Here is a 71,764-nt window from a genome sequence, read left to right on the forward strand (position 1 = left end):
GCTGGAGTTGAGTTTTAGACGACGGTATAGGTTCAGTTGAGAAATTTTTGAAACAAAGGCTAATCGTATAATTATTGTAAGAACAGTTAACAGTACAAGGTAGTGTCTCAAGGGTTTTTGTCTTTTTAGCAGTTAACTTCGGCAACCATTGGCATGATGAGCTCCTTGTCTCAGTATACGTTATTAGTAGGATTGCATGGACTTACCCAGGGGAAAAAATTAAAACTTTGTTACTAATCAATGTTTAGGTGTCCTAAATGTTTAGGTGCCTTTAAAACTTCTTGAATATATTCTCCAGTTTAAAATTGCTTATTAAGGAACTCATTCTCATAATTGTAATGGGAGAATAATGGTCAAGTAACACCATTTGGTAGACTATCATGCCTGTATGGCCCAGAAAATTTTGAGAAGAGACATGAGAGAAGATTGCTGTCTAAGAAAATGTTAAAATTTTAAGGAGCAGTCAAGATCAGAATTCATAGTAAGGTCTACATTTGTATAAAAAGAAATAATTTTAGTAAGTATTTAAGAAACTCGAGGGAGTGCACCAAATAGCAAGCGAACAGAAGAAAAATAAGTTAAATGCAGAGTTTGACGGAATAAGATCTGTGAATGAGAAACTTGGTTTATTGTGAGCCCCTCCCCTTGCCTACCTCCCCTCTATGGCAAGCAAAACACCAAATAAACAAAAACATAACAGATACAATTCAGAGCAAATATCACAGCTGTACCCGGAGAACATTCACCCTTGATTGCTGTTAGTTTAAGGGGTGCTTTCACTAGGAAGTTTACAGATAGTTACCTGTAGCTGTCATCTTGAGTCAGTAGGATCAGATTGGTGAGCCACAGTGGTAGGAAAAGAGCACAAAAAGGTTAATGAGGAAAGAAGACAAAATGCTACAAGATAGAAACGTCTTACATCTTATTCGTATTGAGCCTTTGGTAGAGGGCTCTGGCTCTGACCGAGAAAATCAGTACCAGCTTCTGGCCTGATGTCCAGACAGCAAGATGAAATCTTACAATGAAATCCAAGTCAAATCAATTTGACATTGAAATGACCCAAGGAAGCTACACTAAATGCACAAGATCATAAGCTCATATTTGCCTGTCCTGAGCACTAGCAACAAGGTATTTAAGCTTAAAGGTGGTTTTCTTTGAGAAATGACTTAAGGTTTTTCTAGGAAATGTAGCTAATAGTATTTTAAGGTTTTTCACTTCTTGGGGAGTTTACATTCATGGACAGATTGTGTTCTGTAGTTAAGATTTGTCTCAGTTGTGGTAATTGACATGTTTTTCTATAAAAATATAAATTGGCTTTTATCCTAGGATCACTTTTGTAATAGGTCCAATTGCACAAATAAAAATGATGAAATATTTTAATAGCTTTATAGGCAGTGGTACAGACATCTCTCACATACGAAGAACTGATCTATGAGAGTATATCTGATGTTTTTAAAAAGCCAAAACCAGAATAAACTTATTCTAAGGAAGGCATAAACATATCTTTTATAGTCCAAGTCTTAGTTACTGGTTTTAGTTAGACATAGAAATGCACATCTTAAAAACATATTTCCATTAATTACTTTCCTACACATAACTATAAAACGTTTATTTTTAAAAATGGATGGAACTTGCAGCAAAGAACAATTTCTACTCCCCAACCCTCCAGAGTATTTCCTGAGATACTCTCCTGGAAAGATGATGACAATATTCTTTCTAAAGCCATTTTTCCCTAGAACTCTTGGAAGGGTTTGAGTCTAAACTTTGTCATTCTTAATATTTCTGGGGCTCTGAGAAAAATAGGGTTTAAGTTTTAACATTTTAGTAATAGTTAATAAAAGCAAGGATATGGATGTTAGGGCCTGGAAATACGTTGTAGTATTTATGCATTGGAACACATGCATAAGTTTTAAGGGACCATTAGTACTTTCAGGAAGAACCTATCAACTACCTCACATCTCTAAACAGCAGTTTGAATTTGTCATGTAAACCACAGTCTCTTCAAATAGTTATCTGCCTAAATTTACTAAAAGTAAACTACAATACTCTTCTGATGTGGAGAGCCTTTTCCTTGGATAATTTTTAGATTTGAGTTGTTTTTGGCCCTGTCATTCCTCAACTTCTACACTAAAACATGCAGGTGGCAGGTCTAGCCAGGTTGGTGCTTGAGATTTTATTGAGGTTGCTTGAATCCCCAGTGTTTTATCCAGTGCCACAAGTACGTGTTTAAGACAAATGTTAGAATACTTTGTGCAGCTTACTGGTGTTGAAGTGACTCTCTCATTAACCCTTTTTACTAACCTTGCTATTTAAAGCAAACCCTTGAGAATTACTGGAAGTGAACGACAGTGCCAATTGGAGTAGGTATTGCTTGAGTGTGTTGAGGAGGAGGAAAAAATAAAAACCAGGATCCCTAGGTATCTTAACATTCCAAAATTTAAATTACATATATGTTTGTGAAATTAAATAGTTGAAGTAACCCGCCTTAATGGGTAGTCTTTATTATGTGTTGCTAAATATATATCCTACTTTGTTTGGTGGTCGCACTTAGTTGCACCCATGCAGACAACTGGAGCTCAGAAAATAAGTTTTAGATAGGTGGGAAATGGCTAACAGACTATGCAATTACATTAAGTAATGATGATACATTTTGGCCTATTGACTAAAAATATAGGTGATGGAATATGTTTAATTAGTTTGCCCAAAGAACTTAATTTAGTCTGTGAGGCATAGTAGATTGGAAATAGGTAGAAATGTTGTATTCATAATGTTAACCTAGTATTTCTCAAATGTAACACACACAGGTATCTTATGCGCTTAGGTTGGGAATCTGCTTTCCATGTGGAAAGCTGAATAAGTACAACTTTGGGGCATTATGTAGACTGGATAATTTCAGTTGTGATTGTAGATCCATTGTTGTTAGGGGAACAAATGTTGCATGTGCTCAGTAAGCCAGGATATCAATAATCACTTTGGTTAGGTGAGTTAGTGGGACAAGGCACTTAACCATGTGTTTAATTTGTAATTTTCTAATTTTTGCCTGGGAATATCTTTTTTTCTCCCTTTTCATGCCAGGATTCAACACGTACTTGCATCTTGACAAGGAAACAGGGGTTTTGCTTTTAAACAAAGCTGGATCTGTGGGTATGATAAACTATAGTCAAAAGTGTGATGAGGTATGGTAACACAGGGTAGGCAAGTAGAGAAATGTCTTAGAGAAAGGTTCAGTTCCTTGTTTGTTGGCACTGTTCCAATCACAGTGCTGTACTGTGACATAGCAGTTACTTTTGAGCATGTCCAGTTGGAATATCTCCTTTACTGGAGGTTATGCAGGGATTACAGGCTGGAGAGCTGACAGTGCATCTCACTGATAAAACTTGAACTATTGTTTTTGGTGTGTTCTTTCCTGCCACTGCTTTAACAGTCCCTGGCCTTACAGGAAGTAAAATCAGTTTTGTGCAGTAAGATATTGTATACTTGCCAAAGCACTTAGAAGCAGTGCCACAAATTAGTATCAGCCAAAAAACATTTAAAAATGAAGCCACCGAGAACAGAGAGATGGCCAGTACAGTCCAATTTGTGGGACATAGAAGCTTTAAAGTATTAAGACATACAGAGAGGAAATCAATACTTCAGAAGAATGGTTGAAGTTTGTTTGAATGATAACTAATAGGATAATTTTAAGGTAGCTGTTAATAAGGTATCCTTGTATCTCTGTTGTCTGTAGTTGAGGGAGATGGGAGAGTTATCAAGTACAATGAAGGTTCCAACTTACTATTTTCTTTTTTGAAAAGTAATAAAGCAAAAAAAAAATGCTGATTTAAATTTCATCTCCTTTTCCTTAGTCTGTCCATGTGAATGTGCTGTGTGGAAGAGTAAAAGGGCCCAACTAAATGTGTTCCAGAGATTCCAATAGGTATTCCAAATTAATTGCTGCTTGTACATTTAACACTTGTTATGTTGGGCTTCCAGGATCACCTTAATTAGGACTTATTTTTAAAAGATAGAGGAAAAGGAGAAATGGGTAACCAGGTGGATACATTCTGTAACAAGCAAAAAAAGTTGTCTGATCATTGCATACCTGAAGCATTGAGTGTTAGCAGTTGGTGGTCCTCTTGCATATGTTTAAGGTAGTATATGCACATGAGTCAAGTCCTTTCATCCTTATTCTAATGGTTCAGATTCCTTCTGTTTAACTTTTTGCAAGACATCTGTTTTAATGCCCTCCCAACTTGTAGAGTGTAAATACTTAGAATATGCTGAGGCAAAAAAGTGAGTGTAGGATACCTATGTCCTTGGTTTCCCCAAATCTGTCTGTGTCTGTACTAAATGCACAAATATTTTTATTAGGTTATAAAAACTTTGAAAATTGAGATTCTTTTGGATAGTAAAGTGATACAAATTCCTATCAAAGTATATAAAACCAACTAGGAAGTAAATTTAAATTGTGAAGACAGAAGGAATAAGAAAGCTCAGTGTGAGCTTTGTGCCAGTCCAGGGCATGTAATTTCGTGACCTGAAGTTAAAGATGATAAAGCCTAGAAGAAATTCGTTTTTCCCACTACATACTCCAGAATAATGTATTTGGTGAAATGAGAGGACTTGGGTGCTATGCTAATTTGAAATGTAGCTCTCAGGGTTTGCTCAATGAAATAGAGTTCTACTCTTGTCAACTAAAAACAATCCAATTGCTTCTGAAGAGCAGACAACCCGGTTTCAGAGTAAAAGGTCAAAATCATAAACATTTCTGTTCATTTGAGGAAAAAACCCATAAAACTGAAAAAATATTCATTTCAAAAGTAAGCTTTGAATTTGGATAGTAAAGCATATGTTTCATTTCACATGACACATCCTCAGAGTCTAAGGAGAAGAAACATTTCTATGGAAACTCATCTTCTAAGAAACCAGTATATGCAGGTGTTTACTTTGATCCTGAGGGCAGGCCATGTCATAGATGGTTTATAGCATATGGAACTTATGGAAGTTACTTCTAGAAAAAAGCAGATAACACCTGTTAAGTTGACCTAAACTTTTAAACTGAACAGTAGAAGCCTCTTTAAATTAGTACTTGCTCGTAATGTAACTTTCTCAAGATAGAAATACTTAGGGGAAAAAGTCATCCTTATGTAGAAAATGAAGAGCAAGGTGAATGCAGTGGTTGAAGACTCTCGTATTTGGAACACATTAATCTGTAGTACTCACGTTACAAACTTTTAAAATGTGATACTTTGAAAAATACCTCGTCATAAGTTTTTTTAAAATTTAAAGCTTCCCTTTTAAGAGAAAATTTAAAGACGGAACTTAATGCTCAAAACAAGCTATGGAAGATACCAGTATTTGGGTGGTAGAAAATATTCGTATGTTAGACTGACCTGATTTGATGACCACTGGACTGTATTTTAAGATGCTTCCAAGGAATATTTTATTCTAGAGGACCATTGAATATCAGCAATCGTTTTAAGTTTTCTACTTTATTCATTAAAGTTTTCTGCTTATCCAAAGTATAGTGTATATATTAACGTGACTTTCAAAGGGGTGTCTTGACCCCTATCCACCAGATTTTTATCTAGGAATAGAAGGATTCAAACCCTATTTGATCCCTAGCTCTTTGCTGAAAAGTGCATAAACAGGAATCCTGAATTTATTATATAGACTTCCTCGCATTATATAAGCGAAGCAAAGGGAAACCAGCGATGGAGTAGAGGTACGTAGACTAAAGAGATGCTTGCAAATCAAATGATGTTACTAGGGATAGTCAAAAATTTCTTGTTGCCAAACTCAGTCAAAAAGCTACTAGTTAATTTTTAAATTCCCCGAGGTCCTTTTACTGAGATGTAAAAGAAAGCAGTCAAGAAGAAACAGAGGGAGGGGTGAGGCAAGGGGGAAATGCATAAAACACTAGCAGATTGAACAGTCGGTTTGATAGATAAGCCTTAAAAAGTGTTTAAAACTACTAATGACTACAATTCTATTTTAATCAGCTATTTAGCTGGTACCTACTGCTATATCACCTAGTGTGAATTTTCGGAATTAATGGAACAATGAAGGAAGCAGTGCAGCTGGAGGCTCCAAGTGGGCATGGAAGGTAGGTTACTCTTCTGGTTTAAATTTGCAAAGGGTTTAAGCATTTGGATGAAAGGGAACTCTACTTGCTTGTAAACATTTAGTAATTCAGCTTAACAAGCGTGTACTGACTTTTCTGTCAAGACACTTGGTTGGGAATGTAAAGATAGAAATTGACAGGGTTCTTGAGGACGAGAAGCTTAGAAATTGACAGGGTTCTTGAGGATGAGAAGCTTAGGCTCTACTTGTAGCACAAGTCAGTGACCAGTGAAAGTGCAACCGCTGTATCAGATGAAACACACGGAACCGGAATGAGGTAATTCTTATTCCTAGAGGTTAGTGAGCATTATAAAGAGAAGGTAGGAGAAAAGCATTCTCAGTGGAGTGAAATAGTTTGAGCAGAGGCATGAATTCAGGTCACGGTGGCCAGAGGCGCACTAGAGACAGGATTGGCAAAACTTGATATAGTTTGGACTTGAAGTTGAGGGACAGAGTGAAATTAGATTGGATTGGAGAGGCTACTGCAAGTGGAGGTGTCAAGACCTACTTGGAGGCCTCACTGAAGGTGTCTAGTATCAATGGGATAAGGGCCCTGGAGTATGTTACATAGTTTAATAATTCATTAATATATTTGTTGTAACATCTTAATAGTTCCAGAAGAAAATATAAAGGATTGATCAGATAAACTTAGAAAATGAAATTTAAAAAGGTAACCCAATGAAACGAGTATGTCACAACTTTGTTTTTACCCAGGTCTCCTCCAATTTATGCAATCATTCTGCTGTGAACATGAACTAACCTTGTTACTGGTGAAGGCCTTGGAAATTTTTGCCAGCCGAAAAAGAGGTTTCTCTCTTACTCAGGGTAAGATGTGATCGTAGTGTGCTAGAGCTAGAAGAGACTTTCTTTAATCCAGTTGCCCGGTTTTCTGTTACATATGTTAGTAAACGGAAGCTGAGAACATAAGTGGCCTGCAAACAGCTTATGAAATATTAGATTTGATTCGTACTCATCACTTTTTCCCCTACTCATGCAGTGTGCTGCCTCTTAAAACGAGTGACACTCACTCCCTGAGATTTTAACATAATTATTTGGTCATGATAATTTGAACAACATAGACTGCACTCAACTTTGACTTGTGTCGGTAAGAGTGGGCAGATGTTCTTGCACATTGTGCAATTTACTGTAATTAACTTTCCCTAATCAATGTCCAAGTCCTACCCTTGGTGGCTGCCAGATAATTAGGATCAATAAAAATCTCTTAGGATATGCTTCACAATGTTATTCTCCAGTAGTTACGGCATTTGGTAAACCACATAGCCTGTGCATCCCCACCCTCATGACGACAGCCACAAGAAGGTGGATGTGGGAAGAAAATGCTACATCTCTGGTTCATTGACCTGGAGGAGCAAGCCCCACTTACCTTATGAAAAGGGATACAGAACAAAGTTTCAGGACATCTCTTCCTTGCTCTGTTTCTTTAACTCACCATATTAAGTAACAGAACCAATAATGATGCCATAATCCTGTCCACTGGTGTCTCTTTTCATATTTATCATTTCTTAACCAAGAAGACTTCCAGCTTGTGCTTTGTCATATTTAAAAGATTTTCTTGAAAAGTAATGTTAATGTTTTTTTAAAACCAAAAATAATTTAATTGCTTTGGAAAGGGAGAATTTTTTCCTGAATGAATAAATTCTGTGGACTTAGTTTGATGTTGGGTGCCTTGTTTGCTGTTTTTCTGGCAGCCGATTAAATTGTTACATTAATGTAAATAAGACCTTTATAATATGAGTGTAATCCTGCATTTCTTTTTCCTTTGCACCAAACAAGTTCTGAAAATATTTTCATGCATGCCATGTGCATATTTAAATTCTATTTATATAATTAAAACCCTGTATACTTCCAAAAAATATTTAGAGCAGTTAAAGACATTTATTTTTTGCAAGATGACTTACCTGTTGTAAGAAATGGAAGAATAGTGTCAAGCAGTGGGTACATTTTTTAACATACCAATTTGCAAAGTGATAAAATCCATTACTTTGTCTTAGAATAGTACTGGCTTTAGAAACCAGGAGGTATTCCCTAATTTTTAACGGGACAGTAATACAGTTGTTTGTTGTTTTTAAGGCAAGTTTTAGAATCCAACTGGGAGAGATTTTATTTCTTGAAATGCTGTCATTTGTATTCATTCATTCCTTATCACAAATTAAGTATGATAAGTCCACTCTATGCTGTACTGGCAGTAGATACAGGGTCAGAACAACTTTGTAAGTATTCATACGAGTGTTAAAAAAAAAAAAAAAGACTACCATTTACACGTAACTAAAAAAAGAAAAGACTACCATTTACACATAACTTTATTTACTTCATTGAAAGCTTTATGGTACATACAATGTTTATATATATAGTTGGCCTCAGCTTTGTTCTCAAGACTCTGCTCAGTTGCTGTTGTTGCCATTGGTTTGTTTTCTTTCAGGATCAAGGTGGGTACTTTCATATAAAATCTTATTTTTAATTCCTTCTCTGGCAATTCTTTCCTGGATTCTCAGCTTTGCATGATTATACCTACAATGAAACCTTGTGAAAAAGAACATGAATAAGTCATTAATAGACAGAAATTAATTTGAAATTTATAACAAAATTTAAAAAGCTTAGGTGACTATCTCAAGACTGAAAATAGCACTCCAAATTAGAATAGTTATATTTTTGGGTGGTTTGGTGTCAAAAATAACCTATGAACACATTTGTTTTATTATTATTAAGGTATATTTTCTATAAAATGAGGATTTCTATCAGCTTAGTTTCACTTGTTGTAGAACCTCATATAAATGGAACCACTTGGATGTACTCTTTGGTTTGGCTTTTTTTGATTAAGAAAACATATTTGAGATTCATCTATGTTGTACCAGTAGTTGTTAACACATTCTTCAAGTAGCATTTTCAGATGTGATGCCATAAGCAGGGAAGAAATGAGCACTAGATTGAGGCCTTCCTAAGTGAAGTATAAACCATAACTTAACATTAATAGAATGTCTAATGTCATGCATCTGTTCATGTGATAAATGGTATGAAATATATGTACATTTTAAAAGGCATTCCAGCAATATCATTTTGTAAGACAAATTTCCATTAAAAAGTACTTTTTTAAACAATAAAAATCAAGATTCTTCACTGAGGGTGGGAATCTCCCAATGGGAGACTGGTCTGAAAAGAGCTTATGCTTTGGAATTAAATAAAACTTATTACAATCGTGGGTCTTCTTGAATATTTACTGTACATACCAGCATCCTAAAGTCACCAAGATAAATCCTCCTACTCCAACATCACATGATTTTCTAATTCTACCTGTCAAAAAGAGACATAACCACCATAATTAATTATAATTATACATTACATACATTACATATATTAATCTATAAAAAAGTGGTTCACCACACAGAGAAATGTATATAAAAACAGATACTCACTAGTTAACAAAAAATGTCCAAGGCCAGCCACAACAGATCCTAATGAACCATATAGTATTGAATCCCGTGCACAGGGAATGTTTTCGACATCTAAAATTCCTAGGAGTTTAAAGGGCTAGGATAAAATAAAAAAGAACCTGGGTTGAACAAGGAAGTATTTTATTTCAGGGTGGTTTAGTAAAGATTCAACTAGAATAAATGTGCTTTGTGACAACTACGAATCCGTTTACATTGTCTTTGATCATCCTCCTTTGGTATACAATCTTAATCTTTACCTGGGAAACCTTGAGAATTTGACCAGAAAGCCCTAAGCAGTAGGATAAATTAAATTGTGGTGTTATGCCATAATTTGCTAATCGACTGGTTTCAGAATAAGAGCATACATTATTTTATGAGCTCTTTAAATATCTATGAATTTGGAAGTTTGGCTATTACTGAAATTAGAAAGCATAAATGCGAAAAGTAAAATTATTCTGTGTTTGCTTATAATATTAGTATAGTGCTTTTTGTTTTAAATTCCTTTAACAATGACTTCAGATTTTATTGGCGTTAACTCGCTGAACATCAGTTGTGTTTATAATAAATACTTCATGTAAAGATAAACGTGGGCAAATCTCTCTTTTCTGGTCTGTTTCCCCTTGCTTTCAATAATGAAGTTGCATGCACTTGATTGTATTTGGTTCTTTGATAGTATATGGTAACCACATCTAGGTGTGATGAAAAAAAGCTGGACATCCAGAGAGTGGGATTTTTGTCTCACCTCTGCCTCTAATTTCTGTAACCTGTAAGAGATATATATATTTTATTATCTCTCTGGCCCTCAATCTGTAATGAAGGGGTTGGGCCAGGTGATAATTTAAGTTCCTTCAAGTGCTAAAATGAATAGTTCTTAAATTCTTTTTCCAGTCTTCATTGCATTTATGGACTTGATCTTCATTAAAAACATACTCCTACCGTAAGCTTAGTATGTTTAAACTTGAATGTCACTCTACTAGCTGTACATTAGGAGTCTGGAGAGGGCAGGACAGACATTTTTTAAAAGTCACTTACATTTCACTAAAGTATTGTTAATAAAATCTTAGAAGATGTAGGGTACTGTTTTCTAAAACTTGATTAAATGCAAGTTTTCAGTAATGTAGCTTTTAAAAGGCAGCCACTTGTCCATTTAAAGGTTTCACTTTTTAAATGGTAGTATGGTGTGAGACTAAAGGGTGAGGTGATGCCTAGAAGGTGTAATAGAAGGGAAAAAAATAGGAGGGAATGGGGGACAGTGATAAGGCAAGTCAGATTATAGGTTGAAACACGAAAATATTGTGTTTTCTCCTGTATTTGCTTCTTTGGCCCAAGCTTCTGCCAGAAAAGACTTGGTTCATAGTAAAGCAAAAATTATATACTCATCATTCTATTCCATTTTTTCTTTTGTCTCACCATGCTACCCTCCCCCCACATACCTAACACAGCAGATGCTCAGTAATGTTGCGGACTTTAATTATAAAAGCTCTTCAATACAAATCTTCATATGCAAAGAGTTGGGAGATTCTGTTTCTGCCTTTTCATTTTCATTTAGGAAAAAACTTGTTTCTTACCCTATCAGCTCAAGAGCCTAGGGAACTGTGTGGGGGGAGAGTGTGAGCTGCTATACAGATAGGACTGCTGGACTCCACGGTCCAGTCCAGAAGTACTTGCCCCACCTCCAAAGCAGCCTACTTCCCTGGGGGAAGGATGCTGGGGGGGGGGGGGGGGCGCTGCGGTTAGTGCCAGTTTTAATCAAGTCTTAGAATCTGCAAGTGAGACCAGCAGTTTCTGCCACAGGGTGGAATGTTGGGATGGCTTTCACGTTTGGGCAAAGAAATCCTAAGCAGAGAAAATAAAAGGACCCATCAAGGCTTAGCCACAGCATGCCAAGCACTGCACACTTCTGCCAAAGACAGCACGAGTTCCTTTAAGGCTTCTGGGCTTTTTCATTTGGATTCCCTCCCATAATGGAGCCATAGTGTGACCCCAGGATACACTAGAATCTGCAGACAAACATTTTTTCACTCACTTGGACAAAATGCTATCAACCCCCATTTTTTACTAAGAGTAAAATATACTTGCCAAGTACCTGAAATAGTGCTGCTTCAGTCAGCTAGGTAAGTCTCTTTTTGAGTTTTTTTTTAGAGATTTTCAAATCCCCCCCTCAGATTCTGATTCAGATCTAGGCTAGGCCATTGGAATCTTTTTAGAAATTTTGGAGTTTTTTTCTTGATGAATCAGATTGGGAAACACTGCTTTTAGATACTGTTTGGAAAAGTATAAATTAAAAAAATGCAAATAATGGGATAATCTTACCTTTTAAAGACAAACACTCTATTTAAAATGGTACCTCCTGAAACCAACATGGATAGAGACCAGGGATGCTGCTGGTAATTGTTCTACGATACCTATACCAGCCCCACCTCCAACAAAACTGGTCTAATGTCAGTGCCAAGGTTGAGAAACCAACATTAGTCTTCTATTCAGACAATCTCATAATTTAGGGCTGGCAGGGGCTATTGGTGCCAGGCCCTTTACATCTCTTACTTTTAATTCCCACAACCTCTGAGATTCTCTATGAAATGGGCCCAGGGGGTCTTTTAAGTACTGGCAGAGTGGAGATGGAAGTCAATCTGACCCCCAAAGCCTGTCATTTCCATGGCATCATGTAACCCTTTAGGGGTTTTATACATGAAAAAACCAGGGCTCACTCAGGTAGAAGTCATTTTCCAAAGGTCTCACATCTAGAGAGTAAGAGGACATGACAGTACATCTGCGATTTGCATCAAAACTGGGAAAGCTTATACAAAGACATTTGAAGACCACAATTTTCACTTTCCTAGTAGAGAATTCTCAGCCTCCTCGTAAAGCTGGAGCTTAGACTACTGATTACTGGTGACTTAAAAGCAGATCTGGAACACTATAAATGAAGAAATCAGTCTTCAGCATATATTACTTTTAGAAAGTAAACTGAACTGAGATTCTCAGAAAAGGAAACAAAGGGTCCAAGCCTTAAGTCCCTTTGAAGTACTATTTATAATGTACGAGCATGTAAACATTTCTTTTATTCCCTAGTAGTTTGCAAACTTAACTTCTGCCATTAACAAGTATTAGGCCTGAAATATAAACTAAGGAACTTTTAGAGTGACTTTTTTTTTTTTTTTTGAGGAAGATCAGCCCTGAGCTAACTACTGCCAATCCTCCTCTCTTTGCTGAGGAAGCCTGGCCCTGAGCTAACGTCGGTGCCCATCTTCCTCTACTTTATATGTGGGACGCCTTCCACAGCATGGCGTGCCAAGTGGTGCCATGTCCGAACCGGTGAACCCCGGGCCGCCGAGAAGCAGAACGTGCCAACTTAACTGCTGTGCCACTGGGCCGGCCCCCTTTTGTAGACTATTTTTAAGCTTCGATTTAGAAAAGCAGTTTCACCAGCTCACCTTGACAGAACTAAGGGAAGCTCAGAAGAGATTTCTAAGCTAGAATGCCAACTTAGTAACTTAGAGGAAATCAGATCGAATAAGAGCCACCTCATTTCCCACTGCCAAACATATCTGCACCAGTGCCCATATTCCTCTCGTTGCAAAAGACGAACTGGCCCTGTTCGTATTTAAAACTAGTCCCAACTGCAGTTGATTGCTCTCTTGACTACTCAAGGATTTTGCTCCTATAGTTACCCCTTCTTTCATTTGCATCGTTTTTTCCTCTCTACCCATAGTCTCCAGCCAAGGAACATACAAATCTCGACACCCCTTCCCCCGCTAAGCTACCATCCCATTTTTCTGCTCCCTTTCACTGCAAAACTAAAATGACTCATGTGCGCTGCCCCACTTAAAAATCTCCTGTCCTCCCTTTAACTCACATCAATGAGGCATTTATCCGCTACACCCCACTCAAACAGCACCCTTCTAAAAGACATCCATTTTGCAAAATCCACTGTACTCTACATCAGCACGTGTGGCTGATAATCATTTGTTCTTTAAACATTTTCTTGTCTTCAAATATGACGGTGTCTCCTGGTTTTCTATCTCAGTGGCCATTCCTGGCAGCTTTGTTGCTGTCCCCTCTGATGACCCCTAAAAGTTGAAGTGTCCCCCACCCCTGAAATCTAGTCTCTTCCTAGGTGTCTGAAGGCTTTCAATTAAATGTCATTTATATGATGATGACTTCCCAAGTTTATAAATCAAACTCTGATCTCCCAAGCTTTTGGGAGAGAGCTGCTTACTGACACCTCTTCTTATATGTCAAACACCTTGTACTTAATATTTCCAAATCAGAATTATTTTCAAAGGCATCCCTAATCAACCAAGTTTCAGACCAAAAACCTCAGAGTCATCCTTGATTCCCTTTGTTCTTCAAACCCGTGTCCAAAGTATCAGCAAGTCTCGAAGGATACACCTGAACCAAATACATCCTGAACCAAACCACTTCTCACGTTCACTGCTGCTACTACCAAGCTGCCGTCACCTGCCATGGTATCACTCAGATGACATTCTCAGTTTTGAGCTTCCACGACCTTCAGTGAGGCTCAGATATCTGACACATGAAACTCCTCACTCGTGCTGTGCAGGTCCTACCTGAACTGCACCTACCCTTGTTCCGTATCCCGCTTGTTCTCTGGTCTCCTAGTCTGGGCGCACTGGCCATTCCTCTAACAAGCCTGGATGGATTGCTTAGCACACGATGCTTTTCTCCTGGACCTTTGCGTGGCTGGCTCAGTAAATGAAATTCTTACTCCCTTTTTGTTTGATTCCCCCAGCAGAATGTTCACAAGGACAAGAATTTGCCTGTTTTGATTAAAGCTATGTCTTTAGCACCTAGTTTACTGTCTAATACTTTGTAGGTACTCTATAAATATTTTTTGAATGGGTGAATTAATAAATTTAGAATTTACCTGGGGCACGTTTCCTGGTACACATGTAACACGTTTCATATTTTAAAGTTTTCTTGAAGAGCAAAGAATGAGAGCAGACAGTGTTTAAGGACTAGTTCTATCATGTATACTTGATAACTTACCCAGGTTTACTGATTCTCATAAACAATCCCTGGATTGTACTGGAAGGATCACTGAAAAATTCTTTCAGGCCTCCTTTTTTTTTATTTTTTATTTTTTTAAGATACCCTGGGCTAATTTAATCATTGCTTGTGTTGTATTAATTTTGTTATAATCTCTTTGATGAGCCCTGATAGGTACTAGTGTTTCAAGAGCAATTTATTTACAGGCCATTTTTTTAACCTTGCCCCACTAAACTGGCAGTCCTCAGTTTTAGTGACCTGTACTTCATTTCACCAAATACATTATTTTGTTTTGCTAATGACGGACCAATTTAATTGATAAGATAGTGGTTCTTTTCTGTCTTGAATTCTTTAATTCTTAATGGATTAAACCACCCTAGGCCCCTTAAATGACAAGTTATCTCCTATCAAAGATGAACAATCAGGTACAAAAGAGATAAAAAGCCCCATTCAAGATCCCAGTGTTCTCACAAAACAGTCTGGAATTTTGCGTTTGTACTTAACGGTGCTTCTCGAAATATGTAAGTTTCAAGCGAGGGTATGTTTTGTTACACTAAGCATATTCCACATACTACGAGACATTAAAAGGCACCAATGGTGCATAAATTGACAAAATTTGTTTTGATATTAAATATGCAAATAACTTATCCAACACTTGTTCATATTAACCATTTGAAGATCTGCTATCTTGGCCAAATTTAGATGGAAAAGTCCCCAGAGAAGAACTTTGAAGAAGTGAGAAAAATTTCTAAGCTCAGCAGAGTATATCCTAAAACTATAGGAGCAATGTGGCACACAGTGGGTCTTCAGTAAACACTCATGATTGATCCAATGTTAATCTAGCTTACTACTGAAAATATTTTTTTCTCTTTTCTGAACATCTGTTACGTGCTCGGCACTAAAGATAAAAACTGGGCTCCCTGCTCCTAAGGAGCCCGAGGAAGACAAGACAACGTATGAACTCCCGGCATAAGAGATGCTGTGATTCGGCTGTGCCCGAGCTGCGCGGGGACGGGGACGGACGCCGCTCGGTCTGCCGCGGGGTCGGGAGGCCGGGCCCGAAAGCTAGTGCAGCTTCGGGACGCCGCAGAGGCAAGGGCGAGCCGGCAGACAGGCCGACAGCGAGGGCTAGGTGAGGGGCTTTCACTCACACGCCAAGGGGTTGCATGTCACCGGGGGGGGGGGGGCGGGGGGGGCTGCGCCCGGACGGGAAGCAGAGCTGAGGGCCAGCTGGGGCCGGCGCGCCGACCGCTGTGGAAGGCGGCCGCGGGGGACGCGGCGCCGGTCGAGGAAAGGAAGGTTCACGGAGAACCTCTGTTCCTTCGTTTCCTCCGCCTGCTCTGGGCGCAGATTCCACGGAATAAACCACGTTGTCAGACCTGCGCAGGTCTCGGCCCCTGCTAGGCGTCGTGAGCACGCGGCCCTGTCCGCAGGGAGCCCGAGACCGCCCTCTCCCTGCGCGGGCTGTCCCTGCCCCGGGCCCGGCCCCCTCCCCAGCGGCCCTCCGCCCCGGCCGCGCGCCCCGGGGTACCTTCCCTTCCGCGGGCTCGCCCGGCTCCGGTGCGCCAGCCATGGGCGCGAGTCGGCGCCTCCACGCCGCACGGCGCGCCCGGTGGCCCCGCCCCGCCCCCTGCGCCCCGCCCGCCCGCGCGCCGGCGCCATCTTAGGGTCGGTCTCCGGCTCTCCTCCGCGCGCGGGCGGGCGCGGCCGCGGCCTCTTTTGTTCGGTGGGGCAGGTCCTCCCTTCCCGTTAGGAGCTCTCCAGCCCAGCGGGCCAGGCCCGCGGGAGGAGGAGGACTCGTGACCTCGCGCGGGCTCCTCCGTACTGCGCCCCGCCCCCGCTTTCCGCCCCAACCGCCATTTTCAACCGTCGCCCGCGCTCGCGCTCGCGTGCACGGCCGCGGGCGGGGCGGAGGGCGCGCGCCGCGCTGCTTTGTCCTGCGAGCGAGCCTGGGGCGCCTCCGTGTCCTTTGTCCTTCCGGCCTCGGAACGGGCCCCGGGCGCCACCTCGCTTTAGCTGCCGTTTGGCCCCGAGCGCCAGCCTCCACCACATGGCGGCCCCACGCTCCCCGCGCCGCCTCCCTTCGTTAAACGGCGCCGCTCGGCTGGCCTAGGGGAGACGGGGGACAAAATGGAGGCGGCTCGCCAGGAACATGCGCCAGCCGCGCGCGCCTCCGCGGCTGGAGGGCGGGCGGTGCCCGCGGGTCGGGAAGGGAAGGTCGGCGACGTGCGGCCTTCCCCGTCCGACTCCCCCGGCTGCGAGCCCTCCTGCCTTTTGTCCACCCTAAGGGAAACGTGCCCGTCGCCACCTCAGGCCGCCTTCATTCGTGTACGCGTAGGGCTCAAGTTCAGTCTAAGCACACGCGGACGCCTCGGAGGGGACCGTCGCGCAGGCCCCGCGGCCTCCCCGCCCCCGCGGCCGCCGGCGTTGTGCGTGCGTGCGGGGGCGCCGTGCGTGCCAGGGGCGGGCGCCGGCCGGAGCGCCGGGTCCCTGAGCGTCTCCGCGTCCGCGGCCTCTGGGTCGCCGCTGTTCTTCTGCGGTGCCGGGAAGAGACGGCGCTAATCACCCATTTATGTGTGACAGTTATTGTATTCTTAAATGCATAACTCTTGGAGACGTTGGACGGTTACAGAAAAAACACACACTGCGCTAATATATATTAGGAATAGAAAACAAGTCACCTTCCCAGCGATGTGTCGCCAGTTTGGGATGCTCTGACGCCCTGGCGCTGGCCGCGGAGCTCCTGCCCCGGACCGTCGTGTTGGGGCGGCGGTCCCCGCGGAGCGCGGGCGGCCCTTGAAGTAGCTCCTAGTTACGTTGTGAAGGAGGTGAACTGGAGGAGTAGCAGGTAAAACGCCATGTGCCGTCCTAGTTTGTTTTTACTGTGACTGAAAAATTGCTAGGGTAAGCTTAGTGGGGTCCTTTCATTTGTCTTTGCAAAGTATTTACATGTGTGTTATTTCTTGATGTTAAAAAATTGGAAATTTCACAAAAGTTGCATAATATTTACGTTTGATTTTTTGTTTTTGAGTTTCATAGTTTATTATAAAGTGGAAAGTAGAATTCTCTCACTTTCACTCCTTGTTTCTCCCTGTCTGAGGTAAACGCAGCCAACAGGTGATGTGTCTCGTTCCAAACTGGGCTCTTTTTCCTCAGGAAAACAGCGGGGGACCGTGGGGTGAACGCTGCGAGCGCCCGGGGGCCCCTGCCCGTCCACACGGGGGGCGCGTGGGGGTGGCCGCGCGCGTCTACACGGCTGCGCTATGTAATTTGCATTCGCTAATTTACTTTTTGCCGTTTAACACTATGTCTTAGAAATCTTTTCATGTAAGTCCCTGTAGTTTTACTCATTCATTTTAAAGACTGCTCAGCAATCCTTTAATCGTTTTCCTTCTGATTGATAATATAGAAGGTTTCAATTTTTTCACTAATCCAAAAAAATGCTTGAGTGAGCATCTTTCTGCATATATCCTTGCGCACATGTGCGAGGATTTCCGTGGTGTAGATTTCTGGAAGTGGCCCGATTCAAAGGGGTGTGCACTTTGAAACATTTAATACCCTGCTAAATTGTCCTCCTCAAATACTGCCAGTTTGCGTTCCCCGTTAACAGCGTTAGAGTGCCTGTTTCCTCACAACCTTTTAACGCTGCCTGGTGGCACGTTTTAAAATTTTTGCTTATCTGATAGGTGAAAAATCGTGTGTTACTGCTTTGCACTTTCCTGATTATTAGTATGGTTGAGCATTCTTTCAAATGTTTACTGGTCATTTTCTACGAATTCACTTTGTATAACTTTCGTGCATTAAAAAAGGTGGTTGGGTATGTGATTTTCTGATCAGTTTACAGCAGCTCTTTACAATTGTGGCTTTTAATTCTTATATTTGTAACATTTTCTTGTAGTTCCCTTATTTATTTTGTTTATGGAATCTTTCATTTCTCAGACTTAACTGTTTTTTTCATGGAACCCAATCTGTCAGTGTTTTCTTTCGTGGCTTTTGTTCTTGTGTCTTGCGTTAAGTAGGCCTTCTTGACTCCCATAATAAAAAGTATTCTCATAATTTTGAAAATAATCTTCATATGCTCCCTTTCTCAATAATTTTGATTATTTATCTCTTTTCCTATTTCTAAAAAAACCAACTTTTGATCTTATTGACCAAGTCTATTTTTTCTATTTCATTTTATATTTTACATTTTTTCTGTTTACCTGGTTTCTATTTTGTTGTCTTTTTTCTAGCGTTTTGAATTGACTACTTAGTTCGCTTATCCTCCATCTTTCTTGGTTTCTAATGAGTATATTGAAGGCTATGAAATTTCCTCTGGGAATCATTTTATGGTATATTACAGATTTTGACAGATTCTTACCATTCTTTTCTAAATTTTCTATAATTTCAGCCTTTATTTACAAGTAAATAAGTCTGGATATGCTTTTGGTATTAATTTTTAGTTTTTTTGTTTTTATTTTGCACTGTGGCTATATATTTCTACTTTTTGGAATTATTGATTTTTGTGCGTGTGTGGTACCTGAGATTTTGTACATGTTCCATAGGCATTCGAGCATTCTCTATATTAGCATAAAGTTAAGCTTATTAATTATAGTAGTATATTGTGTATATTATAAGTATATAAACGACATAATAGCATTAAATTAAGCTTGTTGATTGTTATTCATCCATCGTTTTGTATAGTAAGGGTTTTTTTCATTGCAAGCAACAGACTCGGAGTCTGATTAGCTTAAACCAGAAAGAAATTTATTGGGAACATGTGGAGAAACTCCTCGAATTGATAGAAAGTTGAAGAGCCAGGTCTTGAAAAGGACAGCATCAAGGACAGTTCCGGGGTCTCCATAAAGGAGTGGCTTTTCAGGATGACAGTGAAAGCAAGGAATCACGATTAGGGACCTATTCAGTCTTATTCCTGCTATGGTGCTTTGCTTTTCAACCATGCTGTCTGTTCTAAGACTCCCTGTTTGTCTCACGGTTGATGCAGGTGCCCTGAGTGAGGTGGTGGTTTAGCATAGTGGGTGGTGTGGGGCCAGGAAAACTTTTCTCCAGGGCTTCCTTCCCTCTTGGTGGCTGTAGACATCCTGGCACGCTGCCTGGAGCGTCTGCCCTCACTCTCCCCTGTGGGAGGGGCGCCCAGTCTCAGCAGTCCCCTCCTAGAGAGCTGTCATTATCTGCTGGTGGCAACTTCGGGGGAGGGAACTGGAGATACCATTTTAGGGGTTTGGTGGGGCTGTGCTGGCAAAACTCATTTTTTGAGGTTCTCTCTTAGGCTTGTGTGGGGTGTTTTTTAATTGGGTATATTGTATGGGTTTAATAATCAGTCTGATCCCAACTCCTGTGTATCATCCAGACATTCCTGACTGTCCTCGTCTGCTGTGGTGCATTCTCCTGTCTTCCTAGCAGAGGTATGGATTTATTTTTATTTTTATTTTTATATTCCTTCTGTCATTTCAATAGGTTTTGGAGGAAGAAGTGATAAAAAGTTGTGTTGTCAGCCCTCTATAACCGGAGCCTGAATTTTCCTCCTCTTTCCTGTTTGTGTCTGCACATCCACGCATGTGCAGGTGTCTACGCCTAAGGGTACTACAGAGCTTATGAAGAAGCCCAGCTGTTTCCTGACACACTTCTCTCCACTCTGGAGTTCCGCACTCCACAGGCAATGACTTTTATCTCTTTTGGCCCTTTCTTCTGGTAGTTTATCTTCATATTTCTAAAATGCTCATTTTTTTTCTTTCTTTCCTTCTTTCTTTTTTTTTTTTTGTGCTGAGGAAGATTGAGCTAACGTCTGTGCCAGTCTTCCCCTATTTTGTATGTGGGTCACTGCCACAGCATGGCCGCTGATGAGTGGTGTAGGTTCATGCCCAGGAACCGAACCCAGGCTGCCAAAGCAGAGTGCACCGAACTTAACCACTAGGCCATGGGCCCAGGCCTAAAATGCTCATTTTTCTATTTCTTGATTTTTCAGTTTTAGGCATTATTTATTGATAATGAAAATTTAACTGTATTTTCCATCCCTTCCCCTCCCCTCATCCTCTCAATATGGTTGTATCACATTTTAAGAAGTTAAACCAGCATTCAGTGTATGCTTTGTTATGACAGTGTAAATGTTCATAGCTGAGCCATGCAGAGTACTATGAGCCATTTCTTGTAAAACTTTTTATTTTTCCTGGAGTTAATAATTGCTTTATTTGTTTATTTGCTTGGTTTTGTTGGAGCTAGCTCTTATTGGTGTTTTTTTTCTTTAGCATGAGAGATTATCTGAATTTTAGCATATCATACTCATTTGCCTCATAGGACAAACGAGTATTATATGCTCTTTTCTTTTCCTTACTGGCTCTTGAGAGCCAATTGTGGGTATCTCTTGTCCGCCCTGTGTTCAGTGACTTCACCCTGGTAGCTTGAAATCGGCTATAGTGGAAGCATTTATGCCATGGAAATCAGCAAAGGCTACATACAAATCAGGGCTTCTTTCTTTTTTTTCTTCTCTTCAGAGATGTGGTTCACCAGTATACCACTGAATCATTAATTTTTCTCTCAAAATTCTCCCAGCAAGCTCTGAAACTCTCTGGAGTGTGGTCAGACACTACCATCCACCTGGCTGTTGCTTCTTTGAGGATGTCTGCCCTGGAGCTTTTCTCTTCTTGTCCAGTCTGTAATGGTTGCTTTCCAAGACTGATTCCCAACCATCAGCCTGGGCGTCTCATCGCCTCATGCCTGTGCTGGATCACCTGCTTCCTCAGTTTCTCGTCCTCCTCTTTCTTGGTTTATTCCCTCATCTTGGAGGAGTGTATCTTCCAGTGACTTCCTGGAAAAAAGTTGCATAGAAGGTAAATATTTTGAGATCATAATGCTCCAAAATATTTTCTCTCCTGTTAACTTTTATTGATATTTGGTTAAAATTGCATTTCTAGAATTATTCTCCGACCAGAATTATTATCCCTCCTGGAAATAGCAATCTCCTACATACTCATAATACTATTATCACACCTAAGAAAATAAGCAATAATTCTATAATTCATCTAGAATGTAGTGTATATTCAAATTTCCCCAGCTCAAAGAAGTTTTCCCAGTTTCCTTGCTTTTGTTTTTGCTTTCAAACAAGGATCCAACACTGCCTTTGGTTGTTAGTCTCTTTAGTCTCTCAGTCTAGGACAATCTCCTCACGTTATCTTTTCTTATGACATTGACTTTTTGGGAACTCTAAGACAGTTGTTTTGTAGAATGTCCCACATTCTGGATTGTCTCTTGGCGTCATTTACCTTATCTATCTACCATCCCCTTTATTTCCTATAAGCTGGAAGTTAGGTAAGTCTAAGGTTGGACTGTCTGATATGGTAGCCACTAGCTTCATGTGGCTATTGAGCACTTGAAATGTGGCTAATGCAAATGAGGGACTGAATTTTTAATTTAATTTAATTTGAGTTTAGATTTAAAAGTTCATACTCAGTTCTGTCATTGGAAAAATTATAAGTATATTTGGAACAACTTGGGTATGCAAATATACTTTTTCACCTGTAAATTTTATGAAATCTAAACAGAGATCAAGTATTTTCAAGGAAAATTTAGCATCCTAATTGAAATGTGCTTTAAAAAAATGTGCTTTAAGTGTAAAAACACACACTGAATTTTGAAGACTCAGTATAAAAAAAGTAAAATTAATTTTTTTATATTGATTACATGTTGAAATACTAATATTTTGGATATAGTGGTTTAAAGTATTATTAAATTAATATCACCTGTGGGTTTTTTGGTTTCGTTTTTACTTTTTTTTATGTGCCTACAAGAAAATTTAATATTACATATATGGCTCACATTATATTTCTATTGATATGTACTGGTGTAGCAGCCTGATTAAATTCAAGTTAAGCATTTTTGGCGAGAATACTTCTCGATGATGCTGTGTATTTGAAATTGCATTACATCAGAAGGCACGTATGTCAGACTGTCCCACTATTAGTGAGGCTAACTTTTGTCCCTCGGTTAAGATGGAGACTGCCAGAATTCCCCGTTGTAAAAATACACTTCCCTCTTTGCAATTAAAAATCCATGCAGATATCTGTTTACTGAAGAATATTCACCTAATATTTTTTGATGATCTTTGCCTTGAATCAATGATTACATTGGAGGTTGCCAAATGGTGAATTTGTTATTTTGTCAGTCTATCTATGTTTATTAGCTGGCATTGTTCTGTAAAGAAGAGCTCCTCACTCCTCCCCTTTTCATACATCTATGCCTGTGTCTATATATCAATATAATATTATTGATTGATTATGTGTTACAATTACAGTCATTCTTTTTGATGCTCAGAGCACTTCCTTTGTATATTCCCTGTCCCAGACCTGTAATCAACCGTTTCTTCAAAGACCTCTTGTTCCTTTTACTGGGGATTAAATTTGATTCTTAAAGCCATTTGAGATGAATCTTTTTTTATTTTTATTTTTATTTTATTTTATTTTATTTTTTTTAAGATTTTATTTTTTTCCTTTTTCTCCCCAAAGTCCCCCCGTACGTAGTTGTATGTTCTTCGTTGTGGGTCCTTCTCGTTGTGGCATGTGGGACGCTGCCTCAGTGTGGTTTGATGAGCAGTGCCATGTCAGCGCCCTGAATTCGAACCAACAAAACACTGGGCCCCCTGCCGCGGAGCGTGCGAACTTAACCACTCAGCCATGGGGCCAGCCCCGAGATGAATCTTTTTTTTAAATACAAGAAAAACATTGACACAGTTTTTTTCAAGATAGTTGCTAACGCTTTCTATGCACATGTTAATTGCCTCTATATTGCTGATCATAGAATTAAAGCATTACACCTCAAACTGTTATCTTCTTCAATGCATGTTAAAAGCCTTGGATAGCCTTAGGTTTCACATTTGCAAAATTGAGGTTAAAATACCTCTCTGAAAATGAGGACAAGAAATGGAAGGTGCAGAGTTCTGGGTTCATTCTTGTTACTGTGTGCTAGGAGCTCTACCTGTCCCTGGGGCCTTCTGCTCCCCCTCCATCATCATCGTCTCCCCTGGTTCCCATCTCTTTTTTTAAAAAAAATCTCAGTGATATTTTTATAACTCCTTGGCTTATTTTGGAAATAATCTTTCCTGATATATATCCTTATGAGTTTGAGATCAATTATGTCAGAGTGCACAGAAATTACCCATGTTCTCTTGTAAGTTTATTAAACACTGATGAAAGAATAGTTATTAACTTCTTATGGTATCAATATTTAACTGCTTTGATATAATTCCTTTTTCAACTTTTTAAATTATTTTTTCCTACCTAAGCCAGTATACATTTACATGTGGTTTTTGTGCGCATATGGTCACAAGATAAGCCAGCATACAATGTCCTGCTTTCTGGATATATTAAATTTTCAGAGGTAAAGTGGTTCAAATGGGAGCAAATAAGGTGATTTCCTTAGGAAATAAACTAGACAAATGAAATTTAATAAGTATTAAAGGTACTAAGGATTAATCCCATAAACCTTTCTCTCGTATCATTGTGACAGACAGGGTGCACTGCGGGTGTGTGAGTTAATACACTTCTAGTCTCGAATGTGAGCCCCTGTGGATGGGGCTGTCCTTCTTCGATAAAAGGCCTTGAGGTGAGGTGGTGAGAAGTGGTCAAGGTGTATAGAAGGCCTTTGTTCTTCATCAGGTTATCTAAGTAAATTACTGAAGAGCTGGAGGAGATTATTTGTCTCAGTGGGCTCAGATGTTGCCTGGGCCTTGGCATCTGTTTTACTTCATCGTGTTCTATTTTGTTGTCTGTTTTGTTTTGTGGAGGATCAGAATTTGCCACTCCAAAAATGTGTCTCTCTGGCATGATTATTATGAATAAAAGACTCAGAAAGAAACTTTGACTTTACCCCTAACTGCCTAAAAGAATTTCAGATAGGTCTGTCCCAGGACGGGCCATCACCATAGATAACTCTAGGTGTGATAGACTGGGAGGAACTTTGCTAGCCCCATTTTTTATCAAAGTTCTCTTATTGTCTACAGATGGCCCAGCAAACATTTGTTTGCCAAACATTTGCTTTTCTCTCTCCATGTGAATTGCCTTCCTCCCCTTTCATGTCCCAAACCACTCCCCCAACATCCTCCTCTGTCTGTAGCTGAAGATGGTATTCAAGGTGGTGGCTTTGGCCATTTTGGCCAGTTACTCAGTTTTCCTGGGTTTCTCCCATGTTTAAATGTTATTAAACTTTGATTTTCTCTTGTTAATCTCTTTCATGTCAATTTAATCCTTAGACCAGCCAGAAGGACCTAGAGGGCAGAAGAATAGTCCTTCCTCCCCTACAATCTGTCCCACTGTTTTTGTAATTGAGGCAACGTAGGAGGTTCAGCTGGTCTCAGAACACTTAATGTACTCCGTAAACTGTCTGAATCAAAGATTTTCATTTATTCTTCTGCCAGACATGACAACTGATTTCCATATATAATTATTATTATTTTTTTTTTTAAAGATTGGCACCTGAGCTAACATCTGTTGCTAATCTTTTTTTTTTCTTCTCCCCAAATCCCCCCAGTACATAGTTGTATATTCCAGTTGTGAGTGCCTCTGGTTGTGGCATGTGGGACACTGCCTCAGCATGGCCTGATGAGCAGGGCCACATCTGCGCTCAGGATCCAAACTGTCAAAACCCTGGACTGCCAAAGCGAAGTGCACAAACTTAACTGCTTGGCCACGAGGCTGGCCCCATATCTTTGCCTTTTTTCTTCAACATACATCTAATACAGTGCTGTTCTGTTTAGGTGATTGAGTACATCTAGAAATTCAAACAGTGGTACACTATCAGTACAACATGTATTGAGTGCCAGCTTTGAGCCTGGCAGTGTCTTAGGCATGAGGATGCAGCACTGAGCAATACAAACAAGGTCCTCACTTTCATGGGGCTTATCTGCTGATTTGGGTTGATGGACAATAAGCAAATTACTGTTTGTTTTTTTTTAAAGACTGACACCTGAGCTAACAACTGTTGCCAATCTTTTTTTTTTTTTCCTGCTTTTTCTCCCCAAATCCCCCCAGTACGTAGTTGTACATTTTTGCTGTGGATCCTACTAGTTGTGGCATGTGGGACACCACCTCAGCATGGCCTGATGAGTGGTGCCATGTCCCGGCAGAGGATCCAAACCAGCAAAACCCCAGCGAATCGGAGCGTGCAAACTTAACCACTCGGCCACGGGGCGGTCCCAGCAAATTACTCTAACTAAGATATGAGGGCTTGCATAGAATTAAAATGTGGTGGTAAATTACAGTGCCTCATGGCAACTTCTGATTGTGTGGTAGGAGAAGGCCACTCTGAGGAGGTGGCTTTGAAGGGACAGATAACAAGAAGGAGCCAGCCTTGGAAAATTGGTTGAAGGAAAAAAAAGGCAGAGAGAGGAAAAGCTGGTGCGGACGCCCCGTGTGGAAGTAAACTGGCTGTGTGGAAGAATAGAGGGGGGCCAGCGTCGTGAGAGCGAAGTGGATAAGGGGAGTGTGGAAAATGTAGGTGGAGAGGTGGGAAGGCCAGGACCTCAGGGCTGGACTGCAGGCAGGGAGTCTGGGTGCTGTTCTAAGTGTGATGAAAGCCATGGAAAGGCATTAGGAGCTAAGAGACGTGGTGAGATTTATATCTTGAAACGACTGTTCTGGCTGCTTTGTGGAGAGTGGATTACGGGTGGGGACCAGGGAATAAGGGGGTGCCGCGGAGCAGAGCGGAGGTTTTCCAGCTGTCTAGATTTCAGCAAGGAAAGCAGTCGAGCTTCTTAAGAAGTGCCTCCTCTGACAGAACCTCACTGGAATGGCTTTCTGGGAGAGGATGCCGTGGACCTACCCGCTTTCAAGCGGGTCTTCCTAAAATACCGCATGGGTGAGTTCTAGGATGTGGCAGGAGTTTCCTAGTTTGGGAGCCCTTTCTCACTCCCTTATCAAAAAATTAAAGCACAACCCCTTTTTAACTGTTCAATTCACCTTATACCATAGTCTCTTCTATAGTAAGTAATATAAGGAGAGTCCAGCTCATTACTTTAATAATGTATTTGCTTAGTGCTCTGTATTATTATTTTTCAATCATATTGTAAAATAACACTAAAATCTCATTTTTTAAAAAGAAGCTTACACTTTATTTAGAGCATAACTCTTATCCCCTCCTTCCCAACCTTAAAGACTGAACATTGTGCATATTTGAAAATGTAGGTGAGTTAAGCATATTTGAAAAACCAATAAAACAGAATGGGATAGTTGTTATAAGCAACAGAAGGGACATATTTTAGCAAATATTCATATTCCAGTGGTTGAACCTTATTGTTGAGGATAGTCCTAACAATAATATAATTATAAATTGGAAATAATTATAAATTGGAATAATGAAGATAAACCTTTGGGAAGATTATGCATTGGAAAAACATATTATTGGAAACTGCCAGTATAGTCTTCTAAAATCAGAGTAACAGGGAAATGTAAATTAAAAGATCAGTGGGATACTGTTTCACACCCCTCATTCTTATGTGCTGTTGGGGGGAACATACATCGATCCAATCACTTTGGAAAACAATTTGGCATGACCCAACAGAGGAGCAGTGTCCAGATGCTCAGTGAGTCCGCTCCTAAGCACACACCCTGTGTTATGTGCTGGCTCTTCCAGTCCACAAGATCGCTGTGGCTTGTCCACGTGGAGGTGAGCACAAAATGGAGAGCAAGTTTTGGGAAGGCTTCGTAGCAGTTTAACCTTGCTGAGACATCCAAGCATATGATTTTTCTATTTTACAAAATGTCAGGCTGTAACAGGTTGAAAATTTAAAAACCAAAACAGAACTGATTCATCATAGATAGTTTAAGAAGTACCGCTTCTTCTAGATCAATACTTCTGAAACTTGCTTTGTGCACACACATTTCCTGGGAGCCCTGTTAAAATGCAGATTCTCATTCAGTAAGTCTGGTGTGGGGCCCAGGATCCTGCATTTCTAGCAAGCTCCCAGGCGATGTTGACACTGCGTAAAGACACACCTCAAAATGATACATACCAAATTCAGGCAAGGATTTCCTCTCGTGGCAAAGGAGGGGTATGTGACTGGGGAGAGGTAACTAAGAGAATTCTGTTCTACTTTATACTTTATTACTGGCCAGGCCAGTGGTGTAGTAGTTAAGTTCACACACTCCACTTTGGTGGCCCGGGGTTTGCGGGTTCGGATCTTGGGCGCAAGACCTACACACTGGTCATCAGGCTATGCTGTGGCAGCATCCCACATATAAAATAGAGGAAGATTGGCACAGATGTTAGCTTGGCAACAGATGTTAGCTCAGGGCCAACCTTCCTCACCAATAAACAAACGAAACAAATACAAATATAGTTTATTACTTAAGCTAGGTGATAAACAGACAATTATTATAGGTTATGTTTTTCAAAGGTTTTAAGTATTTCACAGTCACAAAGTAAAGCAATTTATGCAGCATTATCCACAGATAACCAAGACTTGGAAACAACCTAACTGCCCATCAGTAGATGCATGGATAAAGAATATGCGGTATATATACACAATGGAATATTATTCAGCCATGAAAAAGATGAAATCTTGCCATTTGTAACAACATAGATGGACCTTGAGGGCATTATGGTAAGCGAAATAAGTCAGATGGAGAAAGACAAATACCTACTGTATGATTTCACTCATGTGGAAGATAAATAAACATCAACAAGCACAGATATAAAGAATAGATTGTTGGTTACCAGAGGTGAAGGGGGATGAGGGATGGTGAAACGGGTAGAAGGCACATATGTGTGGTGATGGATGGTAATTAGACTTTGGGTATGAACAGGTGTAGTCAACACAGAAATCAAAATATGATGTCCACCTGAAATAATGGTTTATAAATAATTATAAACCACTGTTACCTCAATAAAAGAAGGAAAAAAGCAATTTAAAGTCCTCCAATATAAGTTCACCCAATTTATTTATTTATTTATTTTTGTGAGAAAGACTGGCCCTGAGCTAACATCTGTGGCAATCTTCCTCTATTTTATGTGGAATGCCGCCACAGCATGGCTTGATGAGCAGTGCTAGGTCTGCGCCCAGGATCTGAACCTGTGAACCCTAGGCTGCTGAAATGGAGCATGCAAACTTAACAACTATACCACCAGGTTGGCCGAAAGTTTACCCAATTTAAAAGAATTCATTGGGCTGGCCCGGTGGCACAGCACTTAAGTTCGCACATTCCACTTCAGTGGCCCAGGGTTCGCTGGTTCAGATCCCAGATGTGGACATGGCACCACTTGGCAAGCCATGCTGTGGTAGGCGTCCCACATATAAAGAAGAGGAAGATGGGCACGGATGTTAGCTCAGGGCCAGTCTTCCTCAGGAAAAAGAGGATTGGCAGCAGATGTTAGCTCAGGGCTAATCTTCCTCAAAAGAAAAAAAGAATTCATGAAGTAAGTCTCACATATATTCTGTACTTTTTCAAGGTCTTGCAGAGTGAGGGCGTAGTGGAGAAGGAGAAGAGCTCCTTTAAATTGGGAAAAGAGATCTGCAAGAGGAAAAAAAGGTGGTTTTGAGAACTTTTGCTTTTTTTCGCCCTCAAATTTGATAGGGCCAGTTACAGTTAAACTCAGGTCCAGAGGTCCCAATCACCAAACCACCTGTTAGGAAATAATTCACATGCGGGGCCTTTAGTGAGCATGGTTGATCCAGCACCAGTTCTGTGCACGTGAGCTCACTGCCCTCGTACAGCCTCGCTGTCTCCAGCCAACATTGCTAGGCAGCCTCGTGGTGGTTCTTTTCTGCTTCCACTCTTACCTTCATGTGGTCTTTTTCCTGTGCAACAGCCAGAGTTATTCTTTCAAAACAAATAGAAAAGTCATTCACCTACTCCCAACCGCCAGTGGCTGGCTCATTACGGCATTTAGAGTGAAGTCCACAGTGCTTAGTGCGGCCTGCTTGGCCTCCATGAGCTGGCCTCTCACTGCTCAGATCCCACCTGCTGCTCTCCTCTCCTGGCCTACGCTCGGGCCCCACCAACCTCCATATTGGTAATGCAACACACAAGCTCATTCTTAGTTCAAGCCCTGGAATGCCCTTCCCCTGCCTGGATCTTCTCATGGCTCTCTCCTTCCCACCATTCAGATCCCTGCTCCAATGTACCTCCTTAAAGAGGCCTTCTCTGACCACCCTGTCTAAGGAAGCACTCCCCATTCCATTACTCCCTATCCCTTTAGCCCACTTTATTTTTCTTCTTAACCCAGATTGTCACTGGACATTGCAGTAGATATTGGTTTATTCTCTGCCCCACATATGCTTGACCATAAGCTCTTGGAGAGCAGGGACTCAACTATTTTAGCTTTTATTCTCTGCTTTATCTCCAGGGCCTAGAACAGTGCCTGGCACATAGTAGGTCGTCCATAACTATTTGTGGAATGAGTGAATCAGTGAATGAGCAAGCCAGGGAACTTTGACTGCCTGCTATGGCTGGGCTGACCACATTTAATCTACTAATTGGCAGTAACTCGGAAATAACCTTGACACATTTTATTACCGGTTTGGAAACCTATAAAGTACTTGATAAAACATGTTGGTCATTGATCATTCTTGGACATTATTAAGTTATTAAATATCCCTTTTTTCCAGCATACAGTTGAACAAGTTTGTGTTAATAAGCATAGTTTATACATTTTTAGGAAAGAAGAATTTTATTTTATTTATTTATTTTTTTAAAGATTTTTTTTCCTTTTTTTTTTTTTCTCTCCAAAGCCCCCAAGCCCCCCGGTACATACTTGTATGTTCTTTGTTGTGGGTCCTTCTAGTTGTGGCATGTGGGACGCTGCCTCAGCGTGGTTTGATGAGCAGTGCCACGTCCGCGTCCAGGATTCGAACCAAAAAACACTGGGCTGCCTGCAGCGGAGCCCGAGAACTTAACCACTCGGCCACGGGGCCAGCCCCAGGAAAGAAGAATTTTAATGCTCACTGTGTTCTAGGTACTTTGCATATATTATGATTTCCTTTCTTTCTTTATTTATTGAAAGATTGCCCCTAAGCTAACATCTGTTGCCAACCTTTTCTTTTTTCCTCTTCTGCCAAAAGCCCCACAGTATGTAGCTGTATATTCCAGTTGTAGGTCCTTCTGGTTGTGCCATGTGGGATGCTGCCTCAGCATGGCCTGATGAGTGGTTCCGTGTCCACGCCCAGGATCCAAACCAGCGAAACTCTGGGCCACTGAAGTGGAGCACACGAACTTAACCACTTGGCCACCGGGCTGGCCCCTGATTTCTTTTATTATTTCATTTCATTTTTTTCCCCAGCAACTCTATGAGATAGATGTTTTCATTTTGTAAAGAAAAACATCTGAGATTCAGCGAGGTTAAGTATTTGCTTAGAGTCACAAAGTTGGTTTTATAATCTATATAGTCCTTATAATCCATAATCTACGTAAAGTTGTCTGTTTGTGCTTATATGAGGTCATTAAATGGATCATTGAATGTTAGTGCTGGGAGGAAATTTAGGCTTCTTTTAATCCAGGCTTCTCACTTCACAGGCAAGAGAACTAGGGTTGACTAGGGTACTTGTCCACTCAGCTCCTTAACAGGAGAGCCAGTCCCAAAGCTCGTGGCACTCTGCCTCTTTCTGTTCCAAGTATATTTAGTCTTTCCTGCAGTTATTTGCAGATTCCATATTTGACAAGTCACCTCCTTGCTAAAATTTATTTGTAACCCCCAAATCAATAACCACTGCACTTTTATAATCATTTACAGCTATTCGCAGACTGGCAAAAATTTTGAGTTGTGCAGCGCACATGTTGCCAACAGGTTGATCAAGAAGGCGTGCTGCCATCTGTGTCAGCTCTAAAACTGTAAATAAGTATCCCTTTTGTGGTCTAATGCCTTTTTTTTGCATTTTTGTGCTTGTTATTGATGATTTCGCTGTGTAGAATGGCTCCCAAGCGTGATGCTGAAGCGCTGTCCACTGTCCCTGAGCGTGGAAGGGCATGCAGTGCTTTGTGGAGAACATAGATGTTAGATAAGCTTCATTCAGGCACGAGTTAACAGTACTGTGGCTGTGAGTTCAGTGTTAGTGTATCAACAATAGATATTAAATAAGGGGACTTTAAACAGAACGCATAAAATAAAGTTATGTCTTATTTGGTTGACAGAAATGTCACCAGAGGCTCACAGGAACATCGCCCTGTGTTTCCCCTGGGAAATGGCTAACTCAGTGTTGGCAGCAACTGTATAGAACTCAGCCATGGTGAGTAATGGGAACTGACTGTGTTTCTGTAACACGCTGTAGAGTTGCAGCTGGTGTCAGAGGCCAGTAGGAGGGAGGGACGTTAAAAAGAAAAAGGGAAGAAACACAGCGCAATCCCAAGAGTGCTGCTTAGCTGTAATTTAAGTGTTACAGTATTTTGTTGCTGGGAAAACCTTAGTTGAATCTCTGAAGCTTTAGTGTTCGCTCTCTTGGAATGAGGACACTGTGGAAATGTAAAACAGCTATTCTTACTGTCAGTTTCTGATTGCATGCTATAATTTTAGTATTCTTATTTTTGACCTTTTCTAAGCACAGCTGTACACTCTCGTTGTTAAAGTGGGAGATAATTGTAGCAAAGGTGGAAAGAGCACTCAATTTGGAGTCACAAATTCTGGGGATGAGTCAAAACTCTGATGCCTACTGGTTGTGTAACCTTAAGCAAATCTCTGAACATTTCTGCTCTCAGTTTTCTACTCTGTAAAAGTAGAGACAGTAGCCAATATTAGCTAACTCACACATCTCAGGTGTTCTAAGGACTTTTCAGTTAATCCTCACAACCCTGTGACGGAGACATCAATACCTCATTTTACAAAGGAGGAAACTGAGGCCCAGAGAGGTCAAGTGACTGGCTCAGGATCACGCAGCTAGAGAAAGCAGAGCTGGGGCTGTGAGCCCAAGATACTAGTCTTAACCACAGCCCCCAGCCACTTGGCGGCCCTCACTATCTGCAGTCCTAAATAACACTGAGGGGTGGCAGGAGTTAATAAACCCCAGTGCTAATAACATGTAAGATGTTACTTCTTTTTTTTCACTAGGGTTAACATTTTGAATGTTAGTATTTCAAAAAGGAGTTTTCCCTTAAGATCTGTGATTTTCAAAAAGTTTGTTGGAATCATTAAGTATGCTTTTATTCATCCAGGGGCCAAAATTTTTTTTTTTTTGTCAAGACTCGTTTCTGATTTTAAATTGAAAGTGCATGGAAAGGAGGATGTTAAGTGGCCACTTTCTTCACAGCAGCCCTTTGTGGAACTTACCTTTTGCGTTTAGAAGGGGATGTTTGTGTTTGGATTTGAGGGTGATTTCTCAAAGGCACAAGATGTTAAGTCATAACTTTGAGAACTGTTTCACTGGCAGCAGAATAAACTAATTACATTTGAAAAAAGGAAGACAGAAGGAGGAGGGTAAAAACATAGCAGCACGCTCTTAGGGAGCCCTTAAACTCTGTGCAAACTGTGAGTCCAGCCCTTGGAAACTCCATTCCTCCCTCAGGAAAAAAAAAGTTTGTCACTAAATTGAAACTGAAAATTTCTCTGGTTTCACTCACTCTCTCACTCATTGACTTACAGCTATTTTTTGATCATCTGCTATGTGCCTGGCACTCCTCTAGGCCCAGAAGATAACAGCAATGAGTAAGATGGACCAGGTTCCTCTCTCAGAAAGCTAACTTTTGAAGCCAGGTACCTGAGGGTTACTGTAAATATTCAATAAGAACATGGTTACCCTTTGACCTTGCTCATAACACAGACACAGATGAAAAGAAGTTAATCTTGTTAATTTGCTGTTTTCTTCTTTAACCTGAGGGGTGGTTCAAGGTTCACAAGGATTTATGAGCTTGTTTTGCAGAAGAAAAAGAGTGCCTTCAAGGAAGTTACAATCACCAGACAACCAGCCCCCAGCTGCGCTATTGCCCAGATGTCTGATTGCCCAAGGGCTTACCTGGAATGAAAGAAACATAGATTTCCCCTTTGTTTCTCTGAAATTCCTCCTGCCACGCCCCTTAGCTCTATAAAACTCCCTGCTTTCTTCTTTTGTGAAGGGGCATTTGAGAGACCCTATCCTCCCACCTTGTTTTGGCCAATTTGAATTAAACCTTTCTCTACCTCCCAGCACCATGTCTCAGTGATTGCCTTGCTGCACATGGGCACACGAACCTGAGATTAAGAGGGGAGACAACAAATGCAAGTAAAATAATTTGAGATGGTGGTGAGTGCTGTGGAAAGCCGCTGTCTCCAGGTGGCGTGCCCCAAGCTTTCGCTCTGGGGGAAGCAAGGTGCCACATTATACGCAGCCCTTTGGAGAGGCTCAAGTGGTAAGAGATTGTAACCAAGTCTTCAGTAAATGGAAGTCTGTCAACAACCACGTGAGCGAGCTTGGAGGCAGGCTCTCCAGCCTGTCGGCCTGAAGATGGCCACCGCAGTCATGAGACTTGAGGCCAGAGCCGCCTGGCTTAGCTGCTCCTGGATTCCCCTCACAAACGGTGACATAATAAATGCTTGTGGTTTTAAGCTGCTAAGTTTTAGGGTAATTTGTTCTGCAACAATATATAACTACTACAGTCCTAAACTCTCGTGTTCAGTTGTTTTTCTATTAGCAACGTTGGCCAACCTCCAACAACTAGATGAACCTGAACATTCTTCTTTTGTGAGCTCAGAACCAGGCTGCTAAATGTTACTGAAAGACCCCACAAAACAGGGCATACAGTTTTCATGCTCATCAATGTCATTTGGACCCTCAGCACTGCCCTGCAGTGTTTTCCTACTGAATTCTCTCCTTTTCAGTCGTTCTCCACTGTTTTTAAACCTTAGACCCATTCACCTCCACTCCCACTCTCAGTAGGTACCCTTGCCGTCTAGTTGAGAGGGAAAATAGAAGCCAGATGCCTCCTGCACCTTCACCCACATCTCCTTTTCTTCTCTACCAGAGGAAAAGCTATTCCCTCTTAAATCTAAGGTCAATTTCTTCATCTGGAACCTTAATTCCATCTCCTCCTACTCTCTCAGGCTCCTTCCTTATTCAACAGCTTCTCCTTGTCTGCTGGCCCAGCCCTATCAGAATATAAGTAGGCTCCCATCTCTCCAGTGTGAGAGAGAGACAGTCCTCCTCCACACCGTTGTCTCCTCTCCTTCTCCCGTCCACTGCTCAGTTTCTTCGTCAGGCTGGCTGTCCTCTGCACTGCACTCTTTATGGCTGAGCCTTCAGTTACTGCTGTTCCCATTCAGCCTGCCTTCTGCCTTCATGAAAACTCTATGCAGAGGTTACTCATGATCTCCTTGATGATAAGTCCAAAGGCTACATTTTATTATGGGAAAATGATAAAAAACTTTTTGTTATGGGTAATTCAAACGTGCATAAGTAGAAAGCACGGCACAGGGAGCCTGCCTGCTCAGTACCCGGCTTCCAGATTGATAGTTCTGGCCAGTCTTGCTCAGGTGCCCCACCCGCCCACTCTCTTGGCCTTCCCTTAGGGCTTTTCCCGTGGCCTTGATGCCACTGCACACGCTGTCCCACAAGCCCAGCCTCCCAACGCTGCACTCAGCGTCCACTTCCAGTGACTTCCAGGGTAGGCCTGGGGCCCCTCCTTTTTTCTGAACTCCAGGCTGTGCTACCAGCTCCCTACCTGACAGCTCTCCCTGGGTCTCGCAGAGGTAGCCAATTTGACAGACTTAAAACTGAGCTCATCATCTTTCCCACCAAATGTGCTGTTGTGTTCTTCCCTATTAAAAGGCACCACCCCACCCGCGTGCTCATCCAGAAACCAGGCATCATCCCTTTTCCCCGTCTATTTCCCCCACCCCTACCCTATAGCTAACCATCCACAAGCCCTATAGATTTGATCATCTAAATAAATCTAATGTCTACTCACTTTCCATCTTCCCTATCCATCAGAGTCACCATCCTCCTTTAGATGGTTTCCATAGTTACTATAGTTCCTAACTGGTTTTCTTGCTTCCAGCCCCCTCCCATCTGTCCCACCCTAAACCATTTCCCCCAAAGCAGCCAAAATCATAGAAATCATATCTTGTAATCCAACCACCTAAAGCCTTTCAGTGGTTCTTCATTGTTTTTAGGATAAAGACTGAAAGCCTTACAAGGCCCTGGGTGCCTCAGCACCTGACCCTTGCTTCTCCAGTCACATCCAGTACCACTTCCCTCCTCGTGCTCTGTTATTGCCAAGATTTTAGAAGTATTTTCATTGGTTTATTGAAAAAGCTGGACTTAGTAGGTAAGCGTAAGAGAAATTTTAATTGTTAAACTTACTCTGTGGACTCATTTTGTCTGTCTCTTGGATAAAATTATGGATATGTCCCATAATTATTTTTGGTTTCTATATCTGTCATATGAATAGGCTCATTTCAGAAACTTTTTTTTCCTTCTTCTCCTCAAAGCCCCCAAGTACATAGTTGTATATTCCAGTTGCAGGTCCTTCTGGTTTAGGCATGTGGGACACCGCCTCAGCATGGCCTGACGAGCAAGCGGTGCCATGTCTGTACCCAGGATCCCAACCAGTGAAACCCTGGGCCACGGTAGCGGAGCACATGAACTTAACCACTTGGCCACAGGGCTGGCCCTACATTTCAGAAATGTTTAAAGTCCCATTAAGAATTATATTGAAATTCCAAACTTACTTAAATTCTAAATTTTCTCCCTTCCCGAGCTTGGGCCTACTTAAGGCTGGGAAACCAGTAGCAGTTTCTGACCCCTCTGGGGTGGGGTCAAGGGGAGAGTGGAATGGGGGAAAGAGCAGTGTGTTCCACGGCTGGAGGGTATAACCTGGCAACAGATGTCTGTGGAGGTGCTGGGCACGGGGGGGGGCCCTTCTGACCCCACCTCTAGGCCGTCTCACCTCCAGGTGGTGCTCTTAGGTGAGTCCTCAGATGACTCCAGGGAGCACTGCATCCTGGGCTCACGGATGGTCCATGGAAACATTTCCCATTGCCCTGCCATCAGGGGAAGAACGCTCCTTCCCAGCTGCTCCTCCTCACTCTGCCCACGGGCAGGGCGCTTCTGCATGGCCTCTCACCTTCCATTGCCCACGTTCATCTCCCCCCAACTCTAAGTTCTCTCAGGGGCCTTTGGGGCCCCTCTCACAGGCTTGAATGAGAAGGAAGGACCCTCCCCCCGCCCCCTCTGGTGGAATGGGGAGGGGGGACAGTACAGCTCCAAAGAAGGTCTCTTGATCTTTCACAAGGTTAGAAGAGGGTGCTCATCTAATGCTGGTGGAACTGGCTTGGATTTACCCCTTTACAAGTCTGGTGTGGGCAGTCTTGTCTCGCCAGATAGTTCTCAGTTAAATTGGGGAGCTTGGTATCTGTTCACTATTTGGCCTTTGGGGGCCTTGCTGAAACTCTTGACAAAAGAAAGGGTTACATTTAACATCTGGATACAAGAATTGATATTTTGTTTACAAATTCTTTGAAACTTTTCCAGTCCAAGTTACTGCATCAGTTTATAAGTAATAAAGATAGTCTGCTAAAATGAAATATAATTATTCAAAACTTACTGGAAATAAAAAAAAATTTAGTCTGGCCTTGATTTCAATGTAATTTACACCAGTGGCATAAATGTAAATTCTAGATAAAATTTAAAATTTTTTTTATTTTGGGGGCCAGCCCGGTGGCGCAGCAGTTAAGTGCACACATTCTGCTTCAGCAGCCCGGTGTTCGCCGGTTCAGATCCCGGCTGCAGACATGGCACTGCTTGGCAAGCCATGCTGTGGTAGATGTCCCACATATAAAGTAGAGGAAGATGGGCACGGATGTGAGCTCAGGGCCAGGCTTCCTCAGCAAAAAGAGGAGGATTGGCAGCAGATGTTAGCTCAGAGCTAATCTTCCTCAAAGAAAAAAAAATTTTTTTTATTTTGGAAGATTTCAAATATACCCCAAAATGGAATGACATAATGAGCTCTCAAGTATCCTTCATCTAATTTCAATACAGCATTGTGACTATAGCTAATAATACTGTATTGTATATTCAAAAATTGCAAAGAGAGATCTTAAAATTTCTCATCACAAGAAAACAAAATTTTGTAACTATGTATGATAGTATGTGTTAACTAGATTTACTGTGGTGATCATTTTGCAATACACAAATATCAAATCATTATGGTGTAAACTTGAAACTAATATAATGTTATGTCAATTATATCTCAATAAAAAAATCAACCTTTGACCCATCTTATTTCATTTATATCACTCCCCCCCTTTTTTTTTTTGCTGGAATATTTTAAAGCAAATCACAGACGTATTATTTTTACCATGAATACTTCAGTGGCTGTCTCTGAAAGATAAGGGCATTAAATAGATATATATATAACTTCAGTGGTATTATTATATGTCATAAAATTACCAGTAATATCAACTAGAGCCCTGTCCATATTCGCATTTCCCTGAGTGTCTCAAAAATGTCTTTTTACAGTTGATTTGTTCAAGTCAGGACCCAAATAAGGTTCAGAGACTGCGTTTGGTTGCTATCATCTCTTTTAAGTCTATTTCAATCACCCTCTTACCTGCTTTTTTTTTTCCCATGATATTTATTTGTTGAAGAACACAGGTCATTTGCCTGTAGAATTCCCCCTATGTTGGGTTTGGCTGATTGGTTTCTGTTGTGTCATTTAACTTGTTCCTGTACCCTCCTATTTCCTGTCAACGGGTAGGTAGTGCTGTAGGCTTGATTAGGTTCAGGTTTGCTGCCAAGAATACTTCATAGTGGTGCCGTGTACTTCCTCTTTCCCTTTCAAAGACTGGTCACGTGGTTGAAGTGGTGTCAGATTGATCCTCCGTTTTAGTTTCCCATCAACCTTCCAGCTGATGATTTTAGTAGCTGTTGATAATTGTGGCCTACATATATTATTCATTCCTTCTGTATTTATTAACTGGACTTCTTTTTTAAAGAAGAGCTTTCCTTTATCAACTATTGATTACTTTGAAATACAGGCCGAATAGGAGGACAGGATAAATGTTTGACTCTTCGTTCATTTACCAATTTTCAGAAACATGTTGGTACCGTAGTCACCTACAAAGACAAGCAGTGACTTTTCTCAGGAGGGTGGAGAGACCTCTGATTGATAGATCTCAGAAGTCTGTGATGGTTTCCTTACCTTCTGACACAAAAGATGTCCCTGGAACAACATCTTGTACATTTTCTGCCAGGGACCTGTACTCAACCATTTCTCCAAAGAGCCCTGTTTGTTTGGTTGGGTTTTTTTCCAGTGAGTATAGTATTTTAAAACCAAGAACTGGTCGTTAGGTGACCTCACTGTTCAAGGGGTACCATTGCTTCTAGGCTTTTTCAGTGGGCAGAGATGGAAAGAAAAATTTTGTTAAATCATGAATTCACATTGATATTCAATTTAGGACACTGACAGTCTGGGCACTAGGGATGCTTGTTGCTATCAGGTGTCATCGCTTCTTGGCCTTCTCAGTAGACTGTCACTGTTTACTAAATAATAGTACATATTAATGGGTTACAGGATTTTTACTTAACTTTTCTTGATTTTATACTCCTGTCTCTTTCCACTAGGTGTGCAGTCAACACTGTTTTAGTCTTTCTCTGTGAGGATGTGCCACCAACTTGATATGCAGTTAGATTCATTTCAGTTGCTCAAGCATTCTGATATTTTAAGAATTTCTCTCCCCTTTGTTAATTTTATAATAAAAATATTTCCAGGAGATCTGTTTGAATGAATACCTCGAGTGCATGCATCCAGGAGAGAAGAGGCTCCTCCTTCCGCCCTGTTCTCGCCTCTGGCCAGTGACCTGCTGTGAGCTCCACGTCACCCTCTGCGTGCTGGGCGCCACGCCAGGGCCTTTGCAGACACCTTCTTGTGTAACCATCTCTACTGCCAAACGACAGAGATATTTTTATTACTGTTTTGCAGATGAAGCAGTTGATTCTCGAAGAGGTCAAGTAACTGCCCAAGTCACACAGTTAGTAAGTAGAAAGTCCAGAATTCAATCACAAGTCGTCTTGTCTAAAACCTATATTCTTTTCCATTCTGCCATGTTACCTGTCAGTAACAACTCTGTATCATGTGTGGTATTTAAGTCTAGAACTTTGTTCCACCCTGGTTCAGAACAGGCTTAGCATTCTTACTTTCTGCTGCGTAAGGCGACCTCTGGCAGGCTGCTTGCAGCTCTCTTGGTGACAGCCCATTGGCGGGAGAATGAGAAGGAAAGAATTACTGCTCATGCGCCCACTTGAGTGAATCTCAGGAATAGAAGGTTGAGTGGAAAAAGCCAGACATAAAAGTGCTGTAGGTTACCATTTATATAAAGTTCAAAAACAAAGTAAATCTCTGGAGTAGAAGCTGGGGGCGGGGCCGGTGGAGGGGGCCGCCGGCAGTGCTGGGAGCCGGCTGGTCTAGGTTTTGATTTGGGCTCTGGTTACAGGGGAGTGTTTGCTTTGTAAGCAATCAATATTAGGTTAATATTATTATCCTTATCGTCCTTATTTGATGGAAAAGGAAACCAAGGCTTAGAGAGGTTAAATGATTTGCCCAAGGTCACATAAAAGTGGCTGAACTGGGATTCTAACTTGTTCTCTCCAAGGCTCATCTGCTTCACCAGTGCGCCTGCATCGCAGGAGGGCCCTGGAGAGGGGCCTGGTGCCTGAGGGGCCTCGGGGCTTGAGGTTGGCAGGGCAGGAGGAAGCCTAGATGTTGGGGGCATTGTGGGGCACTTAACCCAGGGGCAAGCCCAGAGCAAAGTGTGTTCCTGAGGCTCCTGGGAATGTAGAATGTAGAATGAGAGATCCTGGATTTGGCTCTAGGGGTGGGTCCCTAGGGTCCCTAGAGAGCACTAGGGTTTAGGGACAAGCCAGGGTGTCCACTGGAGTGGGAATTCTTTAGCCCGGTCATCCTCTCCACTTCCTCACTATCAATCAGCATCCCACCTCTCCTCCACGAGACACATCATCACAACAGGAAGGACATGGGACCCCAGGGTGTCCCTGATGTACCAATGTGTGAAATCTCAAAAAGTAAACAGAAGGAGTAATTCTAATCTACTGTAACAAACGGATACACATATATACCCGTGGACATTGTATCACCCTTTGGGATGGCCAGAGAGGTATGGCAGAAGGACACAACAGTTAGTGTTCAAGGTTAAGATTTGCTGTTGTACTATTTCTAACTTGTAGAAAAATTCTAAACCTGAAAGCATCTTTTTTTTCAGCCTGTGAACAATTGATAAGCTTTCTTTTTTTAAAGATTGGCACCTGAGCTAACATGTGTTGCCAATCTTCTTCTCCTCCCCCTCCCCCTCCTTCTTCCCAAAGCCCCCCAGTACACAGTTGTATATTCTAGTTGTGAGTGCCTCTGGTTGAACTATGTGGGCTGCAGCCTCAGCATGGCCTGATGAGCGGTGCCATGTCCGCGCCCAGGAGCCAGACTCACAAAACCCTGAAGCTGAGTGCGCACAGGCCAGCCCCTGATAAGCGTTTTATTTCCTTAGCAATCCAGAGCATCTGGGGCCCATGATTTGTTACCAGAAAGTGGTCGTATCACCTTCTCCCCTTTGAGCAAGACCAAGCAGTGGTAATTACCCGAGTAATTATCGTTACATTATTAACTAAAGATAAGGGTAAAAACAGTGACTCCGGGAGAGCCCCCTTGGGAGAGCCCCCTTGCTCGCCTGAGATGAAGGCCTGTCAAGCTGAGCCTGAGCTCAGATCAATAACAGGCTGTGAATAGCAGGCCTTTCCACACTGCATGTAAGGGAAGACGCTTCCTGGGTCAGCGGCCACGTGGCCCGGCCCTCGCTCTAAAGCTTTGGCCCCGCAGAGACCCTCTCCCTTTCCTCCCTCCACGGCCGGCCACCTGCTGTGTCGCTCTCTCCTTCCAGGGCTGGGCGACACATTTGAGGGGGGCTCTGAATGGCCCTCCGGTGTTCCTCCCCCGGCACCAGCAGGTGCTCTGTCAACTCTTATTAGAAGACCACTTCGAAAATTTGTCACCTTTCATTCTCCATATTCTAGGTCCTACTGTTTTGTTATGATGGCTTATAAGGTTTTATTAGAATAACTTTAAATAAATTAAAACTTATTTTAAAGGAGGAGGAAGCTCCAGTATCTTAAGTATGTGCACTGTATTTACATGTTGGATCTAACTTTCCAAGTGAAATCTGTCAGCACTGATACTCATTTATGCAGATCATGATCAAAGGACAATGAATAACGGCTCGCTTTTTCCTGACAACGGCATTACACGCACATTTAAAATCCCCTTTTATCAGCGCAGGCTGAGATGTTGTAGGCAACAAATAGCGCACCCTAGTGGCCAACCCGAGTAATTATCGTTACATTATTAACTAAAGATAAGGGTAAAAACAGTTAAAAACCCCACTGTATGGGGCCGGCCCGGTGGTGCAGCGGTTAAAGTGCTCACGTTCCGCTTCTGCGGTCTGGGGTTCGCTGGCCCAGATCCTGGGTGTGGACATGGCACCGCGTGGCAAACCATGCTGTGGTAGGTGTCCTACATATAACGTAGAGGAAGATGGGCAGGGATGTTAGCTCAGGGCCAGGCTTCCTCAGCAAAAAGAGGAGGATTGGCAGCAGATGTTAGCTCAGGGCTAATGTTCCTCAAAAAAAAAAAAGAAAAGAAAAAACCCCACTTTGTATTTGCGTTACTGTGCGAAGATTCCACAAATTTCTGCCATCTAATTTCTTAAAACTTCTTGTCGGAAAACAAAACAGATACATAAAATCACAGAAAACGAATGTACAGCTTAATGAATCATTATAAGGCATATATTAACATAATTTAATATTGCTACAATATTAATATTTAATGTGTTAATATTTAGTTATAAGACATATATTAATTAATCATTATAACACCCTTACAACTACCACCAAGGTCAAGAAATAGAATTTTGGCAGCCACTAAGAAGATGGTCCGCATACCCTATCTTTGGCAAGTGGATGCCTCTTCCAGTTGGCTCCTGAATCTTTTTTACAAGACCTAGTGGTCTTTCATAGCTTCACTGACATCTGATATGAGAAAATGATACAACAAGGGTCAATGTGTACATTTCCTGCCCCAAACCAGGAATCAGCTATTTCATCAAGAATCCTTGGTTTCCTTTAGTGGGAAATGGCATTTCAAAATAATAATTGGTACTAAAGATGCTCATTGCTACTATGTTGGTCATTGTTTGGTTTCTGGGCCTTTTCAGTGGAGATTATATATAATAATATATAACATGTAATAATATAATATAATGTAATATAATATATAAATACCCCATGTGTTCATACTGATGCATCTAATTCAGGACTACAAAGTTTTATTTAACCTCTTCTATGTTACACCTGTATACTTTCTTCCAAATTGAGAATATCATTATCAAAAACAAAATAGATAATAGAATTAGAATATTCCATACTTAGTCATTTGCTTTATTCTATATTACTCACACAACAGTCTCAAAGCAACAGTTAATACTACCACTGCCAATATGATTACTAAAAACAGTTTAAAAAAAATTTTTTTGTATGCTCCCTCACCCTGCTCCTGCCCCATTAAAAACAACTGTACTGTATCTACATTGTCAGAGCATATGCCCGTTACAAATTATACTCACTCTGTTTTAACTCTCATTTAGTCTTAATTCCTCAGGCAACTGTGCATTAAATGGTTACCACAAGTCTATCTCAATGTCTTTCCAGGTCAAGCTCTATTCACATCGGATTCACTTTCCCTGTAAAAAGAGGAGGAAATAATATGACAAATTGCATCCATGCTGAGACAGTTTACAAAGAGAAGCTAACATTTCATAATGCCTACCTAATAAAATTCACCTTGCAAGCTCTGTGAACTCACTTGCATGTATGTGTTGCAGAATTTCTCATTTATGACCCACTATCCACCTAATGATGAAAACAGCAGCAGGGAAAGAGAAAGCTGGACTCTCTCCTTTTCATTACCCCTACCGGGGTTTCTCAACCTCAGCACTGTTGACATTTAGGCCAGATAATTCTTTGCTACATAATGGGCGGAGGAAGACCTGCCCCAGGGATGACTGACTGGTCCCAAGGGCTCAAACGAGGCCCTCTAGCTCTGTCCTCTGCATTTCCCTTTGGGCTTGGTCTCATTTTCTCCTATTCTATATAATCTTCCTATATGAGTCAAGGATGTGCCCTGAGGTAGCTCCAGGTTGAGTAAGCCCAAATCATAAATCCGAGAGGGAAGAAAATACTTGATTTCTATCCCAGTATTTAAAAATCCCTGGAAAGGGCTCTCCTTCTCTGGCTTGGTTGGGATATATGTGGACACCCAATTTGGACCAACCTCTGTGTTCAGGGGATGGGCGCTGTAAATTGGCAGGTTTCACCAGAACCGTGTGGTTGAAGAGGAGGTGGAGAAATTCAACACGGGAAGGAAGTGCTGTTCCCCCAAGATGGATGCAGGACAGAGGCAACATTTGTCCACTACTGTTAGAATAGACTCCTTCAAGTGGGATTTCTAGGTCAAAAGGTTAGAGACGCATGCAAGTTGGGCTTTGGTTTCAATATCTGGCCCAAATCTGCTAACTGGCTTTGGTTTGGTCTTGACCGTTGGAAGGCCAAATAGCCTGCTTCCATGTCATTTGTGTTCATGGCATCCATGATCCTATGATCGTTCATCTGTCTTAGCAGCATAGAATGTCAGTAATACTCCAGACACGTCATTTCGTCTAGTGTTAACATTTCCATATTCGCTTTCAAAGATAGGCAATTGTGCTGAAAATCTCCTTCTAACCTTTATGTTGGCCTCCTGTCAGTAAGTGAACATGCCGGGAACTAAAACCCACCCTCCGCTAAGGTCATGAGTGTGGGAGGGAGGAGAGTCCAAAGGGCCTGAGAATGGCAGCTGACCGTGGATGCTGGGCTCTGGCCATCTCTGTCCAAGAGGCCAGGGGTCAACTGGGTTTGAGGGGTGGGAAAGCTTTTGCTGAGTTGGGAGAATATTTTAAGTTCTACCCAATCTTTTAAGATGATTGTTTAAAATGTTTGCTCTGGTCACATTTCTGTGCCTGAGGCAAATCTGCAATGTCCTTTCCCAGTTTTCACTCTGTGGAGAGGGCACAGTGCAAAAACAACTGCAGGGAACCAGGCCCTGGATCATGGCGCTATCCTGCTTTCTGTAAGATTCTTACTGCGTCTTATGGCTCAAGGGAAACAATACGGGACAGAGACAGGAAACCTTGCTTCTAGTCTCGGCTTTACCTCTAACTAGTTGTATGGTGGAAGATGAGCCATATGACTTCCGTGGGTCACTACTGTAGTGGGTTCTTCTTCCTTTAAAAAAATAATGTCAGGGCTGGCATGTGGTGTAGTGGTTAAGTTCGTGAACTCTGCTTTGGTGGCCCAGGTTTCACGGGTTTGGAACCCAGGTGCAGACCTACACATTGCTGATCAAGCCATGCTGTGGCAGCATCCCACATACAAAATAAAAGAAGATTGGCACAGATGTTAGCTCAGGACCAATCTTCCTCACCAAAAAAAAAAGTCCTTCGAGTGCACAGAATTGGCTTAATCCTAATCCTTGTTCATGACATATTTTAGTCATTGGTCCATGCAAGGCTCTTTTCCATTCATTCATAAGTCCATTTCTATTTCATCATCTATGAAAACACCACCCAACACAAAAGCCGGGTCATTGACATTTGCCTGCAACTACCTTGTCATCCGCCCCCATCTTCTTCTCCCTTCTGTCTGCTTCCCACCAGCTTAGGAAATTACCATTCTAAATCTCACATATCTTATTCTCATACTTTCCTTTTTATATAGTTTTATCACATTTACATTTATTCCTAAAAAGTATATATTTTTTGTTCTAGTTGTTTTTAATTTTATGAAAAGGACATCCTGTGTGGGAAGTCTTTTAGTACTTATTTTTCACTCAAAATTAATTTCAAGATTTATCTATATTTGCAGGAGATAAAAGATGGTCACTAATTCTTTCATGCTTCTCCCATTGAGAAGGGAGTTCTATGGCCCCTCCCCTTGAATCTGGGCAGGCTCTGTGCCTGCTTTGACCAATAAAATATGGTGGAAGTGATGCCATGCAAGTTTTGGGTCCAGGCCTTAAGAAACTGGCAACTTTCACTTCCTGTCTCTTTGAACACTCTGGGAGCCCTGGACCACCACATGAGACATCCCACTACTCTGAGGCGACTGTGCTGAAGAGGCCACATGCAGGCTCTTTGGTGGACATTCCAAGCTGAGCCCTATCTTCCAACCATCCCTGCCACCATGGCAGGCATGTGAATGGAGCCACTTTGGACCCTCCAGATCAGCCCACCAACTGGCTGAATGCCACTGAGGGACCTTAGTCAGTACCATGTGGAGCTGAGCCCTGTCTGAATTCTTGACCCACAAAATCATGAAATATAATAAAATGGCTGTTTTAAGCCATTACATTTTAAGCCAATTAAGTTTTGGGGTGGTTTGTTACACAGCAATAAATAACTGAAAAACACTGACGCGGAAGTTGCTGTACTACTATTACATGGTGTGAATACAGCACAGATTACTTATTCATTCTCCTGTCAGTGGGCTTTTGGGTTGTTTCCATGGTTTTGCTATTAGGAACATTTTTGTACACGTCTCTTAGTGTACAAGTATAAGAGTTTCCTTGAGTATATTTCTAATGGTGGAGTTTTTGGGTTGCAGGACACATAAATCTTTAGCTTTACAAGATTATCTTAAACTGTTTACCAAAATGGCTCTACCAATACATGCTCCCTCTACCAATGAATAACACAACCTGTTGATCCCCATCCTCTTTCACACTTAGTGTTGTCAGTTATAATTTTTGTCCTTTGAATACAGTTACAATGTATCATATTGCGGTCTTGATTTGCATTTCCCTGACTGTTTATGAGAGTGAACATTTTTCCGTATGTTTGTTATCCATGTGCGCATCCTCTTCTCTGAAATGCCTGCGCATGTCTTTTGCCCATTTTCTTCCTACTGGGTCATTTGTCCTTTTCATTGTTGTTGTAGTTTGTTGATTTGTTGGAGTTCTTCATATATTCTTAATACTAATCTTTAACACTAATTTGTTGCAAATATCTTCTTCCAATTTGTAACTTATTTTTCCACTTTCTTTACGATATCTTTGATAAATAGACATTATTAATTTTAACATAGTCACATTTATCAGCCTTCTTTTTTTTTGTATTTTGTACTTTACATCTTAAGAAATCCTTCTCTATCCCCAGGTCCAAAATATATTCACTCACATTTTCCTTTAAGTATTGTTGACGTTTAAGCCCTTAATGACCCTGGAGTTTATTTTTGCATATGGAGAGAGGTAGGGCTCTAATTTCTTGTGTGTGTGTGTGCGTCTCAGTCTGTGTGTGTGACTATTTTTCCCCAGCTCCATTTACTGAATAGAGACCACTTTCCTCGCTGATCTGCCGTATCACCCCCGTCCCATATCAAAGCTCTGTGGTTGTAGTGGCCTTTCTGGGGTCTCTAGTCTGTTCCACTGGTTAACTGGTCTACCGTTGCACCATACCACACTGTCTTACTAACTAGAAACTTATAAAAATAAGTCTCAGTGTGTGCTGAGGGTAGCCTCCCACCCTAAGATGTCTTGACTATTCTTGGCTTTTTACTAATCTTTCTATATAAATTTCAAAGTCAGTTTATTAATTTCCATGAAAAACTCTGTTGGTATTTTGGTTGTAATTACATTAAGACCATAGATAAATTGGGGAGAATTGAGATCTTTACAGTATTAAATCTTCTAATCCAGAGCATGGTATCACTCTCCATCTACTTAGGTATTTTTTAAGCCTTTCAAAATTTTATAATCTTTCCCATATGGGCCTCTGACTTTTCATCTGTAAACAAAATATTTGAGAGTCTTTTCCAATGATCAGTATTGCCTGATTTTACGTATTTCACTATCTGAACCGAATGTTAAGCTATGCTATTGCTATCATTCATATTTGATTCCATCATCCTCCTTGTGGGACCCATTTCAGAGTCACATTGGGCATATTCTACTGTTAGCATTGGTGCTCATGTTCATTTCAGGGAAATTATGATACCATCAACATAACTTTAGTGTTGTTAAACTCTTGGGCCCTGGAGATAGATAAGATGAGCTTAAAGGGATCATGAGCTGTCAGTGGCCTTTAGAAAAGTTTTAGTGGTTGCTGTGTGTGATATGGTGGCCTTAAGCTGGCAGTACATTTTTTCAAGTGAGTTTATTTTATTATTTTTATTTTGGATTGTGGTAAAATACACATAACATAAGATTTACCATCTTAACCATTTTTAAGTGTATAGTTTAGCAGTCATAAGTATATTCATATTGTTGTACAACTGATCTCCAGAACTTTTTCATCTGGTAAAACTGAAACTCTGTACCCATTAAACAATTCCTCACTTCCCCCTCCCCTCAGCTCCTGGCAACTACCATCCTACTTTGTATATTTATGCACTTGACTACTTTAGATACCACATATAAGTGGAATCATATAGTGTTTGTCCTTTTGTGACTGGATTATTTCATTTAGCATAATGACTTCAAGGTTCATTCATGTTATAGCATGTGTCAGGATTTTTTTCCTTTTTTTTTGGTGAGGAAGATTGTTGCTGAGCTAACGTCTGTGCCAATCTTCCTCTATTTTGTATGTGGGATGCCTCCACAGCATGGCTTGATGAGTGGTGTGTAGGTCCACACCCAGGATCTGAACCTGCAAACTCTGGGCCCCTGAAGCAGAGCACACGAACTTAACCACTACGCCACTGGGCTGGCCTCAGAATTTTCTTCCTTTTTAAGGCTAAATAATATTCCATTGTATGTATATACTACATTTTGTTTATCCATTCATCAGTCCGTGGACACTTGGGTTGCTTCCACATTTCAGGTACTGTGAGTAATGTTGCTGTGAACATGGGTGTAAGGGGGTTTTCTTTGTAACTAATACCACAGAATTGATTTAGAAAACTCTAAAGCCGTCCTGTGAAGGCTGATTTCCCCTCAGTACGTGCCTGCTGTAAACGGTGATATCTTTTAACAACAAGAGTGAAGTACCCCTCAGAGGCTTTCCTGAGGCAGACAAATTTGAGAAAAACAAGAAAATGTAAGAGCCAGCTAATGATTTCTCTTAAAGTAGATACAGCTGCGAGGAAGCTGTCTTCTCCAAGGCAACCAGGATAGTAGTTGGTGAGTTGATAAAGTCAAAGTGGAAATTAAAAAGAAAAAGATCTATATCAAATGTTTTTTGTGTTTTTTTTAAATAATTTTTTTTTAAAGATTTTTTTATTTTTTTCCTTTTTTCTCCCCAAAGTCCCCCGGTACATAGTTGTATGTTCTTCGTTGTGGGTCCTTCTAGTTGTGGCATGTGGGATGCTGCCTCAGTGTGGCTTGATGAGCGGTGCCATGTCCACGCCCAGGATTCGAACCAACGAAACACTGGGCCGCCTGCAGCGGAGCGCGTGAACTTAACCACTCGGCCACGGGGACAGCCCCTTATATCAAACGTTTCAACTTCAAATACGAAATGGTCATTGCTTTGCTGATGTCCTGCTGCAGGGCAGGCCTTCTTGCTGAGCATGGATCCGTTGATTGGAGTTGTGTCTGAGTGTGCTTGTGTAACCGCACTCACGATTCATCATGAACAGTATCCAGTTTTGGTCACATAAGTGGAGCAAGAATTTAGACAGATGCTAAACAATCTGAGCGCCAAATCCTTCCAGATTATCACAATTTCTTCCTCTAATTTTTGACAGGAATCTTTCCCATAGATGGCATTTTTTTTTTTAAGTAACTCATCTATATATCTAGTCTTTCCAAAGCTTTCCACTTAGTTTATGTAGAATTTTTTTGCCTTTGTTTTATTGGTTTACATACATTTTTTTAGGTTACGTAGTAATAATAAGTGAGATTAGTGTAAATAATTTGTAAGCAACAAAATTGGATGTTTGCAAGCAAATAATTTACATCAGCCAAGGATGCTTCTCCTAGCTGATGAGGGCAGACACACCCTGGTGCCGGAAGAGCAAATCTTCAACAGGGAGGCGCAGGGTGCTCAGAACCAGGCAGTGCACATGGAGCAGGCATGGAGAGCAAGGGAGGGGAGCTGGTTTGAGCACGTCAGTTATGAGCACGTCTATTATGTTTGAATAACAGTGTAAGCATTTAACTATCTCAAAGCACTGGCCTTGATTCACAAAGTAAGTAAAAAAGATGAAAGTAATAAAGAAATAGAAAAGCTAAGTACAAGTTAAGTACATCCTCTCAATCTTTATCAATTACTGACTCACTCTAGATGTTGTTTCCTTAGAGTTTGAAGCCTTTTCATGTCTCTCAAACTTCAGTGCACATACGAATCCCCAGGGGGGTCTGAATATGCAGACTCAGATTTAGTAGGTCTGGCATGAGGCGTGAGATGCTGCAGGTCCACCTTCCATCCTCTGAAGAGAAGAGTCTAGGTCCTCGTTGGCACAGTCATTCAGCACTCACAGGTGTGGCCTCACCAACCAAATTTTTTGGGTTTTTTAAACAGCTTTATTGAGATATAAGTCACAGACCACGTGACTCACCGATTTTAAGTGTACAACTCGATGGCGTTAGTGTATTCACAGTGCTGTGCAACCATCACCATAGTCATTTTCACAACCCCAAAGACCTGCTCATATAAATTAGCAGTCACCTGCCTCCTCCACTTCTTACACCCTAAGCAACCACCAGTTCACTTCCCATCTCTATAGCTTTGCCTGTTTGGGACATGTCAAACAAACAGAATCATACAATAAGAGATCTTTTGTGTCTGGCTTCTTTCACTTAGCATAACGTTTTCAAGGTTCACCCACGTTGTAGCATGTATTATTGTATGTATATACTCACGTTTTGTGTATCCATTCATCAGTTGATGGACATTGGGAGTTGTGTCCAGTTTTTGGCCATTATGATGAATAATGCTGTCACGAACATTCATGTACAGGTGTTTGTGTGGATATGTTTGCAGTTCTCTAGGGTGGGTATCTACAAGTGGAACTGCTGGGTCATACGGCAATTCTAGGTTTAACATTTTGAGGAACTGCCAAACTGTTCTCCAAAAATGGCTGCACCGTTTTTACTTTCTCACCAGCAGTGGATGAGGGTTCTAACTTCTCCACCTCCTTAACAACATTTGCTGTCTATCTTTTTGATTAAACTTTTTGAGTGGATGTGAAGTGATATCTTGCTGTGGTTTTAATTTGCATTTCCCTAATGACTAATGAGACATTTTTGAGCTTCTTTTCATGTGCTTATTGGCCATTTGTAGATCTTCTTTGGAAAAATGTTTATTCAGATCTTTTGTCCATTTAAAAATTCTATTTGTCTTCTTATTATTGAGTTGTAAGGGTTCTTTATATGTTCTGGAGTAAAATAAACAGCCATATGTGGCTATTGGCTACAGTATCAGACAGAGCAGCTCTATAAAGAAAACATAAAAACAGACGCCAAAGGGACTGGGACATCTCTGCTCCTAGGACAGAGTTGCAGTAAAAAGAAGGTATCATCTTGAAAAGTTTGAGAAATCTATATAAAGTAAGTCTTTCTTCCTAATGAGGATAAAGAGGTCAATTATCTTTAAATTTTTAACCACCAGGCAAAGGTCTGATTGCAAAGAAAAAAGTTGGTGTGTTTAAAAGAGAAACAGGGTTTTTTCCTAAAAATAGGATCTTATTAAAATTTTAACACCAAAATAAAAGGGCTTTGGAGATTATGGAAATAATATATTAGGAGGAATTATAGTCGTAAATGGCATGTGTTTGGATTAATCTTCTTAATCTTTCTGCTGATGGAGCTTCCATTCAAACTCTGCTCCATCTCCAGGATCTGGGTTGGTTTGGCTGTACCCGGGGTTCTCACCGGCAGCCATAGAGTCACCAGGGTGTCTTTTAGACCACACTGGTGCTGCCCCCATCTCCAGAAACCCTGATTTCACTTTAACTGGCCCAGCCTGGGGCCACCAAACTTCCTGCGGTGATTCCACTCCCTCATCACTGGTCTGGCTGCTCAAGACGAGGCGGTCTAGGACGCAGCCGGAGCCGAGGGCCGCCGACTTCCAAAGGGAAGCCGAGACGCTGGTCATGCTGATCCGCTAATGCTGCGACTACAAGTGAGACACAGACTCTCAAACTCGTATAAGTAAAACTTCAAGAGAATCTTGAGTTTTATTTTCCCTCCTGGCATGTGGAAGAGGAGGGACAATAATCCTCTTCGTGGTTGACACAAGGAAACTCACACGCGTTTAGAAAGCAGAAACGTCAATGTTAGTGGAATTACTGCCAAGAAGCTAATTATTGAGTAAGCTAATCAGTATTGTAGACATTTTAAGGGTTAAAGGTTATTTTCAAAACAGTCTCTGAAGTCCCAGGCTCCTACCAGCTCTTTCGCTGGTAGCAGCATTTGCCAGGATGGTTTAGGTGCCAAGAGCTTCTGCGCGCCACCTGCTCCAGGCACGGCGCGCTCTGGTCTCCGTGTGGTCCGACGAGACGCCTTTCGCAGCCCTCAGCCCGCGCGGGGCCCGCAACCGCCCGCCTGGTGGGGCTCGCTTCAGATCCCGGACTTCCCAGCCAGAAAGGCCCAAGGAGTCTGCGACTAGATGGACCAGGACATTAGTCCTTTAGAATCCGTCTCAATGAGCCGTCAGGGCTCCTCTCCGTGAATAAGCGGGTCCGTGGCTGCTCGCCCCCACAGCTGGCTCGTCCTCCCCAGGCTGGACCCGACCCTTCCCTGTTGTGGCTGAAGCGCATCTCCTCCATCTGCGTCCTCCTGGCGACAGACAAGCCTGTGTGGAATCACCAGTGAAATTCTCCCCAGGCCAAGCGCCTGCAGCTCCTGTAACTTTGCTTGACTACTAATAAAAATAATTTCCAGGGGCCTGGCGCGTGGCCAAGTGGTTAAGTTGGGCTTAACCGCTTCGGTGGCCCAGGGTTTCGCCGGTTTGGATCCTGGGCCCGGACATGGCACCGCTCATCAAGGCGGCGTCCCACATGCCACAGCTAGAAGGGCCTACAGCTAGATGTCCTGGGGTTTTGAGGACAGGAAGAAGAAAAAAAAGATTGGCAACAGTTATTAGCTCAGGGCCAATCTTTAAAAAGAAATAATAATTTCCATTCTTCAAGTGCCTACTGTGTATCAGGCGCTATAGTAAATACACAACCCGCTTCATTGAATCCTCAGTAAAGTAGGTAGCATCATTCCCTTTGTACTGATTAAGAAACTGAAGCTGAGAGAGAGCGTTTTCCCCAGGGTCAAACTACTAGGTGCTGGAGACTGAACTCGGCCCAGGCCCGCCCGGCCCCACACACCCCGCTCTTCACCGCCTCGCGGGCCGCCTGTGGTTCTCGGAAGGGAGGGCAGAGCGGCATGCCCGCTTCTCTGCGGCACGCGAGGTGTGAGGGTGTGGGCTCCAAAACCACGCCTCACAGTGACTGTTGAGGGTTAGGGAGGGATTCATCCCATCGGCTTAGGGATGGGCCTTCCCAACTATGAAACAACTCGCGTTTGTGGGCATCCGCCGTGTGGCTGCTGTGAACTCTCCCAGTTACTGGGATATGGCAGTGACCCAAACAGACAAAACTCCCTGCCCCCAACGGCATTTAGAGGGGAGACAGACAATTGACCAGACGAGGAAGTGAAACGTATAGTATGTTAGGTGGTGGTACAAGCTGAGGAGAAAAAAGAAAGCAGGCTAGGTGGATAAGGAATGTGGGGAGGGATGAAATTTTCAACAGCCAGAGTTGCCTGGGGGAAGAGCATCCCAGGCAGAGGAGGGCAGTGTGGCTGGAGCAGAGTGAGTGGGGAGCAGTAGGGGATGAGGGCCCAGCGGTGAGGGGCGAGGTCAGGGGGAGACGGTAGGTTCACGCTAAGGTCTATGGCTTTTCTCTACACAAAATGGAAACACATTGGAGGGTTTTGAGCAGTGGGGTGATGGAATTTAACGAGCTCATTCTGGAAGCTGTGTTGAAATAGACAGTAGGGGGCAAAGATACAAGCAGAGACCTGTGAGGAGGTTGTTTCAACAGTCCAGGTGAGGGATGATAGTGGTTTGAACCAGGGCGGCAGTGTGGGGGAGATGGAAAAGTGTTGGATTTTGGATATGCTTTGAAGGTATAGTCAGTGAGATTTGCAAACACACCAGATGTGTGTGAGGAGAGAAAGAAACAGTGAAGTATTGTAGCAATGCCTTTGCTCTGAGCAACTAGAAGAAAAAAGTTGCCTTGAACTGAAATGGGAAGACTGCCAGAAAGGCTAGTGACTGGAGAATCAGGAGCTCAGTTTGGGGCCTATTAAGATGCCCCTTAACCGTCCAAGTGAGTGTCAAGTAGCAGTTGGAGATGTGGGTATGACGTTCAGGGGAAAGGTTCTTGCTGAGGATAAAAACTTGAGGATCATCCTCATGTACATCATATTGAAAGCCGTAAGATGAGATGAGATTCCCTCAGAACTGACTGTAGATTCAAGACAGAAAAGGTCCCAAGGTGGAGCCCTGGCGCACCCTGACTTTTAAAGAAGTGGCTAAAAGGCAAGAGGAGGACCGGGAGAGTGTGGTATCCGGGAAGCTAAGAAAAGAGAGAGAGTCAAGGAGAGAACACCAGCTGGGTTAAATGTCGTCAGCGGGTCCAGAGAGAAGGGGGCAGACAGCTGACCTTGAGGACTGATCGTGGAGCTGTGGGGTGGAAGCCGGGCTGCCGCGGAGTCAAGAGAGAGAAGACAGGACGTGCATGTGGCACAAGGTCCAGACAGGCAATTCTTTCAAGGAATTTTGTTGTAAAGGAAGGAGGAAACATAAGGTGGTAGCTGGAGGGGGAAGTGAGAGGAAGAGACTTTTTCTTTCTTTTTAAGATGGGAGAAATAGCATATATTTATACGCGGATGGAAATAATTCAGCAGAGAGAGAGAGAAGGTGATGGTGCGGGAGAGAGAAGACAGAAGTGCCCGAGCCACGTCCTGGAGTAGCTACCAGGAGGGTCCCATTGTGTGACGGGCGGGGTTTGGCCAGGGCAGGGCAGGGCGGGGCACCCACAGTAATGAGGGAAGGTCAGGTACGTAGACGCAGAAGCAGGGGCAGGTGGATGTGGTGGTGGGAGTGTAGAGGAGCTCTGCTCCAATTGCTTCCATTTTCTTGGTGAGGGGAGAAGCAAGGCTGCTGAGAGGGAAGATGGGGAGGTGTTGAAGAGGAGAGGAGGTGTTGGCGAGAGAAGAGAAGATATGAAATCATCTGGGAGTGGGAGAGAGAATAGACTAGATGAGTATAACATGTGTGGGGCATCATTCAGGCCCCACTGAACTATCATGGATTTAAAGGTGACTAGAGTGTGATTGTGTTTTTCTCCAGCCATCGGGAGGAACAGGCCCAGAGCAGGTGGAGAGTTAAATTTCATCAGGGTTATGAAGGTCTCAGGTGGAGACAGGGGCACAGGATGGATAAGCAAGTGAGTGATGGTAGTGATTTGTTACGGAAGAGGTGGATGAGGAGAGAGGGGAGGACGTGAGGATGCTGGGGGACAGTGAGAAGGTGGTGAGATCTCCAGACCGTAGGACTCCAGGTCTCAGTGGGGTCATAGCATCCTTGGAATTGGGGTACTGAGGGAGTTAGCTGGCGGATGGAGGAGGTGGTCCAAGAGCGAGCTGCGGAGGGGCTACAGGTTTGGGTAACGACAAGGTTAAGGCATGACTGTGGATGTGGGTGGCTGAGACAGGAGGAGAGGAGCTGCAGGGCCTGGGAAGCCAGCCAAGCTGCCCAGTGTTCCTGGAGGCCAGTCTGAACTCCTGTCCTCACAGAGAGTCTCTAGTAAGCATTGCCCTCTCCGTGAAGGTGCCAGCGGCTTTGCTTGGGGAAGGGGCATCAAAGGTGACCATGCCGGAAGGAAGGAGAGGAGGGGAGAGGGGAGCAGAGCAAAGAGTCTGCTTTTACATTGAGCACCGTATTTATGGTCTTGCCTGCATAATCATATCTCCCACTACGTACCCATAGGCAACAGATGACTGCTTCTTCAGTGAATGGCTGATCAACTCAGTGCGATGCTTTGTTTGGGGGTGCAGCACAGGATAGATAGGTGGAAGCTCTCCCCGACCTGCCCAGTGAGAAGAGATAGGGTGAGCTTCTCTTGTCCTCGAATCCTCATTTTGCATGGGGACCTGCGGCCCTGGGCAGCTCCTTGCCCTGCCTGGGAGTGTGCTGCCTTGTCTTCTGCACCAGGCAGCCATCTCTCTAAGTTTCTGTGCTCTTTGCCATGAAAGAAAGTCTCTGCGCGCTCTCCGTGCCTGTGAACCTTTCGCCATCCCCATCCCCCGCTCCCTCTTCCTGCCATGATGACGCAGGCTGGTGTCCGAGTGATGAGGGATTTGATTTACTGGACGTGGTAGAAAGAGGCGCTGGAACTTGAGAAATCACTTCACCTCTCTCATGCCTAAGTTTCCCGATCTGCAGAAATGGGTAATAATTTATATTCTTCTATAAAGTTGCTAAGATGTTCAAATAATTATGAAAGTGCTTGGTAAACTGTAAAGCTTCTAAAACAAATTACTTGTTAATGTTTTATTATCTTTGTAGAGATAACAGCAAACGAAGGCAAGAAATTCAAGACCGAGAGAGGGCAAGTGAACAGGAATTACATCCTGGATGGAAGAAAGCCCTAAATAATATAAATCTTGGAGGAGCCAGCCATCCTAGACCAGATTCCCATAAAAATCAAACCAGGAAGAAATAAAGAAAAGAAGTTAAAGTTCATTGCTGAAAAACCATGTTTTTCTTTTAGCCCCTGGGGGAGGGGGTTATTATGTTAGTGTAGGAATGGGAATGGTCAATTTTTCCCAGTAAGAACCTTTTGATGTGTTACCACGACTCACGGGCTATGACTCATGTATTACAACTCTCACTAGTATCTTATAATAGTTTATATTCCTTAACAAGGAGATAGATGAAGCAGAGGGATTACATAATTATTTTCTTTTCAGTTTACACCTTGGATTGGATTGGATATGACATGATAATTTCAGGAAGAGAAATTTTTTCTCCCCCCTTTAAAGAAAAAAAATCTCATCACTTTCTTCAGTAATTACATTTTCAAAATGCTTGTTAAAATCAACCTCAGACCTGTTATTGTCACACTTTGTAAATTACTATGTCAAAAATTAATTTTTCTAAGGCTAGGAAGAAGGTTAAATTGATACGAACGCCCCACCAAGATATCTTCACTGTCGTTAGTTATTCTAACATACATTTATTATCTATTTTTGAATTATATTTGTTATTTTGAATTATGTTTATCAAGATTTAAAAATCTATCAGTTCATCAAAATGCAATTAACTACACTACTTTCCTACCAACCACTTGTGTCATCAACAGGATCAATCAAATGTAATAAAAACATCAAGGCAGCAATGCTAATGCTATTTTAAATAAATATCATTTATTCCATTTTATTGAAGACTAAGCATACCTAATCACAAATACTCTAATCTGGGTCCATTCAAGACCTACTGAACTTGGAAGACAGTTTCAACTTTGTCTAGATTCTTTTTAAATGTGTCCTGTTGAGTGTATTCCTGAAGAATAAAGGAGTTCATGCACTATTTTAGTTCAACTACCTTGATGCCATTAGGCCAGGCCTACCCTGACTTTGCAGGATATTGAAATGATGATGAAGATGATGATGAACATATATTATTGATCTGAGTAATGACAGTGCTTAGGCACTTTGCATATCTGCATTTTAATCCATCCCACAACACTGCAAGTTTGAGGAAACAGCCCTAAAGAGGCGAAATAATGTGCCAAAGGTCACTCTGCTAGGGTTGATGAGCTGGAGTCCCAAACCAGGTCAACCCCTTTCCAGCATTGACATGATGCCTAGATAAATATTCTGCCAAATGAAAGGATAAACTTAATTTGAAGAATTTTAACAAGGCACTTGATTCAGGCCAAAATTATAATTTGGAGGCCAAGTCATTTAGATTGGTACTCTGCGTTGGTTAACCTAACCAGTCAATTTCTGTTTCACTGAGTGCCTGTGGATTTGAGTCTCAAAGAATATGCACTTGGAAGAGTTAAGAGGAAAAAAGTTTGAGGCATCTGTCTTCAAGAAATTATCCAAGGCTCACTTGGTGCTGTGGCTCTCCCCTGGAGCCAGCTATGAATCAGGACTTAAATTAATTTCTTTCTGCCCAGAAGTCTCAAGGCAGCAATGTTCAGAAGGAGACTCCCGGGCACTAGGACAGCAACAAAAATGGAAGAAACCTCGCCAGCAAGGTTCTCAAGTGATGTCACCAAGTTTGTCAGCTTCGCCCAGATTTCCCAGCTGTGGCCCCCACTGTGATTGGACTGGGGTCCTGTGCTTCTGGCAGTCATGTGAGTGTCCTGTGGCCAGAGCCTGACGTTGTCCTTCCAGGCAGGGACTCCATGTAAGGCAAAAGAGACGCCTCTCAACCCAGCTGGGCTTTCATTGAAGGGAATCAAAACAAGAGGCTTAAGATTCTGTTCCCAGGCCAGGAATTATGAGAGGCTGAAAGATACTATCCAAGAAAACGTAAGTTTCTTGTAAGGGATATATAAAATTTATGTTTTAGGACACTTCAACAGATGTTTCCAATAGACCAAGTACCCACTCCCACCCTCCTCTTGCAAACATGTTGGGGGCTGCCCTGTGCCGAGTGGTTAAGTTCACGCGCTCCACCTCAGCAGCATAGGGTTTCGCTGGTTTGGATCCTCGGTGCTGACATGGCACCACTCATGAAGCCATGCTGAGGCGGCGGCCCACATGCAGAACTAGAAGTACCTACAGCTAGAATATACAACCATGTACTGGGGGACTTTGGGAAGAAGAAAAAAAAAGATTGGCAACAGATATTATCTCAATTTAAAAAAAAGAAAAGAAAACAAAACACATTGAATCAAAGCACAGCATACATTCAGAAAGGGTATAAATCCCAAGTATACAGCTCAATAAATTTTCACAATGTGAGCCACTGGTGTAACAGGACCAAATCAGGAAATAAGACTGACCACTAACAGAAGGCCCTCCAGGACAACCACTCTCCTGACTTTAATTGTTACAGAATAGACTCGTTCTGCCTGTTTTTGTACTTTATATAATTAGCATAAATTGTTGTGCCCTGTGATGGTTAATTTTATATGTCAACACGACTGGGCTGTGGGGTGACCAGACACTGGGTCTAACGTTATTCCGGATGCATCTGTGAGGGTGCTTCCGGATGAGATTAACGTTTGCATCAGTCGACTGAGGAAAGCAGATTGCTCTCCTCAGCGTGAGTGGGCCTCACCCAATCCAGTGAAGGCCTGAATGGGACAAAAGGGCTGAGGAAGAGGGAACTCCTTCTGCCTGACTGCCTTTGAGCCAGGACTCAAAGTTTTTCCTGCTTTTGGACTTGAACTGAAACATCAGCTCTCCTGGGCTCCAGCTTGCTGACTGCAGATCTTGGAACTTGTCAGCCTCCATGATCACATGAGCCAATTCCATATATACATATAATATATAAGCATATTATATATTTTAAGGCATTTTTAAAAAAACATTGTTGAATTGAATTTATTGAAATAACAGGCATTTAGTTATCACACATAGTGAGACGTCTGGATGCAGGTGGTTCCAGAGCTGCTCCATCCAGGGCACTGGGTCAACTGCTCTGTGAGCTTCTGGTCTTTTCCTGTGGCTGGCAGGAACAACCCCCCGCAGCAAATGTCAAAGGAAGGAAGCAGCGATAACTTGGCTAATGAGAGACATCATTCATGTATATATATACATAGACATTCGCACAGAGTCACACGTCACTCAATGACGGGGACACGTTCTGGGAAATGCATCATTGGGTGATTTCATCATTGTGCAAACATCATAGGGTGCACTTACACAAGGCTGGATGGCCTAGCCTACTACACACCTAGGCTGTATGGTACTAATCTTATGGGACCACCATCGTACATGTGGTCTGTCATGACCAAAATGTCTTTGTGTGTCATGTCACTGATTAATTATTAGTCAGTGACTAATTATTAGTCACTGACTAATACATACCCTACTTGCTTTTGCAATATATTTGCTTAATGTAATGAACAAAGTCTGTGTTAATTAACAAACTTGAATTGAGTATGTGGAGTCTTTATCTGGCATCTGTCATGTCTTATAAATGAAATGTTTATTTTTCCTATTGTATTTCTTCTTGAATTATAATATTGATGAAATGGAAGCCTCCGGAGGACTGCGTATCCTGTTTTCAATGTAGCTGAGATGGCAGAATTCACATCTCCCCAAATGAGGACAGTTACAAACGATGGAATGAGTAAGTGCAAAATTCCACCTACACCCTGAATACACAGAGCTGTACCTGGCGCGGCCCCCCGCGATCCGAGCTAACAGTCAGCGGTGAGCTCCCTGAATGGTTTGCCCAGCCTTGAGGTGAACTAAGAAGCAGATCCAACGCACAGAAGCAAATTCCAAGTGAGTTTTCTTAATAAAGACTTGTGACTGTCACGCTACAGACAGAGGCCCACCTGGCCTTCGCTTTAATACTTCCTCAAATGGACAGTAGTGGGGTGGAGGAGGCAGGAAGATACATTTGGGGCCCGTGTGCCACCACAAGCGTTTCCATGAAAAATGTCCACACTGGTCAGTCAGTCCATCATTCGTTGGAATCTGATCGACATGCCAGCCGAGGCCTCCGTGTCCAGCTGGCTCCTGCATCTATAGAATGTCTCGAAACCTCACATTACCCTGGCTAAAAAACTTGGCCCCTTCCTTGGTTTCCATCAGAAATCCATCTGTACCCACTATTTTGTGAATTTTAGTATAATTTTACTGAAGGTTTTGGAGGACGGGTGGCTGATTGTGACACAGTGTGCAGTGGCCCTGTCTCAGTCCCCATCCCTTTTTGCTTTTCCTCCTTCTCAGGAGCTCCATAAATTATGGATAGTAATTTAGCGAACATCTGTTGCCTGAGAAAGCCCTGGGAGGCCTTGCTCTGATCCTCAAGAGGCTGGTCAGAGTACTTCTTCCAAGCACGTACAGTGCTTCCCCAAAGAGATCTAATGAAATAAAAGTTTCCCCATCTCATTATAACTTGACCAATGACATGAATTTTCCATATCTCAGCATTAGTCTAGGCACAGGGAGAAATATAGGGGGACGTAAGATATGATTCCCTGTTCGCAATGCATTAGAGTCAGTAGGAGAGAGAACGTACAGGAAATAGCGGGGAAACACTTCAGGACCAAACTGTGTGGTAATGTCCACGCAGTCAGGGTTGAGAGCGGGGCTAGGTCAGTGTGACTCAGCCAGGGAAAAGGAGGCCAAGGGAGTCTTGTAGGATGGGCAGGATTCGGTTTGGCTGAGTGTAGGAAGGAGAGCTGTTCAGAGTATGGACATAGCATCAACAAAGTAATGAGTATGGCAAGAAGGAGTGTGTGTGTGTTTGTGTGTGTGTGTGCGTACCGGGAGGACCTGGGCACTTGCTGAGAACAGATGAGAAATAAACTTGGCTGACAGGATGGAGTGAAATTATGATGGGCCCCAAAAGCCAGAAAGAGATGTGCACCTTGGGACTAGCGATACTGGAGAGGCCCAGCAGATTCCTCTGGACAGAAAGGGATCCATGGGTAAACCACATGAAGAAGCAAGCCTAGGCTGACAGCAGTGAACAGGCTATGCTGGGTGGGAGATGGGCTGTCACTCAGGCCGAGTTAAATGTTTGGATTGGGAGGGGTGAGGGGAAGGGAGATGAAAAGGCAATCTGAGCATATAGGAAGCATTGCTCCTGGCTGTAGGAGTAAAGGAAAGGGGCCTGACCTGAGGGTGGCAGCCCTCTCTGAGTGCCCTGCTGAGAATCAGAGAGAGGCAGCCCTGGCTGCGAGAGGGGGGTGCTTTTGCGTCCAGACGTCTGTCTTTCCCTCCGCAGCCCTCCCCTCCTCTCCCGTTATCATTCTTTCATCTTCTGTGCTCATTTTTGCCATGACACCTCTACACTCCACCACCAGTATGTCTTCCTGAGGCTCTGCTTAGACAGGGCTCTTAATGACCAGCAAATAAATAATAAATGAGTCGATCCTGTGTCCTGCTGGGAGGGAGATCCTCCGAAGTTACTGAGAACCTCCAACTGTTTGCTGTCAGGAAGAGGTCAACCTGGGGCGATGGGTAGATTCCAGGAGGTCCACGAACTTAGAAGTTTACTCACCTCCCACTGAAACCCAGCACTTCCTCCCATTGTAAATGCAGGCCACAAACCACAGCAGCATTAGTAGTCCTGTGACGTCGTCACCCATGGAACTCACAGACATTTTTATATCATGTTACAGCTGTTCTGGAGCTCATGAAATATCACTTGCACAACTTTGATAGTTATATTAGACCTGCTGTTCGATCTTGCTGTTAAATGTGTTAATAATGAGGTAAATAGATTCTTTATTTTAAAAATATTTGATTTAATTTTTTTCTTTTATAATCCTATATATTTTACTTTTAATGCATATGGAAACATTGTTCTTATAAGAGGTCCATAACCTTCACTGGACTGCCAAACAGTTCCATGGCACAAGGAAAGGTTAAGAAAGTCGGCCACGTTCTCATCAGTCGGGGTCTAAGCTGTATTCCTCTTCTGGACTCACTGCAGTCACCGTAAGTATGACTCACCCATCAACGAGCTGCCAAAACCGGGGACTCAACAGAACGTGGTTGCCTGGAAACTAAAGCCCCGTTAGATTGTTACCTTGTTTTTAAGGAAAGAAAGCTTCAGATGCCTATGGAAGGCGCCTACGGAAGCTTCCTCGCTCCCACATATCTCAAAGACCACCCCCGAGGATGTCCAGCCCCTACCAGAGATCAGAGGGCACTCTGCCCTCCTCTGCACTCATGACTTGCATCCCGTTCACTTCATGGTCTGCTGCAGGAGCGGGTAGGGGACCAACAGACTTTGAAATAATCATAATAATCCTCCTTGACCTCAAATATTTATTAAGTACTTCCTGCATAAAGGACCACGTGCTGGATGCTATTATATTACAAGGAACCTCAGTTTCCTCGTGCAACCATAATGATATCTCACATTTTATTGCTCTTAACAAAGTACTGTCTTACTTCACATTTAATTCTCACACTTTTGAGGATGATATTAAAATATTCCCCATCTTATACATGAAGAAACTGAGGCTCAGAGAAGCAAGGAAGTCTGCCCGGCCCGTGGCAGAGCCAGGCCTTGACAGCGAACCCTTGGCTCCCGACAGCCTGCAGTGTGGTCTGGGGGCTTGTGCTGTGCATGGTGCGGGGACGGCCCCTCTGAACCACAGCTGGGGACCACTTTCTCTGATGTCCCTTGTGACCAGTGACTGGGGATGGGTGTGGTTTCTGGTTTCTGGCCTCATCAGGGCCCTGGCTTCCCTAATCAGAACCATGAGAGTGGCCCAGGGGTTAGAAATGATGGTGACAATCGCCATCTGGTGTTGTGGAAAAATTCACGGGGTGTTCTCCCCTGTGTTCCCGGGCATGGCTCTCTTCATAACCTCTGGGGGAGTAAATCCTCAGTATGAGAGCCCACGCTGTGGCGAATATCCCGTATGACGCCCCACTTCCTTTTGCTCCTCAGTTCACCTCCTAACTGCAGTTTTCATTCCCTGAATCTTGATTCCTAAATGATTAGATTCTGTACATGGATTATCTCCATCAATTCTGTGTTGATGTTGCTGAAGTGGAAGACAGTGAATTCAGCCCGGGTCACGTTGAGTTTAAGGAGGCTCCCCGATGATCCATCCACCAGGAGACGGGTCCTGGCACGCTGCACGGAGATGTGAACACAGTGCATTCGTCGTAGAAATCTAAGCTACCAACCCGATACTTCGTTGTGAACATCGTTCTGGCTGCAGTTTTTAAATTTGGATGTCAAGGAAAACGAAATCCTATTTTTGCAGACTTCTCAACAACTTCATACCTGAAGAAGAGTACGTGTTAATGATTTCATTTAGAGATCCTGAGGAATGTTCCCATTACAAAGTGTTAAGTATTCTACCATGAAGTGAAAATTTAAAAATCTATTTGTATTACCTTCCAAAAATAAAACAGTGCAACCTGCGAAATTGTAGTGTTTCTGCCTCAGAGATACCAGGTAAGCAGTTCACACTTAATAGATTCTGTCACAGAGATCTTCTCTGTTCTTACAAATGCTTTTGTAGGGTTGCAGAGCTAAAAATAGAGCTGAAGATAACATTCATCTCCTCCAATATACATAATTTGGAAGTTCTGCTAGGTGCAGTGATTTTAGGGGCTGGCAACTTCCTGCTGAATGCTAGCTGTTTTGATGATCCCCCTCAGTTTTTCAGGTTACAATGCTGCCTGGTGTTTAGCACTGTTCCACATTTTAATTCTCATTATCTGGGTGATGAGAGCTACATATATGTGACATTCCAAGGGAGGTAGCAGTTCTCCTTCACAGAGCACAAGCTGACTTTGGATTCGAGAAATCCAAATTCCACTTTGATTTTCTAGCGAGTTATTGTATGACCTTGAGAAATTGCTTCACGTCTGTTGAAAAATCTTAGTCTGTCCTATCCAACAAAATGAATATTTCTTGCTTGAAAGGGTTTTAAGTAGTCCATTGAAGAGATAGCTGCCTGCACGTTTATATACATGTAAAGCTTGGGTATGAAGGTGCCCTCACCCCTGAACCGGCATGACTGTCCAGGTCCCGCACCCACACATACCTAACCAGAACCTCTGTCCCAATTCCAGTTCCCGGGAGAGAAAATTCCTCTGACGCAGTTTGGGTTCTAGCCTCTGTGCCCTGGGAAGAGCAAGGTCATTTAATATGAGGGCTGGGGGCTGGGGCAATTCTTAGCCAAGGGAGAGTGGGTGGGCAAGCACCCAGTTCCGTCTGCCTGGACCTTCCCCTGGGTGTGCTGTCTGGTTTGAAAGAGCCACGTAGGCAAAAGATCAACGTGCTGAGCTGCTACCCACAAGCTGGGAGAACATGGCTCCCACGTGCATAGGAAGTCATAATGTCACCAACTGATGACGCGGAGGAACTTGAGGGGGGTTTCAGAAGCATGTAACTGTTTCTCCAAATTGTTCTTTTGGTTATCTTAAGAGATGCAATCACCAGCCGTCTTTAACCAGACCGGAGCCCCAGAACAAGAGCAGCACCCACACAGATGAGCTGAGAGAGGCCAAGTGAGCAGCGCAAGCCAACACCCACCTCGCCCTTTGAATGTTCGTTCCCCACCTGAAGTCAAAGGACCCTACTTCCCCATGTGCTGGGACAGCCACAACTTTGGAAATCACTCCACCTGGGCTCCTGTTTGCTGCGAATAAGCTGGACATTGTGTGACAACTACTTGTGGTGGAGAACCTGATTTTAACTCGCCAGGGGGGACCCCACTTTGGTTTGGTAACAATAACGGGACAACCTCTTCCAAAATCCCATCAATTCTCCACACCTCCACAGGCGGGAAAGCCTTGAAAATATATCTGGCCCTAACATTTTAGTGGCCATTATCTAAACCATTCTAATGTCTGCTTCTTTTCAGAAATAACATTAACAACCCACCCAAATGTTTTCTTTTGAGGCTGTGTTGGCTATCAAGTGTTAAATAGGGAATTTGTTGACTGAAACAAATGTTTTGGGTCTCCTTAAAACCGTTGCCAAAACAAATGCAGCCCTTGGCCAACTCTCCTCCAACGAAGCTGTGATTGGAACGGAGCCGCGACTGGAACGGAGCCGAGACTGGAACGGAGCTGCTTATCCGCGATCCAGGGCGCAGGCCCAGTTTAGCTGAATCACCTGGGTTTTCTGCCGGGTGGCTTCAGGGGTTTCTGACCCTCCACTGGACACTGGCAGTGAGACTTTGGTGCCAAGGGCCAGGAGAAGGCACCTAGGGAGCTGTGTGGCTTGTCATTACTGTCCAGTTTGCTGCTTCATAACCACGGTTCTCTCTGAGAGCCTCACAGCTGTCCTTTGAAGAGGGCAAACTTGGTTGTCCCCATCTTAATGGTTCTTTCACATTTTTTTTCCAGATGTGGAAACTGAGACACTAAGAGGACACTAAGAGAAAGTAACATGACTTTGCGTCATCATTTGATTTTGTGATTTAGAAACTCCAAGTAGAGTGAGAGGTCATTCCCTGGGTCTCTAGAGGCTGGCTTGGCCTCCACGGCCTGTGGCCCTTCTGCGGTAAAATGTAGGGGCACAGCCCCCTTCTCTGAGATCTTACCTCTTTGGATTTCCTGTGTGCTGGAGACTATGCCAAATTGGGGGAAATCTACGTCTATTACTAGGGCAAATCTCACTTGTTCCTGAGATGGCTCAGAGAGTTGAGGTAGGTGGTTTTAACCTTCTGGAAAAGTGTGTCTATTTTCCCCATCACACTGCACTAGAAGCCACAGTCACAAACTCTCTTTATGCTAGCCTCTCCACATTTTTTCCTTGAAACTTTCCAAACATGCATAACAATAGGGAATACAGCATAACAATGTGGACTATGACAGTCCCATGTACCCATCCCCCACTCTTTTTTTCCTGGATATTTTATAGTAAATTTGAGGCATCATGATGTTTAACACTTAAATTCTTCATAAGCACCTCAAAAATTTCTTATTGGAAAGTTATAATGCCACTATCACACCTAATAAAATTAACAAGAATTCCTTAGTGTCATCTAAGTCCATATTCAGATTTCCCCTTGTATAGTTAATTTATTTAAATCAATGACCTTATAAGTTCCACTCATTGTATTTGGTTGTTTGACCTCAAAGTTTTGAGTGGAGAACTCAGGGCAGAGGGTTAAGCAGCGTGGCTGTGTCAGTGTCCCAGACCCCTCCCCTCTGAACTTCACTTTTCCTTTGGAAATTCTCTTGGGATTCCCTTTGCCATTACCTTATGGGGACATCAGTTATACAGAGTTCCCATTTAAAACTCTGTCGTAGTGACTATACAAAAAAATCCCCCCTTTCTATATCTTCCTTATCACAAATAAAGTAGGATGGCATCATCAAAAAGAACATTACAAAGACAGCAAAAGAAAAATTGAAATTAATCAGCCACAGAAAGAACTCAGAGACTATACAAAGTTAGGTTTACAAACTGTAGATCACCGATCCCGCAATAGCGAACGTGATTAACAAGCAAACAGAGCTGGTTTCTTTGCACACCCTGGGTTAAGATACTATATTCTCTTCCCGGCCCCATGTGGCTTGTCAAGATAGCCCCCTCTCCATGGGGCCGGGCCTTCCTATTTCCAGCACAAGACAACATCTAATTGTGTATCTTGTCCTTCCCCAAGAACAATATAAAAGATTCTTCTGTCATAAAAATCCCCTATCTTTGCCTGGTTCACGCCGTCCAGCCCCCCGCCTGCTAGCTCTCCATGATAGTTCCTGGTTTTCCATCTGGGAGAGAAAATCAAATTCCCAATCAATTCACAAGGTAGGGATTATAACCACGAGCCTTTCCCACCTTAGCCTGTTGGCTCTCAGCTGTAGAGCCTTCAATGGCAATTTACCCTTCAGTGTCCTCACCTGTGGAATGGGACACTGTTTCTATCTACCTCATAGGCTTGTTGTGGGACTGAGATGAGATCATGCATATAATGCCCTTATATTACTGTGTGGCATAAAATGGCAAGAGTCAATGAATGACAGTGATGATGATGGTGATGATACTGATTCCAGAGTATTCCTCCTCCTTCCTCACTCCCCACGTCTGATCTCATAGGGAAGTCATCCTGCAAAGGTCTACAAGATAACAATATACTTAACATAAGGAGGTGAAAAAGTTTCCTCTTGGGTGGAAATATGTATGTGTAGGAAAATACCAAGCTGAAAGGTAGGTAAGATCCTAAAGTCAGTTGTGTATAGGTGGCAAGCTATCAGTGGAAGGGGGAGAACTCCTTTGCCACAGAGAAGGGGGAGGAATGTCTGGTTTTTTCCCTTCTTAAGAGGTGGGGGAAGAAGAAGACAGAGGGGAAAGAAAAGAGTGGCAGGATTGAAAAGGGCCAGGAAGACTGAGAGTGGTCAGGGAAGGACACAGAGGTGGGCACGCTGAGAACCGTGACTCTCATTGTCCTCGGGGAAGTCATTTGTGTTCTGTGTGCCCCTTATCCAGTTCCCTCTCCAAAATTTCCAAGAAAGTCTATGAATTTCAGAACATTTCCTGTTTCACGTGGGAGGCGGCTTTGTGAAAGTCAGAGGAGCATATATAGAGAGAGGGATTAGGAGACAAAGGATTTGCAGAAATCTTGGGGAGAATGCTCTGGATTTCCACACGCCATGGTTTTGGGGGTTTCGGGAAGCCCTGTCTGACATCAAGGTCACGCTAACAGTTCAGGAGCCTTCACATAGCGATGATAAAATCTACTATGTGGGTAGATCCCACAGTAAAGGGGACAGTCTGGTCCCCTCATGGTCACTGTAATAGCATTTACACATTTGAGTGTGTAATTATCCAATGTCCTGGGATACAGAATTTACTTTCCTTATAAGGGAACCAGGCCTTTCCTAAGATGCATTTATTTCATCAAAATTTTAGCTCAAACTAGCTGGAGAAAACATTTGGTTCTTATAATAAAGAGCGATTTTGAAACGATCACCCTGTAAAGTCTATATACTAGAATGAGGGCACTATCCATTAGGAGAAGAGGCAAAATCTATTCTATTTCATTCAAATTCCACACCCCACTTCTGGCCCGGTGCTCTGGGTAACGGCAGGTGTCATCCTGAGTGATCTCACTCTCCCATATCATGTCTCTGCTTACAAACGTGTCACCTTTCACATAGAGGGATAATGTCACTGACTCAGCCTTGCTGGGACTGACCACTGGCTTCATCTTCTAATCCTAGGGCTTGACTGGCGCTGCTCCACCTGCACCTGGCTGCACGGTCAGCAGGCACCTGTGTTGCCCGCAGCCACAAAGGGCAAGGAAAGACAGGTACAGCCAAGGCTACTTGGTTGTTTAAGCAATCAGAGTTTATTGATAAAGGGAAACAGAACAAGGAGTGGGGATAAAGGGGAACAACAAATCGGTACTTACAACATCCACACCACAATGAGCCAGGGAAGTCCCAATAGTTTGTACAGCGGGTGAGAGTGCTGATCGTCCAGGTCTGAGGCAAAGCGTCCTTTCCTCAGGGAGACCTCCAATTATCCTATGCCTGGGACTCCCTTTCATCCCAAGGTTTCTCTGGGTTCTGACTCAGGGTTTTAGACATTTGGATATTTTGAGTTATTTCTTCTTGTTCCCACGGATGGGGTGCTTTTACCATTTTTGTTCCTACGGATGGGATGTTTCTAAAGTCCTGTCAGGTGCCCTTCCGGGTGGCCAGGCTAGACAAGGAACATGACGCAGGACATATTTTTTTGTAAGTGGTGCCTTAGAGTCAAGGCCGAAGTGGCCATCTTTGGCCCCGAGGCCAGACGCATTCCTTTGTTTGGGGCCCAGGCCCAGTGTCCATGGAAGGTAGGGGAGGGGGTCAATGAACTCTGTACAACCTGGGACTGGGGAGGGTTAGGTGATAGAGGTGAGGAAGACTATCTCATGGGCCAGATCCCTGCGGCACTGAGCTCTCTCCTACAGAGCTAACTGACCTTTCACTACCCATACCACAAAACGCCAAAGCCATCTGTCTTCTATCCCACATCTCTGCATCCCAAATTTTCCTGGGAAAGTTTCCAGGAGCTGGAGCTCACAGAGCTTGTCGTTAGCTCTAGGCCTTCAGAGCACTGCTGGGGCTCAGTTAGGAGAACTCGTGTGTGCTAGAGTGTTGGGGCAGGAGATGTAAACAGAAGTGGAGAGGCTCCCGCAGCAGTGCGCTAGCATTTATCCAGCACTTGCTTTCTGTCAGGCACTGTGTTAAGGTTGTCCGTGTGGTGTCTTGTTTGCTCTCCACGGTGACACTGTAAGATAGGTAGGAACATTTACGTTCCTGAGCTATGATGAGACAAGGGCGATTTAGAGAGGGCTATAACTCACTCGAGGCCATATTGCTAGTTCTCACACAGGTCTATATGACCCCAAAGCTCATGCTCTTAATTATGGTATCCTACCTCTTTTTTGGATTTGTGGGTGCCATGGGCTGTGTCCAAATCTGCTATCACTTCTTTAAAATCCAGGTGGAGGGGAGAGAGGAGGTTCCCACACCCATTATTTTATAATGCAAACTCTTCCTAACCTTGGAGATTGCAGTCTCTGGTGCTATCGTGGGTACCAGGGTTAGGACAAGGTGGGCCTGGGAAGCCTGCTTCTGCTCAGGGCTGAGGGATGTGGGGTGCTCCTGCCTCTGGCCAGCTTTTGGTCCAGATTTCCTGAAGGATGTGGAGGAAAATTCTCTCAAAGTGTCTTTATGCGGAGTGCCCTGGACTCCCCACGACGCTGGTAGGGTAGCAAATAAAAATCCAGGATGCTCAGTAAAATCTGAATTTCAGGTAAACAAATAATGTTTTAGTATAAGGATGCCTGTGCAATATTTAGGATATACTTATACTGAAACATTATTTGTTGTTTATCTGAAATTCAAATTTAACTGGGTGTTCTGTACTTTATCTGGCAATCCCAGGCCCAGAGTTCCCTAGGATGGAGCGGCTGTGGATGGTGGCATGCATCTGGAAACTCCACTCTAAACCAGGCCTAGGCTCTGCCTGAGGCTGCCCAGAACTTTCCTGGTGGCCTGAGAGCAGCTGCAGATGGACAGGCCCGGCAGGAGTTGCACAGAGAACATCCCTACAGTGAATCTTTGCCCAGAGGAGCCTGAGCACAGGATGCCAGGGCAGCGCCTTGTGGGGTCTTGAGATGGGGGAACCGCGAGCAAGAGCGGGACGCGAGGCAAAGTAAAAGGCGTAGCAGAGCCCGCCGCCAGGGACGTCATTCGCTGGGTGGCCATCATGAAGTATCAGACTGCCGGGCTGAAACACGCGTGTTTCCTCCGTCTGGAGGCTCGGAGTGCGAGACCCAGGCGGCGCAGGTTTGGTTTCTCCGAGGCCCGTCTCCTGGGTTGCAGATGGCCGCCTGCTCCGCGTGTCCTCACGTGGTCTTCCCTCTGTGTCTGTCTGTCCCCACCTTCTTATAAGGACACGTCGGATTAGGGCCCACCCTCATGACCTCATTTTAACCTACTTACCTCTCTGGGCCCTACCTTCAGATAGAGTCACACTCTGAGGTTCTAGGGGTTAGGACTCAACATGCGAGTCTGGCGGGGACACGGCTCACCCCAGAACCACCAGCGAGAGTCAGGAAGCCTGTGAGCTGGTGGCACGCGGGGGACCCGCACCTGCCCACGCAGGCCCGGCGGCCGGCTGGAGACCCCCGCGGGCCAGCGTGACCCTCCGGAGCTCCGGGCGCGGGCTCGTGGGGAGCCGCGGGGCCGCCTCCTCTCTTCGTGGGGCTGCTGCACACGGTCTCTCAGCGCCTCGGGCCCGTCCCCGAACCTGCGAGCCTGCGGGGGCGGCCCTCCCCGTGGGAGCGGGGGCGGGGGGCGGCCCTCCCGGGGGACGGGGGCGCAGGCGGGGGGGCGTGGGCGGGGGGGACCGGCCCTCCGGGGTGGGGGCGTGGGCGGGGGTCGGCCCTCCCGGGGGTCGTGGGCAGGGGGATCGGCCCTCCCGGGGTGGGGCGGGGTCAGCCACGGCGGCGAGGGAGGCGGAGGATGGCTGTGCGCGGCGGCGACGGGCCGAGGCTCCTGCCCGGACGACGCACCTCACGGCGGCGCCAGGACAGCCGGGCTGCACGGCCGGGGCTTCGCCCAGAGGCTGCACAGACACTGCGTGCTGACCGCTGGCCGGCGACCGCGGACACCGCGGGGTCCCAGCCGCGGCGTCTCGGCCGCTCCCCCGGCGGCGGCGCGGGGCGTGCGCCTCCCGGCGAGCAGCTCGGTTAGCTCCCAGCCCCGGGCGGCGCTGTGGCCGCCTGTCACAGACGGGGAAGCCGAGGCGCTGAGTGCCTAAGCGACGGGCCCGAAGCGAGAGCCAGCGCGGCGGCCTCCGCTCGCGGCTGCGGCCCCTGCGGGCGTGTGTCGCCGGCCGGAGAGGAAGGCGGGGGCAGCCGGCGCCGCGCTGCTTCCTCCGCCTCGTCGCTCAGCCCCTCCGGGGACGCTCTGCGCGACGGGCTCGTGCGGACGCAGCGCGGCCCTGGCGGGGCGGTGGAGGCGCGGGGCGTCCCGCGGCCCCGGCTGCCTGAGCCCGGCGCGGAGACCCTGGGGCCGGCCGGCGCTCCGCCGGAGGCCCTGCCGCGCCCG

At 43.4% G+C, this 71,764-nt stretch overlaps 1 protein-coding gene and 2 long non-coding RNA genes across 4 annotated transcripts; 1 reads left to right on the top strand and 2 right to left on the bottom strand.

The window, feature by feature from the left end:
- Positions 1–8,405: 8,405 nt before the first annotated feature.
- COX20 (cytochrome c oxidase assembly factor COX20) lies at positions 8,406–16,250 on the bottom strand. The gene is made up of 4 exons (XM_070602120.1): positions 16,093–16,250; positions 9,534–9,648; positions 9,348–9,411; positions 8,406–8,643 (listed from the first exon to the last, which is right to left on the bottom strand). The coding sequence occupies exons 1-4, from the start codon at positions 16,132–16,134 to the stop codon at positions 8,505–8,507; spliced, it is 360 nt and encodes a 119-aa protein (XP_070458221.1). The 5' UTR covers positions 16,135–16,250; the 3' UTR covers positions 8,406–8,504.
- A 740-nt stretch (positions 16,251–16,990) lies between these two features.
- On the top strand, positions 16,991–39,313 carry LOC139080618 (uncharacterized). Of its 2 annotated transcripts, none has more exons than XR_011535249.1 (5): positions 16,991–17,409; positions 19,912–19,966; positions 21,111–21,388; positions 31,673–31,767; positions 39,214–39,313. It is a non-coding gene; the product is annotated as an uncharacterized lncRNA (long non-coding RNA). The 2 variants fall into 2 exon arrangements; XR_011535250.1 differs by lacking the exon at positions 39,214–39,313 and adding an exon at positions 33,114–34,052.
- A 29,176-nt stretch (positions 39,314–68,489) lies between these two features.
- LOC139080620 (uncharacterized) lies at positions 68,490–70,584 on the bottom strand. The gene is made up of 2 exons (XR_011535253.1): positions 69,710–70,584; positions 68,490–69,434 (listed from the first exon to the last, which is right to left on the bottom strand). It is a non-coding gene; the product is annotated as an uncharacterized lncRNA (long non-coding RNA).
- Positions 70,585–71,764: the final 1,180 nt, after the last annotated feature.

The sequence above is a fragment of the Equus przewalskii genome, chromosome 31, assembly GCF_037783145.1.
Source record: "Equus przewalskii isolate Varuska chromosome 31, EquPr2, whole genome shotgun sequence".
NCBI lineage: Eukaryota > Metazoa > Chordata > Mammalia > Perissodactyla > Equidae > Equus > Equus przewalskii.

Coding starts and splice junctions, on each gene's coding strand:
- COX20 (XM_070602120.1), bottom strand. CDS start 16,134: ATGGCTGGCGCACCGGAGCCGGGCGAGCCCGCGGAAGGGAAG. Junction 9,649..16,092: donor GCGAGCCCGCGGAAGGGAAG/GTACCCCGGGGC, acceptor ATTTTATCCTAG/CCCTTTAAACTCCTAGGAAT. Junction 9,412..9,533: donor TGGACATTTTTTGTTAACTA/GTGAGTATCTGT, acceptor TCTTTTTGACAG/GTAGAATTAGAAAATCATGT.